This window comes from Hyperolius riggenbachi, chromosome 10 (genome assembly GCF_040937935.1).
Source record: "Hyperolius riggenbachi isolate aHypRig1 chromosome 10, aHypRig1.pri, whole genome shotgun sequence".
Lineage (NCBI taxonomy): Eukaryota > Metazoa > Chordata > Amphibia > Anura > Hyperoliidae > Hyperolius > Hyperolius riggenbachi.
In genome coordinates this window covers 101364428-101436516 of record NC_090655.1, presented here as the reverse complement: position 1 = coordinate 101436516, position 72089 = coordinate 101364428, and the positions used below count along the sequence as shown (strand labels likewise).

The 72089-nt window shown below is 50.8% G+C and overlaps 1 protein-coding gene across 1 annotated transcript; it reads left to right on the top strand.

The window, feature by feature from the left end:
- Positions 1-46338: 46338 nt before the first annotated feature.
- LOC137536705 (uncharacterized) lies at positions 46339-66540 on the top strand (the record flags this gene model as incomplete). Its single annotated transcript, XM_068258933.1, has 3 exons — positions 46339-46502; positions 48129-48564; positions 66343-66540. Coding segments are annotated over 3 exons (798 nt in total), but the record flags the coding sequence as incomplete, so codon positions are not given.
- Positions 66541-72089: the final 5549 nt, after the last annotated feature.

Here is a 72089-nt window from a genome sequence, read left to right as displayed (position 1 = left end):
CGCCAGGGTGGAGTTCCAGCGAGTCGGAACGTCAAGGATCAGCCGATGGCGTGGCAGATCCAGCTCCTTTTGCACGTCTTCCAGGCTCGCACAGGCTGCAGCCGAGCGCCGGAAGTGACGCACAACATTCCTTGCCGTTTCCAGCAGTTCGCCCATCCCCTGGTAGGTGCGCAGGAACTTCTGCACCACCAGGTTCAGCACGTGGGCAAGACAGGGGATGTGGGTCAGGTTTCCCCTGTCTATTGCGGCAACCAGATTGGCCCCATTGTCGGCCACCACCTCTCCGACTCTGAGGCCTCTGGGGGTCAGCCAAATCCTCTCCTGCTCCTGGAGTTTGGCCAACACATGGGTTGCCGTCAGCTTGGTCTTCCCAAGGCTGACCAAGTGCAGCAGCGCTTGGCAGTGGCGGGCCTTCACGCTGCTGCTGAGGCGGGGGGTTTGGCCAGGTGTGCCGGAGGATGGCAGAGGATCGGAGGAACCTGCTGCAGTTCCCCTGAGCCTGCGGGGTGGCACCACCCACTGTGTTGCTGCTGCTGCTGTGCCCGCTGCTGCTCTCCCATCCTCACCCCCTTCCACCAAGCTGACCCAGTGGACAGTGAAGGACAGGTAGCGGCCTGTCCCGAAGCGGCTGCTCCAGGAGTCCATGGTGACGTGGACCCTTTCACCAACCGCGTGCTCCAGCCCTCGCTCCACATTGGCCATCACAAAGCGGTGCAGTGCAGGAATGGCCTTGCGGGCAAAGAAGTGTCTGCTGGGGAGCTGCCAGTCTGGGGCTGCGCAAGCAAGCAGCGCACGAATGTCGCTCCCCTCCTGCACGAGCGTGTACGGCAGGAGTTGGGAGCACATGGCCCGTGCCAGCAAGCCGTTCAGCTGCCGCACGCGACGGCTGCTGGGAGGCAGAGCCCTAACCACCCCCTGGAAGGACTCGCTCAAAAGGCTCTGGCGTGGCCTTTTGCTGACACGGGAATCAGCAGACACAGCGGAGGAGGCCACTGAGGACTGGCTGCCAGAACAGGCCTCAGTGTCGGCGGCAGGAGTTGCAGAGGGGGGAGGAGCAGTGCGTTTCCGCACTCCTGCTGGTGCTGCTGGAGGAGCAGGAGGGCGGGTGGCTGCTGTTGCTGCTGCTGCTGCTGCTGCTGCTGAAGGCTGTGCAGTGATGGGTGTGGTGCCACTGCCAGCACCAGATGCCTTCAGCCTCTGGAACTCCTCATGCTGGTGGAAATGTTTAGCCGCAAGGTGGTTGATGAGCGAGCTGGTGCAGAACTTTAAGGGGTCTGCACCTCTGCTCAACTTCCGCTGACAGTGGTTGCAAGTGGCGTACTTGCTGTACACAGTGGGCATGGTGAAATATCGCCAGATTGGTGACTTAAACATCCCCCTACGGCATGGAAGCGCTGCTGCCTGTCTCCCTGTGGTGGTTGGGGGGGGGGCTTGGGTGCGGCTGGTGGTGGTACTGGCAGATGCTGCTGCTGCTGAGCCTGAGACACCAGCAGGCTGTGGGACCTGCCTACTGCTGCTGCCAATGCTTGCAATGATGCGCCTCCTTGCAAGGCCCACAAGAGCATCCTCCTCCTCCTCCTCAGAGCTGCTGAGGACGACATCCCCTGGAGGTGGTGGCACCCAGTCTCTGTCTGTCACCGGGTCATCATCATCCTCCCCCTCCTGAAACATGTCCTGCTGGGATGAGGACCCCCCAAACTCCTCTCCTGATGCATGGATGGGCTGCTTGACTGTCGCCACAGTCTTGCTGTCCAATCCCTCATCCCCCAAAGTGCCCATCAGCATCTCCTCCTCAAGATCGCCAACAACAGCAGACAATTTACTCATGATGCCTGGGGTCAAAAGACTGCTGAATGACAGGTCGGCGAGTGACGGTGAACTGGCCTCCTCCCCAGACCCTGCTGGGCGGCTGCTGCGAACAGGGGTGGTGGTGGTGGTGAGGGTGGAGGCCTTGGATGCAGAGCTGATGGCGGGCTGCTCATCCTCCGTCATGAGTTGCACCACAGTGTCTGCATCCTTTTCCTCAATGGGACGTTTCCGACCCGGCTGGAGGAAAATGGGAGCAGGTGCTACACGCTGCTGCTGCTGTGTCTCTGCAGCGTGAGTTGCAGATGCTCCTGCTGGGCGGCGCCCAAGGCGTCCACGGCCAGTGGCTATGGGAGGAATGTTAGCCACTGACGCTGCTGCTGCTGCGGAACTGTGCATGGTGGCGCGCCCGCGGCCGCGGCTTGCCACAATGCTGCTCCCTCTCCTCCTGATTCCCTTGCTGCCCTTCCCCTTGCCCAAACCGCGCTGGCTGCCACTTCCAGACATCTTCAATGTTTTGGGCGTATAGACAAAAGTTTTGTAAAAGGGCGGGTGAAAAGTGGGGTACTTTAATGGAGTGGGTTGGTTGGTGAGGTGACTGAGTGAGTGTCCCCTAGTACAGTAAGTTAGTAGTAACAGTCAGGAAGTACAACTAGCAGTTACAATAATCAGTAGTAATCACAAGTAAATTTAGTGTGTGTACACTCAGACAGTGAGTGACCGCACGCAGGAGCTAGTAGCCTATGAACACAGTGACTGAGTGTCCTAGACTCCTAGTACAGTAAGAGTAAGTAGTAACAGTAAGTAGAACTAACTAATTACAATAATCAATCAGCGATCAGAAGGAAATGGAGTGTGGGTGGTGTGTGTACACTCAGACAGTGAGTGACCGCACGCAGGAGCTAGTAGCCTATGAACACAGTGACTGAGTGTCCTAGACTCCTAGTACAGTAAGAGTAAGTAGTAACAGTAAGTAGAACTAACTAATTACAATAATCAATCAGCGATCAGAAGGAAATGGAGTGTGGGTGGTGTGTGTACACTCAGACAGTGAGTGACCGCACGCAGGAGCTATTAGCCTATGAACACAGTGACTGAGTGTCCTAGACTCCTAGTACAGTAAGAGTAAGTAGTAACAGTAAGTAGAACTAACTAATTACAATAATCAATCAGCGATCAGAAGGAAATGGAGTGTGGGTGGTGTGTGTACACTCAGACAGTGAGTGCACGCACGCAGGAGCTAGTAGCCTATGAACACAGTGACTGAGTGTCCTAGACTCCTAGTACAGTAAGAGTAAGTAGTAACAGTAAGTAGAACTAACTAATTACAATAATCAATCAGCGATCAGAAGGAAATGGAGTGTGGGTGGTGTGTGTACACTCAGACAGTGAGTGACCGCACGCAGGAGCTAGTAGCCTATGAACACAGTGACTGAGTGTCCTAGACTCCTAGTACAGTAAGAGTAAGTAGTAACAGTAAGTAGAACTAACTAATTACAATAATCAATCAGCGATCAGAAGGAAATGGAGTGTGGGTGGTGTGTGTACACTCAGACAGTGAGTGACCGCACGCAGGAGCTAGTAGCCTATGAACACAGTGACTGAGTGTCCTAGACTCCTAGTACAGTAAGAGTAAGTAGTAACAGTAAGTAGAACTAACTAATTACAATAATCAATCAGCGATCAGAAGGAAATGGAGTGTGGGTGGTGTGTGTACACTCAGACAGTGAGTGACCGCACGCAGGAGCTAGTAGCCTATGAACACAGTGACTGAGTGTCCTAGACTCCTAGTACAGTAAGAGTAAGTAGTAACAGTAAGTAGAACTAACTAATTACAATAATCAATCAGCGATCAGAAGGAAATGGAGTGTGGGTGGTGTGTGTACACTCAGACAGTGAGTGACCGCACGCAGGAGCTAGTAGCCTATGAACACAGTGACTGAGTGTCCTACAGTAAGAGTAAGTAGTAACAGTAAGTAGAACTAACTAATTACAATAATCAATCAGCGATCAGAAGGAAATGGAGTGTGGGTGGTGTGTGTACACTCAGACAGTGAGTGACCGCACGCAGGAGCTAGTAGCCTATGAACACAGTGACTGAGTGTCCTAGACTCCTAGTACAGTAAGAGTAAGTAGTAACAGTAAGTAGAACTAACTAATTACAATAATCAATCAGCGATCAGAAGGAAATGGAGTGTGGGTGGTGTGTGTACACTCAGACAGTGAGTGACCGCACGCAGGAGCTAGTAGCCTATGAACACAGTGACTGTCTGACTGAGTGTCCTAGACTCCTAGTACAGTAAGAGTAAGTAGTAACAGTAAGTACAACTAACTAACAATAATCTATCAGTAATCAGAAGGAAATAGAGTGTGTGTACACACAGACAGTGAGTGAGTGCACACACGCAGGAGCTAGCTAGTAGCCTATAAACAGTGACAGTCAGTGAGTGTCCTACTCCTAGTACAGTATAACTACAATACTATTAGTAAAGGACAGCAGAAATACTGGTATAGATGAGAGAAATAAACAGAGGACAGCTGCCCACAGAGGCAAGGCCCCCCTGAGGCCTAAACCTGTAAGCTTGCAGCAGCTGCCTGTCTCTAATGTAACACACAAGCTACTAACTAAAATACAATGTCTATCTAACTAACAACAATATAGGTGTATATGGCAGGTGTAGGTGAGCAAAAACGCTAGGTAAATGATCACAATAGAGCACTTGCTAAGCCAAAGCACAAAGGAGCAACTCTCTCTCTGTACAAGTCTCAGGCAAGCATGGAGAAACGGAACATGGCGGCCGCTATTTATAGGGTAGGGGCTGGCCAGGGTCCCCCTCTGTGATTGGCTGCCGTCAGAGGGCCTGGGAGCCCTCTGATTGGCTCTAAGGACATCAATCTGGGCTATGACGCTATTCGAGCTCGGTACCGAGCTCGAATAGCGCCGTTTGCTCGAATAGCTCGAATAGTGAATGGGCTATTCGAGTGTACTCGGATAGCCCATTCGAATAGCTACAGCTATTCGGAGCTCGAATACCGAGCTCGGATAGCTGAAAAAGAGCTCGAATATTCGAGCTACTCGAATATTCGAGCTCTGCTGAGCACCACTGGTGGGCAGAGCTAAGATTTATACAGACAGGTCCTGTGGGGTTAGGGGGTGGGACTAACCCCCGTAGTCATGCTGCCATCAAGCTAGATAGGAAAATGTGTTTTGGGGTGTATTTTTACACATACCCATGCTGGGTGGGAGAAATCTCTCTGTAAATGGACAATTGTGTGTAAAAAAAATCAAAACATTGTCATTTACAGAGATATTTCTCCCACCCAGCATGGGTATGTGTAAAAATACACCCCAAAATACATTATACTACTTCTCCTGAGTACGGCAATACCACATGTGTGGCACTTTTTTGCAGCCTAACTGCGCTAAGGGGCCCAAAGTCCAATGAGCACCTTTAGGCTTTACAGGGGTGCTTACAATTTAGCACCCCCCAAAATGCCAGGACAGTAAACACACCCCACAAATGACCCCATTTTGGAAAGTAGACACTTCAAGGTATTCAGAGAGGGGCATGGTGAGTCCGTGGCAGATTTCATTTTTTTTTTTGTCACAAGTTAGCAGAAATGGAAACTTTTTTTTTGTGTCTTAAAGTGTCATTTTCCGCTAACTTGTGACAGAAAATAAAATCTTCTATGAACTCACCATGCCTCTCAGTGAATACTTTGGGATGTCTTCTTTCCAAAATGGGGTCATTTGGGGGGTATTTATACTATCCTGGAATTTTAGCACCTCATGAAACATGACAGGTGCTCAGAAAAGTCGGAGATGCTTCAAAATGGGAAAATTCACTTTTTGCACCATAGTTTGTAAATGCTATAATTTTTACCCAAACCAATAAATATACACTGAATGTTTTGGGTTTTTTTTTTTATCAAAGACGTAGCACAATAAATTTGGACAAAAATGTATACAGAAATTTTACTTTATTTGACAAATTTTATCACAGAAAGTAAAAAAACAACAACATTTTTTTGACAAAATTCATATCTTTTTTGATGAATATAATGAAAACTAAAAATCGCAGCAGCAATCAAATAGCACCAAAAGAAATCTGTATTAGTGATAAGAAAAGGAGGTAAAATTCATTTAGGTGGTAGGTTGTATGACCGAGCAATAAACCGTTAAAGCTGCAGTGGTCTGAATGGAAAAAAAGGCTCTGGTCCTTAAGGGGTTTTATGACTGCAGTCCTTAAGTGGTTAAGGCTGGTTATGTGTACGCCACCTTAGAGAGAGAGAGTGTGTGTGTGTGTGTGTGTGTGTGTGTGTGTGTGTGTGTGTGTGCGTGCGTGCGTGCGTGCGTGCGTGCGTGCGTGCGATGGGGGTGAGGCAGCACCAAAATCTGGTTACGCTCAGGGCGCTGTGAAACCTAAGGCCGACCCTGGTGGATGTCATAACTTGCGTGGGGCATTGGCTGTTGCTGCTGTTAGTGCTGCTCACAGTGGAGGCCTGTGAGAAACTCATGATGGGCTCATGAAACGTGGTGAACGAACTGCAGTGGCAGTCTGAGTGTCTGTAAGTAGTAGCTGAAGTGTATGACTGGCTAGCTGAGTACAAGTGAGCACTCTGAACCGGAGCTGGGAAAAAAGGGCGCATGCCGCTAGTGGACAAAAAGGGCGCCGCCATTCACTCCCATAATAAATAGCGTTTAATGGGCGCCGAGTAGGAAAAAAGGGCGCCGGAGCTAAATAAAGTTTATAAACGGCGCCAGGAGCTAAATAAAGTTTACAAACGGCGCCCGGCGATGTTTAATGATTTATAACTGAACTTGTGGTGATTTACGTTTATAAAATGCACCCGTGCCGAATAACGTTTATGAAAATACTAAACATATTTATCTTATTTAAATAATTAAAACATTATTTAAAGTTTTATCCCTTACTGTTTGTAAAACATTATTATTCACAAAATAAAGCGATCAGTACGTCACGTAAATTGCAATATATTTTTTGCAGCCACAATTAGTAAAACATTATTATCCACATAATAAAGGGGGGTCTTAGGTTTAGGCACCACCAGGGGGGTCTTAGGTTTAGGCACCAATAGGGGGGTCTAGGGGTTAGGGGTAGGTACAGGGAGGGTTACTTAGGCACCAACAGGGGGGGGGGGGGTCTTAGGTTTAGGCACCAACAGGGGGGTCTTAGGTTTAGGCACCAACAGGGGGGTCTTAGGTTTAGGCACCAACAGGGGGGTCTTAGGTTTAGGCACCAACAGGGGGGTCTTAGGTTTAGGCATTAACAGGGGGGTCTTAGGATTAGGCACCAACAGGGGGGTCTTAGGTTTAGGCACCAAGAGGGGGGTCTAGGGGTTAGGGGTAGGTACAGGGAGGGTTACTTAGGCACCAACAGGGGGGGGGGGGTCTTAGGTTTAGGCACCAACAGGGGGGTCTTAGGTTTAGGCACCAACAGGGGGGTCTTAGGTTTAGGCACCAACAGGGGGGTCTTAGGTTTAGGCACCAACAGGGGGGTCTTAGGTTTAGGCACCAACAGGGGGGTCTTAGGTTTAGGCACCAATAGGGGGGCCTTAGGTTTAGGCACCAACAGGGGAGTCTAGGGGTTAGGGATAGGTACAGGTAGGGTTCTGTGTAAGAGTAGGCTTAGGTATAGTTTTATTAAAATTTTAGTAATAATTACTAATGTATTACAACACTTATTACGAACGTAGTTATATTTATATCATCTTTATAAACAATATTTTCAGATTTTATTATAAGAACAAAACATAAATGACAGTTATTCACAATAATATACAATTATAACAATTAAACATATATTATTGGTTTTTTTATAAACGTAATTATAAGTTTAACTTTTGAAACAGGGAAGATTAACGTTTTCACAATTTCCGATTTCAAAAACATTATTTAATGATTTATAATTTTGTTAAACATTATTTGTAAACGAAATATAGCACACTATATTTATAAACCCTATTAATGATTAATTATTATTTAGAGTTTACACCCCGCGCCCTTTTTGTCCAGGCGCCCTTTTTGTACGTACGCCTCTGAACCTGCCTGCCTGCACTAAACACACTAATCACGTACTGCTTTTTTATACAACACTAAGCAAGAGTAAAATTCAATAAAGTGTGTTTTTTTATGGGCAGAACTGTTCCCAGCTAGCACTGAAAGTACTTTTTTTTCTCAACAATAAGCAACAGAAAAATGCAATAAACTGTTTTTTAATGGGCAGAACTGATCACAACTGGCACTGAAAGTAGTGGTTTTTTTTTTCAACACTAAGCAAAAGAATAAAATGCAATATACTGTTTTTTTATGGGCACACGTTTTAACAGCTGGCACTGAAAGTAGTGTTTTTTTAACAATAACCAAGAGTAAAATGCAATATACTGTTTTTTTGGGCACAAGTTTTAGCTGGCACTGAAAGTACTGAAAGCACAGTGGCTGCTGGCAGTACCTTCTGCAAGCAAAAGAGTAAAATGCAATATACTATTTTTTATGGGCACAAGTTTTAGCTGGAACTGAAAGTACTGAAAGCACAGTGGCTGCTGGCAGTGCCTTGGCTACCACTAAGCAAAAGAGTAAAATGCAATATACTGTTTTTTCTATGGGCACAAGTTTTAACAGCTGGCACTGAAAGTACTGAAAGCACAGTGGCTGGCTGCAGGGAGTGGGCTGGCAGTGCCTGCTGGCAGTGAGGCAGGGGCCCTGTGGCTGCTGCCAGTGGTGTGGCAGGGGCTATGTGGCTGCTACTGGCAGTGGTGAGGCAGGGGCTCTGTGGCTGCTGCTAGGCCGCTGGCAGTGGTGAGCCTGGCAGGGGCTCTGTGGCTTCTGCTGGGCCACTGGCAGTGGTGAGGCTGGGGCTCTGTGGCTGCTGCTGCTGGCAGTGGTGGTGAGGCTGGAGCACTGTGGCCAGGGGAGGACTGGGACCTTTTGGCCTGGGGGGAAAACACAACCCAGAGGCCCTTGGGGGGGGGGGGGGGTTACCCAGTTAACAGTGAGGCGAACAACAAAGATGGGACTGACCGTGGCATGCTGTGGGCGGAGCTAACTGCATGGCACTATCATGCCAGTATGGACCAAAAATCTCTGAGGAATACCTTAAAGAATTAAGGCAGTTCTGATGGCAAAAAAAAAATCATTTTCAGTACTAGCAAAACATACCTAATAAAGTGGCTAACGAAATACAGGTAGTCTCTGGTTAATGAAGGAGATAGAGAATTTGGGTTCGTTCTTAACCTGAATCCGTTCTTAAGTCAGAACACTCATTTCTGTGCCTCTTCTGTCGTCCTCTATGTCACCTGTTCCCCCTATGCCTTTTTTGTCCCCCTCTGTGTTACCCGTGTGTCTCTTGTCTCCCTCTCATGGGCGTCCGCACATATGGCAAAATAGGGCATGCGCCACCCCCTGGCCAGCTGCTGCCTCCCCCTAGCCACCCGAACCCGGAGGTTTCAAGCTGTTAGTCAGGGACAGCTCTCAGGGGGACAGTCTCTCAGCACATTGCCGGACATACAGCCGTGCAGCCTATGGGGCCACTCAAGTTCCCTTTCTTGAAGTGCCCATCAGTAACGCCAGTGTTTTTTTTGTTTTTTTTTTACTGTATTTTTCCCCCTCATGGTGTTGTCCTCAGTTGTGCCGCCCTGCCCCCTCTATTTCCTGGCTGCTTCAATGACGCGCTTGAGCGTCTTCTCACTGCCGGGAGATTTGACTTGAGAGCCTGGGAGTGTCTGCTGAGCTAAAGGGACAGAGCAGGACCAGAGCTTTCACACAGACTGGGAAAAGTAAGTAAACAGTCAGCTGCAATATAACATAGATAAGCTGACATGCAAGTGTCTGAGGAATGCGTTGTCCCAGCCTGTCTGATTTATGTTCTCTTTAGTTGTCCCTCAGTCAGACCACGCTTGACTTGTTTTCTCTCCCATCTTGCCCTCAAATAATGTATTTTGTTTCATCTCTCTTCTCTTCCTGTCTTCTGTGCTCTGTCTCTCCCTCTCTCTGTACAGAGTAAATTGTCTTGTCACTAAGTGTTCGTCAGAAGGTCTCACAACCTAATCCCAACCACAGTCATATGTCTATATATTGTGTAGTGTATGTATCACAGTCTAGGGCCAATTTACTTATCTGTATGTTTTTGGAATGTGTGAGGAAACCGGAGTGCCCAGAGCAAACCCACACATTCTGCTGTCTGCCTCTCTCTCTCTGCCTTTCTGCTGTCTCTCTCTCGGTCTCTTTGCCTTTCTGCTGTCTCTGTCTCTCTGCCTTTCTCCTGTCACTCTCTGCCTTTCAACTCTCTCTCTGCCTTTTGGATGTCCCTTTCTGTTGTCTCTCTCGCTGCCTTTCTGCTGTCTCTCTTTCTCTGCCTCTCATCTCTCTCTCTCTCTCTCTGCCTTTCTGCTGTCTCTTTCTCTCTGCCTTTCTGCTGTCTCTCTTTCTCTGCCTCTCAGCTCTCGCTCTCTCTCTCTCTCTGCCTTTCTGCTGTCTCTTTCTCTCTCTCTCTCTCTCTCTCTCTCTCTCTATCTCTCTCTATCTCTCTCTCTCTCTCTCCCTCTCCCTTTCTGGTCTCTCTCCCTCTCTGCCTTTCTGCTCTCGCTCTCTCTCTCTCTCTCTCTGCTGTCTCTCTCTCCCTCTGCCTTTCAGCTCTCTTTCTCTCTCTTTCTCTCTGCCTTTCTGCTGTCTCTCTTTCTCTGCCTCTCAGCTCTCTCTCTCTGCTGTCTCCCTCTCTCCCTTTCTGCATGCTCTCTCTTTGCTTCCCTGCTGTCTCTCTCTCTCTCTCTCTCTGCCTTTCTGCTGTCTTTCTCTCTGCATTTTTGCTCTCTCTCTCTCTCTCTCTCTCTGCATTTCTGTTCTCTCTCTCTCTCTCTCTCTCTGCCCTTCTGCTCTCTCTCTATCTCTCTGCCTTTCTGCTGTCTCTTTCTCTGCCTCTCAGCTCTCTCTGCCTTTCTGCTGTCTCTCTACCTTTCCGCTGTCTCTCACTCTCTCTCTGCCTTTCTGCATGCTCTCTTTACTTTTCTGCTGTCTCTCTCTCTGCTTCTCTGCTGTCTCTCTCTGCCTTTCTGCTCTCTCTCTCTCTCTCTCTCTCTCTCTCTCTCTCTCTCTCTCTCTCTCTCCCTTTCTGCGCTCTGTCTTTACTGTCTCTTTCTCTCTGCCTTTCTGCTGTCTCTCTTTACTGTATCTCTCTCTCTCTCTCTCTCTCTCTCTCTCTCTCTCTCTCTCTCTCTCTCTCTCTCTCTCTCTCTCTCTCTCTGCCTTTCTGCTCTCTCTCTCTCTGCCTCTCAGCTGTCATTCTCCCTCTTAGCTGTCTCTCTCTGCCTTTCTGCTGTCCTCCCCACACACTGGCACCCTCCTCCTACCCACTGGCACCCATCCTGCCCATTGTCACCCTCTCTCACCCACTGGCACCCTCCTGCAAAATCTGATGTGTGGCTTAATGCCACACAGGGGGCATGGCTTAAGTTTCCCTGTCACTACCTAAACTGGGGAACACCTGCGTCAGAGGTACTCACAATCTAATCCCTACCATAGCCCTAGTCTAATGTCCCACCATTGCTAAGTTCGTGTAAATTTGGCTCCGCCTGTGAACACACCCACATCGTGGTTCGTGGCCACGCCCATTTTTCGGTGCGGCGCGTGCATAACTCCCACTACCCCATTTTTGCCCCCCCCCCCTGGAAAATTTTCTGTGGACGCCCATGCTCCCTCTGTGTCACCTCATGTCCCGTTCCTTTTTTCCCCAGTGTCCTCTTTCTTCCCCCTGTGCCTTTTTTGTCCCCCTCTGTGTTACCCGTGTGTCTCTTGTCTCCCTCTGTGTCACCTCATGTCCCGTTCCTTTTTTCCCCAGTGTCCCCTTGCTTCCCCTGTGCCTTTTTTGTCCCCGTGTCACCTCTGTTCCCCGTCTCTTTTGTCCCCCTATGTTACATCTGTTCCACGTGTCACCTCTGTTCCTCCTCTGTTACCTCATGTCCCCCTGTGCCTTTTTTGTCCCGCAATCTCTTTTGTTCCCTCATGTTACATCTGTTCTTCCCCCTCTGTTCTCACTGTGCCTCTTTTGTCCTCGTGCGTCACCTCATGTCCCTGTGTCACCTGTTCCGCCTCTGAGATGTGGTATATTTATACTTACCTAGGGTTTCCTCCAGCCCCATGAGGTGTGTAGGCTCCCTCGCCGCCCTCTCCGTTGTGTTGTAGTCCCCCATGGTAATCTGGCTGGCCGCACTTTTCTGCGCAGGTACGGCTCGACTGCATGTGCACCCCCATCATGCTCCCACAGCTGGGAGCGTTCTGTGCCTGTGCACTGTGCAGACGCAGAGCACTCGTGCGTGGTAGGGCATTGTAGAAGCGCATGACTGGCTGCTCCTGGCCAGATTACTGGGAGGGGTTGTGTAATATTATAACAAAGTGGCCAGAGAGGACAGCAAGGGAGCACCTCATGGGGCTGGAGGAAGCCACAGGTAAGTATAAATACACCAGTACACAACTCAGGTAGACTTTAAAGTTTCCTTTAAAGGACTTCCGATGCATCATCCAGTTGTACTAATACCTTGTACTTAAAGCCTTAATAAAGGACTTACGATGCAAAGTAAAAAATCTATTTTTTACTCACCTGGGGGTTCTTCCATCCCCGAGCAGCCGTCTCAGTCCCTCGCCGCAGCCCCGGTCCTCCTTGGTATCCCCTCTGGCTGTACGCAATAATGACGACCCGCTGGTGGGGTCAGCTCTTCTGTGCCTGCGCGTCTATGTCATCTCACGCATACTGCACTTGTGCACAACTATTGAGAGCTGACCCCAGCGGCCAGTCACCATCATTGCGGACAGCCAGAGGGGATACCAAGGAGGACCGGGCTGCAGCGAGGGACTGAGACGGCTGCTCAGGGATGGAAGAAGCCCCAGGTGAGTAAAAAATAGATTTTCTACTTCACATCAGAAGTTCTTTAAGTAAAGTGGTAAGTGCTATTGAGGTAGTACAATATATCAGTATGCAGCCAAAGTAGTATATATAAATATGCATGACTTAAATAGAAAGTGCTGCAAAAAGCTATATCAGCTAATACCAGCAGGCAGCAGTGAAAGGGTTACATGAATACATCAGACAGAGGGATGCCTGGCTAGTGTGTTCAAAACTGGCCTGTTCAAAGCATAACAAAGGAAAACAGACGAGGTGTTGGCTTACAAAGTGACTCTGCATACCCCCCAACCGTCCCGTTTTCATCGGGATTCTCCTGATTTGGGGGGGCCCTCCCGCTATCCCGGGCCCCCCCTCTTGAATCCCGACGGCTGGGCAGAGAATGGAGGCGGAAAAAATGATCGAGGCTCCATCCGCGGTACTGAGGGATGCGGGAGCCGGCTTCAATACTTCCTCCCTCCCTCTCTGAATGCCCCCTAATGTAGGTCTGTGTCCCCCTTCCCCCCCCCCCCCCTGTGTAGGCAGAGTGAGCGCAGTGGAGCGGGCAGTCGAGTCCTCTTACCGCTGATCAACGCGTACTGTCTAGCATCGGACTTCCATCTGCTCCCTGTTTACTATGACGTCACAGGAAGTAGATTCAGTCCGATGCTAGACAGTACGTGTGGATCAGCGGTACGAGGACTCGACTGCCCGCTCCGCTGCGCTCACTCTTCCTACAGGGGGGGGACACAGACCTACATTAGGGGGCATTCAGAGATGGAGGAAGGGAGGAAGTATTGAAGCCGGCTCCCGCATCCCTCAGTACCGCGGCTGGAGCCTTGATCCTTTTTTCCACCTCCATTCTCTTCCCAGGCACCCACCCACCTAAAAGTGGCACACTCCTCCCCACCCATGGGCACCCCCCCCCCTCCACTGACAACCCCCCTACCCACCAAGTGTCAGTATAACCTGGCCCCTGCCCCAGGCACCCTGCACCTTTCCCCAGGCACCCTGCACCCTTCCCCAGGCACCCTGCACCAGGCACCCTGGTCCCTGCACCCTTCCCCAGGCACCCTGCACCCTTCCCCAGGGACCCTGGCCCCTGCACCCTTCCCCAGGCACCCTGCACCCTTCCCCAGTGTCAGTGTACCCTGGCCCCTGCCCCAGGCATCCTGGCCCCAGGCACCCTGCCCCTGGCCCATGCACCCTTCCCCAGGCACCCTGCACCAGGCACCCTGGCCCCTGCACCCTTCCCCAGGTACCCTGCACCCTCCTTCCCCAGGCACCCTGGCCCCTGCACCAGGCACCCTGCCCCCTTCCCCAGGTACCCTTCCCCAGGCACCCTGCACCCTTCCCCAGGCACCCTGCACCGGGCACCCTGGCCCCTGCACCCTTCCCCAGGCACCCTGCTCCCTCCTTCCCCAGGCACCCTGCACCCTTCCCCAGGCACCCTGGCCACTGCACCAGGCACCCTCCCCCTGGCACCCTGCCCCTGGCCCCTGCACCCTTCCCCAGGCACTCTTCCCCAGGCACCCTGGCCCCTGCACCAGGCACCCTCCCCCTGGCACCCTGCCCCTGGCCCCTGCACCCTTCCCCAGGCACCCTTCCCCAGGCACCCTGCTCTTGACCTCTGTCCCAGGCACCCAGTGTCTGCCCCCTGTCCCAGGCACCCAGTCCCTGCACCCTGCTCCAGGCACCCAGTCCCTGCCCCAGGCACCCAGTCCCTGCCCCAGGTACCCAGTCCCTGCCCCAGGCACCCAGTCCCTGCATCCTGCCCCTGACACCCTGGCCCCTGCACCCTTCCTCAGGCACCCTGCACCCTTCCCCAGGCACCCTGTCCCTGCACCCAGTCCCTGCACCAGGCACCCTGTCCCTGCACCCTGTCCCTGTACCCTGCTCCAGGCACCCAGTCCCTGCACCCTGCCCCATGCACCCTGCTCCAGGCACCCTGTCCTTGCACCCAGTCCCTGGCCCCTGCACCCAGTCCCTGCACCCTGCCCCAGGCACCCTGTCGCTGCACCAGGCACCCTGTCCCAGCACCCTGCCCCAGGAACCCTGTCCCTGCACCCTGTCCCAGCACTCTGCTCCAGGCACCCTGTCCTTGCACCCTGCTCCAGACACCCAGTCCCTGCACCCAGTCCCTGCATCCTGCCCCAGGCACCCTGGCCCCTGTACCCTGCCCCAGGCCCCCAGTCCCTGCATCCTGCACCTGCACCCTTCCCCAGGCACCCTGCCCCAGCACCCTGCCCCAGCCACAACTAAAAAACCAAGAGGAGGAAATAGTCTGGCAATATAGTTTAATATGCAGCAAAGTGACACAATACAGCTCTCCTATACATTATCCCAGCCACAACTACCCTAACAAGCACCCTGCCCCAGCCTGAACTGCCCTAACCAGCACCCTGTCCCTGCCCCAGCCACAACTGCCCTAACCACCAGCACCCTGTCCCTGCACCCTGCCCCAGCCTGAACTGCCATACCCTGCCCCAACCACTAGCCTGAACTGCCAAACCACCAGCACCCTGCCTCAGCCTGAACTGCCCTAACCAGCACCCTGTCCCTGCACACTGCCCTAACCAGCACCCTTTCCCTGCACCCAGCCACCAGCCTGCACACTGCCTTAAACAGCACCCTGACCCTGCACCCATCCTGCACACTGCCCTAACCTGCACCCAGCCTGCAATTGGGGGTCCGCTATGGCTACCTAATATCTAAGGGCACATTTTTAGACCTAATCCTGATATCTATGGGCACCTAGCTATCTAATTCTTTTATTTGGTGAATATGGCTGTTTAATTTTATCTTGAGGCATCTGTCTATGTAATTTGTTTATTGTGAGGCACCTGGCTACTTAATTAATTTATCTGGTTACAGCTTTATTTGTATTGGACAGCATGTGACTACTTGATGAATTATCTGATGGCATGTGACTACTTGATGAATTATCTGATGGCATGTGACTACTTGATGAATTATCTGATGGCATGTGACTACTTGAATTATCTGATGGCATGTGACTACTTGATTAATTATCTGATGGCATGAGACTTCTTGATTAATGATGTCGCGAACTTCCGATTTTCAGACTTCAATGGGGAGGCGAACTTTGAAAACGAGAAATATTTATGCTGGCCAGAAAAGTGATGGAAAAGATGTTTCAAGGTGACTAACACCTGAGATCTTTCAGTGACTACAAGAGGGAAACATTTGTTTTCAAAAATACCTTATAGTTTTTGAGAAAATCAATTTTAAAGTAACTCCTTCTAAACGTGGGAAAATTAAGCGCCCGCCGACTTTAGCAGTTAATAGCAAAGCCGCTTTAAAGCTAGAAACACCAAACTTGCAGAAAATGTTAAGAAGAACAGTGGGAATACGATGAATTTTTTTTTTCAAAAAGACCTTATAGTTTTTAAGAAAATCAATTTCAATGTAAATTCTCCTTCTGACCGTGGGAAAATATACCCCCGCCGACTTTAACAGTTAATAGCAAAGCCCCTTTAAAAGCTAGCAACACCAAAATTACTGGGAATGTTAAGAAGAACAGTGGGAACAAGAGGATAATTTTTTTTTCAAAAAGACCTTATAGTTTTTAAGAAAATCGATTTTAACCTATTTTGGTTCCTGGACGTAGTTTCTACGTCCAGGAACCATGCGCGCTACCGCGCGCTCCCGCGGCCGATCGTGCGCGTGCACGCGCACTCCCGGCCGCGGATTCGGTAGCCAAGGAATCAATGTATCGGGCTATGTAGCCCGATCACTGATTCCTCTCCCCCGCTGAAAAAGCGACAGCTTCTCTCGGAAGCTGCGCCTTTTCTGGCCGTTCCCTTCCCGATGTGTCACTCTAAGGGCGTGCTACGCTTAGAGTGACGTCATGTAAACAAACTCATGGCCGCCATCTTGTGGCCAAAAAGTAATACTACACCTGAAAAAAAAAAAAGAATTAACACACATTTACATTATGAATCTATTGTTTACCTCCCACCCTCCCAAAAGTACTCAAATACAATGTTTACTATAAAAAAAAAAATCCGCATTCTGTCTATCCCAGCCTGCATGGGGGACAAGGGGTTACAGAGGCTCGGGAAGGGGGACCCCACGTCATTTTTTTTTTCAGATTTCCCACACTCAGCACATAAAAAATATATATATATATATACATATTTTTTTTTATTATTTTTAAGGACTTACGAGGCCACAAGTATGAAAAAAGTTAAATACCATTTCACAATCCAGATCCATGGAGGACGCCATCTGCGCCCTCCCGTTCATTCCGCCATGGCACCCGCAGTAATACCGGCCCAGGTCGGGTCCCGACCCCTCCAAACGGGTTGGGTTCTCATTCCCCCCTCAATATGGCTGCCACAGATTGCCTCGGCTGTGCAGTCCGCATAGATGCGATTGCGGCTGCGCAGCTCTAGGGCCTCCTCCCGATGCGTCCGATGTATGCACGCATATTGATGACGCGGCAGGAGGAGGCCCCTAGAGCTGCGCAGCTGCAATCGCGTCTATGCGGACTGCGCAGCCGCGGCAATCTGTGGCTGCCATATTGAGTGGGGAATGAGAACCCAACCCGTTCGGAGGGGTCGGGAGTCTGGACCCGACTGGGGCCAGTATTACTGCGGGAGCCATGGAGGAATGAATGGGAGGGCGCAGATGGCGTCCTCCATGGATCTGGATTATGAAAATGTATTTAACTTTTTTCACATTTATGGCCTCGGAAGTCCTTTAAATATTGTTTCCTGCTATCTTTTTAACATATCCTGCAAATTTGGTGTTGCTAGGATGTAAGGGGCCTTTGCTATTAACTGCTAAAGTCGGCGGGTGATGATAACCAACCAGAATTATAGGAGTGCAAAAGTGCTGAATTCTGCCATAGGCTTCCATTAGGCTCCCTATTTCACTCTCAAAAATCTCAAATCTTTTCAAAGGGCGATGGCTCAGCAGTTGCAAATTTTCTAGCATTGTAGGAACTCTTGGGGGATCATAACTGGTGAGTTTCGGGCCCCAAGGCCAAAGAGGTCATAGCCTAGGGTCACAAAAACCTGTTTATTTGGGCAATTTCAGTGGTGGAGATTCTGACGAACATAAATTGCAGCCATGGCCGTTAGCAACGTCTGAATCTCACGACATGTCTCATGCAGGTAGAAGACATATTGTTATACTTGGACTCCAAAAATGGGTTCCCTACATCTCTGCAAACCAGAGTTACAGGGGTGCAAAAGTGGTCAAATCCCCCATAGGCTTTCATTTGGCTCCCTATTTAACTTTCCAAAATCTTACACCATTTCAAAGGTCAATGGCTCAGCAGTGGCAAATTTTCTAGCATTGTAGGAATTCTTAGGGGGATCATAGCTGGTGAGTTTCGGGCCCCTAGGCCAAAGAGGTCATAGCCTAGGGTCACAAAAACCTGTTTATTTGGGCAATTTCAATGGTGGAAATTCTGACGAACATAAATCGCAGCCATGGACGTTAGCAACGTCTGAATCTCACGACATGTCTCATGCAGGTAGAAGGCATATTGTTATACTTGGACTCCAAAGATGGATTCCCTACATCTCTGCAAACCAGAGTTACAGGGGTGCATAAGTGGTAAAATCCCCCATAGGCTTTCATTGGACCCTCTATTTACCGTTCCAAAATCTCACACCATTTCAAAGGGCGATGGCTCAGCAGTAGCAAATTTTCTAGCATTGTAGGGACTCTTAGGGGGATGATGACTGGTGAGTTTCGGGCCCCTAGGCCAAAGAGGTCATAGCCTAGGGTCACAAAAACCTGTTTATTTGAGCAATTTCAATGGTGGAAATTCTGACGAACATAAATCTCAGCCATGGCCGTTAGCAACGTCTGAATCTCACGAAATGTCTCATGCAGGTAGAAGGCATATTGTTATACTTGGACTCCAAAGATGGGTTCCCTACATCTCTGCAAACCAGAGTTACAGGGGTGCAAAAGTAGTAAAATCCCCCATAAGCTATCATTGGCTCCCTATTTCACTTTCCAAAATCTCACATCTTTTCAAAGGGCGATGGCAGGCTCAGCAGTGGCAAATTTTCTAGCATTGTAGGGACTCTTAAGGGAAGCATGACTCCCCCCCCCCCCCCCCCCCCCCGAAGCCCTTGTCCAATCCATGCACAAGGGGCTCTTCCCCACCTCCGGTTCCCCAGGAGGAGGTGGGAGCGACGACTCCCTGGGGGGGTGGTTCATGGTGGCATCTGGGAGTCCCCTTTAAGAAGGGGACCCCAGATGCCCGCCCCCCTCCCAGGAGAAATGAGTATAGGGGTACAAACCCCTTACCCTTTTCCACAAAGGGTTAAATGAAATAAAAACACAACCATGAGAAAAGTATTTTATTATTCTAAATTAACCACAAATACTTACCTGTACCTTTAAAAATGTTTTCCCACGCCAATATCCACGGTAAATGATCCAACTAACTGTATCCTCTTATGCTGCGATCTTCAATTAAGTTGATTGAAGATCTCCGATGCCTCCCACATAGCAGAGAATGCGTCCTTTTGGACGCATAGCTGCCGGCTCCTGCTGTCTCTTCCCACCTCCTCACCTGTCACCCTCACCTAGCCTTGCACCCATGGGTGCACCAGGTGCTAGGCTAGGTGAGGGTTACAGGTGCAGGCAGGTGGGGAGAGACAGCAGCGGAGCCGGCAGCTTCACGTCCTCTGCTATACTAACGGTTCTTGAATCATCCGGTTCTTTTTAATGAATCGGTTCTTTTTTAATGAATCGGTTCATTTTACTTTGAAACTTTAAAATTGATTTTCTCAAAAAGTATAAGGTCTTTTTTATGTTTCCTCTTGTTCCCACTATTCCACTTAACATTCCCAACAATTTTGGTTTTTCTACTATGTAAGGGGACTTTGCTATTACCCGTTCAAGTCGGCGGCCATTAAAGTCTATGGGCGAACCGAACTTTGAAAAAAAGCTCCCGGTTCTCTGTGAACGCGAACCACCAAAGTTCGCCTGGAACCGTTCGCCGGCGAACCATTCTCTACATCTCTATTCTTGATTAATTATCTGATGGCATGAGACTGCTTGATGAATTATCTGAAGGCATGTGATTACTTGATGAATTATCTGATGGCATGTGCCGTATTACCCAGATATGCCTCTCAGTGTTACCCTCCTCTCTGCCCACTGACACCCTCCTCTCTGCCCACTGACACCCTCCTCCTACCCACTAGCACCCTCCTTTCCACCCAGTGTCACCCTCTCCCACCCACTGGCACCCTCCCCCGCACACTCCCTCCTATTGTCACCCTCTTGCAAAAGCAGGGGCGTGGCTTAAGGCTGCACAGGAGGCGTGGCTTAAGTGTCCCTCTTTCACATCTTCAAAAGTTGGGAGGTAGGACTCTGGTCTGTAGACTCTGCCGCTGTCAGCGTCCTTGTCCGTCCCAGCTACAAGAGGCAGGAGGCTGGGATTGAGGGAGACACTCGGCAGGGAGAGACATCAGGCAGCACTGGAATACTTGGGCTGTCTCTGCCCTTTCAAATGACGTGCTGGAGGCGACGCTGCTCCCTACTCCTCACTAGCTGGCTGTGTCTGCAGGCAAGGGGTGGGATCTCTGTTGCCTAGCAGCCAGTCTTAGCAGCAGCCGGAATAGTAGCAGTTTGGGAGAGGGGCCACCCGCTTCTACAAATGTAAGATTCAGCCCTGTGTGGCCCTGATGCAAGGGACAGGAGGCAATCGCCCCCCCCCCTTCCCCTGGGCCAGTCCGCCACTAACTGTGGCTGGCCTAGCTGGCCCCTAACCGCCTTGTCTCTCTGTCCCTATTCTACTCGCTACCTACCCCAAGCTAAACCCAAATAGGAATGGCGGAGCGAGCCGCTCTTTGGGTATTATACACCAGATCACGTAATCCGCTCAGCCAATCACAGCTATGGTCACAGCCAGCTAGGCTGTGCGACCATCGTCGCCACTTATTGGCTGCCTGAAGGTGCCAATAAGCGAGGGGAGGAGATCGCGCTGTTCGGCAGAGCACCATGAGGTGCTCGGATGAGTTCGAGCAGAGCCCGAACACCCCGATATTCGGGGAATAACGAACAGTGGCAAACACTGTTCGATCAACACTACAGCTAAATGTTAATGGATGGGCCAAATTCCACTGGCACAATTGCGATTACCAAAATCGCAAACGCAGGACATGCAGCATTTTTAGCGTTTAGCGTTCTTGCAATGTAAAGTATATAAACGCTGGCATAATCGCTTGTCAAAACCTACACAGGGCGATTTTGCTAGCATTTTTACATTACTGCACACTGTAACAAAATTAAATATTAATTGAAAGGACCAATCAGAATTAACTACTTGCCAACCGCCCACAGCTGATGGGCGGCGGCAAAGACTGGTCCCAAAGGACCGCAATATGCCCATCGTCGGTGGCGGGCATGGTAATGTGCCGATCGCGTGATGCGATCATGCGCCGGCGACAGGCTCTGCCCCCCTTGCGCAGTAACCCGCCGGCCGTTCGGAAGCGCCGGCGGGTTACTAGCATCCAGATCGCCGCCATTACAAAGCGTATAATACGCTTTGTAATGTATATAAAGCGTATTATACAGGCTGCTTCCTGCCCTGGTGGTCCCAGTGATCGAGGGACCACCAGGGCAGGCTGCAGCCACCCTATGTCGCCCCCAATCACACTGATCTCCCCCCCCCCTTCCCTCTGATTGCCCACAGCACCCCTCAGACGCCCCCCTTTCCACCCCCCAGACCTATGTTTACACCCAATTACCCCCCTAATCACCCATCAATCACCCCCTGTCACTATCTGTCAGCGCTATTTTTTTTATTAGGTCCCTAACTGCCCCCTGGGGGCTCCTGATCATCCCCCCACACCCTCAGATCCTCCCCAGACCCCCCCCCAGACCCCCTTCTGTGTACTGTATACATCTATTCTCCCCACCAATCACCTGTCAATCACCCCCTGTCACTAACACTGCCCCCTGGGGGCTCCTGATCACCCCCCCACACACACACTCTCAGATCCTACCCCCTCCCCCCCATGTACTGTATACATCTATTCTCCCCACTAATCACCTGTCAATCACCCATCAATCACCTGACAATCACCCATCAATCACCCCCTGTCACTAACACTGCCCCCTGGGGGCTCCTGATCACCCCCCCCCCACACTCTCAGATCCTCCCCAGACCCCCCCCCCCCCTCCCTGTGTACTGTATACATCTATTCTCCCCACTAATCACCTGTCAATCACCCATCAATCACCTGACAATCACCAATCAATCACCCCCTGTCACTAACACTGCCCCCTGGGGGCTCCTGATCACCCCCCCCCCCACACTTTCAGATCCTCCGCAGACCCCCCCAGTGTACTGTATACATCTATTCTCCCCACTAATCACCCGTCAATCACCCCCTGTCACTAACACTGCCCCCGGGGGCTCCTGATCACCCCCCACACTCTCAGATCCTCCCCAGACCCCCCCCCCCCTGTGTACTGTATACATCTATTCTCCCCACTAATCACCTGTCAATCGCCCGTCAATCACACCCTGTCACTAACACTGCCCCCGGGGGCTCCTGATCACCCCCCCACACTTTCAGATCCTCCCCAGATCTCCCCCCCTGTGTACTGTATACATCTATCCTCCCCTGTAATCACCTGTCAATCACCCGTCACTGCTACATATCAGATCAGACCCCTATCTGCCCCTAGGGCACCCAATCACCCGCCCACAACCTCAGAACGCCCTCAGACCCCAGCCCTGATCACCTCGCTAGTGCATTGCTTGCATCAATTCCCCCTTCTAATCACACCTTTAGACACCCATCAATCACCTCCTGTCACCACCTGTCAACCCCTAGCACACCTACCCATCAGATCAGGCCCTAATTTGCCCCGTGTGGGCTCCTGATCACTCGGCCAAACCCTCAGATCCCCCTCAGACCCCCTTCCGATCACCTCCCCAGTGCATTGATTGCATCTATTTTCCCCTCTAAACACCCCGAGACACCCATCAATCACCTCCTGTCACCCCCTCTAGCACTCCTATCCATCAGATCAGGCCAAATACAACCTGTCATCTAAGAGGCCACCCTGCTTATGACTGGTTCCACAAAATTCGCCCCCTTATAGACCACCTGTCATCAAAATTTGCAGATGCTTATACCCCTGAACAGTCATTTTGAGGCATTTGGTTTCCAGGCTACTCCTCACGGTTTTGGGCCCCTAAAATGCCAGGGCAGTATAGAAACCCCACAAGTGACCCCATTTTAGAAAACAGACACCCTAAGGTATTCCGTTAAGTGTATGACGAGTTCATAGAAGATTTTACTTTTTGTCAAAAGCTAGCAGAAATAGATTTTTATTGTTTTTTTCACAAAGTGTCACTTTCCACTAACTTGTGACAAAAAATAAAATCTTCTATGAACTTACCATACTACTAACTAGTGTTGGGCGAACACCTAGATGTTCGGGTTCGCGAACGTTCGCCGAACATCGCCGCGATGTTCGGGTGTTCGCGCTGAACTCCGAACATAATGGAAGTCAATGGGGACCCGAACTTTCGTGCTTTGTAAAGCTTCCTTACATGCTACATACCCCAAATTAGCAGGGTATGTGCACCTTGGGAGTAGTGATGGGCGAACACCTGGATGTTCGGGTTCGGGAAAGTTCGCCGAACATGGCCGAGATGTTCGGCATGTTCGGGCCGAACCCCGAACTTTCCGAACATCCAGCTTTTGGGGGCCCTATGGGGTCGCAGGCATAAGGGGGGAGCATGCCCCGATCGCGGGGGGGGGTCGGAAATTCCCCCCACCCCCTCCGCTAGCGCTCCCCCCTCTGCCCGCTTCCCCATAACAAAGTTTCAAAAAGTACCTGGTGTGTCCGGTGGTAGTGTGGGCGGCTGGCAGTGGGCGGCACTATGCAGTGACTTAATGAGGAGGAGGAGTCCGGAGAGTGACGCGTTGAGGGAGGCCGGGCAGCGGGCGGTTCAGCAGTTCAGTACTGCTGAACCGCCCGCTGCCCGGCCTCCCTCAACTCGTCACTCTCCGGACTCCTCCTCCTCATTAAGTCACTGCATAGTGCCGCCCACTGCCAGCCGCCCACACTACCACCGGACACACCAGGTACTTTTTGAAACTTTGTTATGGGGAAGCGGGCAGAGGGGGGAGCGCTAGCGGAGGGGGTGGGGGGAATTTCCGACCCCCCCCCGCGATCGGGGCATGCTCCCCCCTTATGCCTGCGACCCCATAGGGGGGCAGTATTCGGCCGAACAGGGCCCTGTTCGGCCGAACAGGGGCCCTGTTCGGCAGCCATTAGAAGTTCGGGGCGAACCCGAACTTAAAAGGCCGAACACCATTAGGTGTTCGGCCGAACGCGAACATCACCCGAACAGGGTGATGTTCTGCAGAACCCGAACAGTGGCGAACACTGTTCGCCCAACACTACTTGGGAGTGGGTACAAGACGAAAAAAAATATTTGAAAAAGAGCTTATAGTTTTTGAGAAAATTGATTGTAATGTTTCAAAGGAAAAACTGTCTTTTAAATGTGGAAAATGTCATGTTTCTTTGCACAGGTAACATGCTTTTTGTCGCCATGCAGTCATAAATGTAATACAGAGAAGAGGTTCCAGGAAAAGGGAGCGGTAACGCTAACCCAGCACCAGCAGCAGCACACGTGATGGAACAGGAGGAGGAGGCGCAGGAGGAGAAGGCCACGCTTTTTGAGACACAACAACCCAGGCCTTGCATGAGGACAAGAAGCGTGCGGATAGCATGCTTTTTACCGCCATGCAGTCATAAATGTAATAAAGATGAGAGGTTCCATAAACAGGGACCGGCAACGCTAACCCAGCAGCAGCAGCAGCAGCACACGTGATGGAACAGGAGGAGGCGCAGGAGGAGAAGGCCACGCTTTGAGACACAACAACCCAGGCCTTGCATGAGGACAAGAAGCGTGCGGATAGCATGCTTTGTACCGCCATGCAGTCATAAATGTAATAAAGATAAGAGGTTCAATAAACAGGGACCGGGCGGCAACGCTAACCCAGCAGCAGCAGACGTGATGAAACAGGAGGAGGCGCAGGAGGAGAAGGCCACGCTTTCAGATGCAACTCAGGCCTTGCATGAGGACAAAAAAATGCGTGCGCAAAGCAATGCAATGAGTAGTTTTCAGGACACAATGGGCTATTTGGAGGAGCTATTCCCACCCCCACAATCTTCTACCTGTGAAAGGTCAATGGAACAGCCACAAATGTTGTGCCCGGATTCACAACCTTTTTCTGTGGAAAATGCACCTCGCACTGAAATGCAAGGCGAGGCCGAGGATAAACATGACGTCAACAACTCAACATGACGCAAAATGGGGGCGGAACAGAAAGCTGCTTTCAATGTTTTGAAGGCCTTAATTGCCTCCGGTGGCCAGTTAGATGCATCATTCATCACACCCAAATCCCAGAGCAATGTGTGCAGGAATTTGAATCGCAGGAGGTGTACCGAGATCATCTGGACAAGTGACCAAGTGACAAGTGACAAAGTGAAAAGTGACAAAGTGACCAGTGACAAAGTGACAAAGTGACTGACAAAGTGACAAGTGACAAAGTGACAAAGTGACAAAGTGACAAAATGACAAAGTGACCAGTAACAAAGTGACAAGTGAGAGGTTGTTCTGGGGAGCTCTTCTCCACTGCACACAGTCACATATGAGGAGAGGTCTCGTCGGGACTGCTGATCCTCCTCAGCTTGCTCAAAGCCTTGAGGGTTCCTGAAGATCCTTTGCTTGGAGTTCGCCGGGGTTCAGCTTGGTGTCGGGGTCGGCGGCGTCCTCCTCACTCCAACGTGGCAGATCTTCTGTTGAAGGAAAAAAAAAAAAACATTTTTAAAAGTCCAGTACCGCTTCTGAAGGACTCATCAAGAGATGCAGGAGCGCTTCAATCTAGCGCACCATCGCTCGCTGGGTGATGTCCCTCCCTACGCGCTGGAATTCTACGCTGCACATGCTAGCACGCTTTTGCGCAGTGCCGAGGCGCATTCCAGCAGCTAGCTACCAAGCTTCTGTGGATCTGATTGGGCCACCATGTTGGATCTCTGCCAAGTCCTCCAAAATTTTGAGCAATCCACGTTGCTTGTGACTGAGCAGTGACAACTCTACAGTCAGCATTACAATACCACTGCTGTGTTTACTGAAGAAATCAATGTTGAAGATGGAAACCGCTGGCATGATGCAAGTGGGGGAATCTGAAGATGAAAACGATCAGCGTGATGATACCAACATCAGGCAACCTGCCTCAGGAAACGCTGGTCCCAGCTATGACAAAGAACAGGACGAGGAACAGCTGGAGTTGGAGCAGGAATTGGATGCCCCCACTGCCGAGGGACAGAGCGGTGCACGTTGGACTTCCACAATTTAGCGGGAATGGACAGCAGAAGAGGAAGAAAGTGATGCTGGTGACGAATATGGTGCATCACAACAATCACAACGCTCACAAGAACATGAAGACAGAGGAGTCTGGCAGGATTCTCTGGCACACATGGCTCAATTCATGCTAGACTGCATTGAACGCGGCCCGCGCATTATTCACTATTCATTATTATTCATTATTCTGGACAACACCAATTACTGGGCTTATACCCAGTTTATACAAACACAATGTTAAAAAACTGATTGAAGAAAGTGTCAGACACGTCAAAAATGGAACAATTCCAGCAGGCCCTTGAGGATGGAGACTTTAGAGAGGAGATTGACATCCTCCTCCTTCTCTAGCCAGTTGTACGCCGACAGACTGACTTCAGCAAACCCAGGAGGACCAGGAGGGCAGCAAAGAACACAAGCTGCTGCTAGTGCCCAAAAGGGAATGGTATTGGCAGTGTCCTTGGAGTGGGAACATTTTCTGACACCCATGCAGCAGCCCACAGAACAGCAATCGGGCAGTTCCACGTCCTCCAACACCAATCGCCTGGAGAAGATGGTCAAGGACTACATGTCAGATGGTGTAGCTGTGTTGAAAAATCCATCTGCAGACAGACGGTGAGTGTGACAGCACAGAAGGACCATGGCAACTCACTCATAGTACCACAGTTTGATAGTGCTGCCCAAAAAATTATATGGATCCGTGGACCCGGGCAGTACTGGGAAGTGGGAACGCAGATTTTAGTACCTAAACACACGATACAACATGTTTTCCGGAGTCGGACTCTGAGGCACATACAGATGGTCCCGATCATCATCCTCATCATACAACTCTTCTCCTGAGTCTGACCCACCCACCACCTCTGCCACCCCAACATCCCCAGACACAGACCCCTCATCGTCCTCAACATTAACTTGGGATGCTGGCCTGAGCCCGACCTCCTCATCCACATCAGGCCCCATCATCTCCTCAATGGCAGCCCTCAATAATCGCTCTGGCGCCGGACCGATGGACACAACGTTCTCCTCCGGGGAGGGCTGCTGCTGACCAGTGGCTGCTGGGGTGGATGTTATAGCTTGCGTGGGGCGTTGGCTGTTGCTGTTTTTGGGAGTGCTGCTCACAGCGGAGGTCTCTGAGGAACTCATGGTGAGCTCATATAGTGGTTGACGTTGAGTGGAGTATTACTGATCCCAGCAATATACACACTGACTGGCAGAGTACGCAATGCTATATAGTGGTTGACGGTGAGTGAAGTACTACAGATCCCAGCAATATACACAGTGACTGGCAGTACAATGGTATGGGTGGGTGAGCAGAGTACTACAGATCCCAGCAATGCTATATAGTAATGGGGTGACTGAGTGAGCGGCAGTGTACTACTGTTCCCAGCAGACACAGAGTGGCAGTAAACACAATGCTATATAGTGTGGCTGAGCGAGCGGTGTATTACTGTTCCCAGCAGACACAGAGTGGCAGTAAACACAATGCTATATAGTGTGGCTGAGCGAGGTACACAGAGTGACAGTAAACACAATGCTATATAGTGTGGCTGAGTGAGCGGTGTACTACTATTCCCAGCAGACACAGAGTGGCAGTAAACAGAATGCTATATAGTGTGGCTGAGCGAGCGGTGTAATACTATTCCCAGCAGACACAGAACAGTAAACAGAATGCTATATAGTGTGGCTGAGCGGTGTACCACTATCCTCAGCAGCGACACAGAGCACAATGCTATACAGTGGCGGGTGAGCGGTGTACCACTATTCCCAGCAGCGACACAGAGCACAATGCTATACAGTGGCGGGTGAGCGGTGTACTACTATTCCCAGCAGACACAGAGTGGCAGTAAACAGAATGCTATATAGTGTGGCTGAGCGAGGTACACAGAGTGGCAATAAACAGAATGCTATATAGTGTGGCTGAGCGAGCGGTGTACTACTATTCCAAGCAGACAAAGAGTGGCAGTAAACAGAATGCTATATAGTGTGGCTGAGCGAGGTACACAGAGTGGCAGTAAACAGAATGCTATATAGTGTGGCTGAGCGAGCGGTGTACTACTATTCCCAGCAGACACAGAACAGTAAACAGAATGCTATATAGTGTGGCTGACTGGGGGGACCCTGGCTAGCGTGCCTGCCTACCCAAAGCTAAACCCACAGACAAATGGCGGAGATATGACGTGGTTCGGGTATTTATTTACCCGAACCACGTGACAGTTCGGCCAATCAGAGCGCGTTCGGGTCCGAACCACGTGACCCGTTCGGCCAATCACAGCGCTAGCCGAATGTTCGGGGAACGTTCGGCCATGCGCTCTTAGTTCGGCCATGTGGCCGAACGGTTTGGCCGAACACCATCAGGTGTTCGGCCGAACTCGAACATCACCCGAACAGGGTGATGTTCTGTAGAACCCGAACAGTGGCGAACACTGTTCACCCAACACTACTACTAACGGAATACCTTGGGGTGTCTTCTTTCTAAAATGGGGTCACTTGTGGGGTTCCTATACTCTCCTGGCATTTTAAGGGCCCTAAACCGTGAGGAGTAGAGATGTCGCGAACCTCCGATTTTTGGTTCGCGAACCTCTGCGGAAGGTTCGGTTCGTGAAAAGTTCGTGAACCGCAATAGACTTGAGTGGGGAGGCGAACTTGGAAAAATAGCAACACTTATGCTTGCCACAAAAGCAATGGAAAAGATGTTTCAAGGGGTCTAACACCTGGAGGGGGGCATGGCGGAGTGGGATACACGCCAAAAGTCTGCAAAACAGCGTTTTAAAGGCAGAAATCACATTGAATGCTAAATTACAGGCCTAAAGTGCTTTAAAACATCTTGCATGTGTATACATCAATCAGGTAGTGTAATCATGGGCGTTTCTACCACCGTGCGGGCCGTGCGATCGCACTGAGCGCCGCCTGGAAGGTTAAGGAAAGAGGGCGCAGGATGGAGGACACTGCTAGGGAGCCCCCAGTCTCCTGGCTGCCCGTGGCGGCTACATTTCCTGCCCCGCCTCCAGTCTCCTTGCTGTTTTGATCTTCCCCAACAGTACACGTTAATACATAAACTCCACCCCCCCCATTGGAGCCTTCCGATTGGTGCCAGGGGGAAGAGTCCACATCTGATTGGCAAGTATGGACTAGCCCTGCCCCCCGGACAAGCGACAGAACGCTTGTGGGAGATTCAAAGTGCAGAGGAATGGTGCTGTCGTCCTCCGGTGCAGGGAACACGTGACCGCGTCGTAGGAGAAGTTATGCAGGAGCCTGGCTGGACATGGGAATCTGGTAAGATTGCTCTCACATTCCACGATGCAGCATCAATCCTCTGTCAGCCTACACTGTTTGCCTCTCTGCCCCCCATCATCTGTAATCAGCCCATGCTCTCTCATCTTGCTGCCATCTCCCATAACTAGCACTTTCCTCTTAAAAACCTCAATGACCTGTCACTTTCTCCTACCCAGCACCTACAATGCTCCTTTGCTCTCTCTCCCATCTCGCAGCACCCTTAATGTACCTTCAGTCTTCTTCCCCCACCCCATCCAGAATGCCCCCCTCCCAAGTACCCTCAATGCGCCCTCAGTCTCTCCCTCACCCCCTCCTGCATCCAGAATGCCCCCTTCCAAGTACCCTCAATGTGCCCTCAGTCTCTCCCTCACCCCCTGCTGCATCCAGAATGCCCCTCTCCTAAGTACCCTCAATGTGCCCTCACTCTTCCCCCTCCCAGCTCCCCCTAATGTGCCCTCAGTTCCTCCCCAGCCCCCTAAGACTCTCTCTCAGTTCCTCCTCAGCCTCCTCGGTCGTGCACTTATTCCCCCCCTCAGTCGTGCACTCATTCCTTCCCCAGCCCCCTCAGTCACACTCTCAGCTCCTCCCCAGCCCCCTCGGTCGCACTCTCAGTTCCTCCCCACCCCCCCTGGTTGTGCACTGCTTCCCTCCCCAGCCCCCTCAGTTGTGCACTCAGTCCCTCACCTGCCCCCTTGGTCGTGCACTCGTTCCCTCCCCAGCACTCTAGGTCGTACATTTGGTGTGAGGAAATATTTTTCAATGGGCAAACACTGACTAAATAGTTTATAATTAATACTGTGTTAATACTGACATGTTTTTAAATGATCGATTATTATTTAGTATTTATATAGCTCCAACATCTTCCGCAGCGCTGTACTTAGTACATTGACTTATCACTAACTGTCCCTCGGAGGAGCTCACAATCTAATCCCTACCATAGGCATATGTCTATATTGTGTAGTGTGTGTATCGTAGTCTAGGGCCAATTTTTGGAGGAAAGCCTATTAACTTATCTGTATGTTTTTAAACCAACACAGACACGGGGAGAAGATACAAACTCCATGCTGATAGTGTCCTGGCTGGGGTTCAAACCAGGAACTCAGCCCATTGATTAACATGAGTTCTCAGTTTTTCTGTGCAGAAAACATGCACAAAAACAGTCAAGTGTGTCCCCTGCCTGAAGGATACATGAGCTGGGAAAAAAAATTAAATGTTTCATATAGGCACATATAGGGGCAGAGTCATTATTGTTAACGTGTGAGTTAAATGTTCTTACGTGCGCTAGTGAAGTTGCGTGACCTATTTATCCCTTGGCATGCTACTGTCAGCGTAGTTTACATACCTTAGCAACGACTGATCGTTCTAAGTGCTGTGCGATAGTAACGTATCACTACCGCGATACTTCACTAGCATGGCTGCTACTATGATAATTAAGTTATGCTACTTCACTAGCACAAGTAAGAATATTTAACTTTTGCAGCGCGTTATCAATAATGAATCTGCTCTATATACTCCTATGGCCTAGAAATAGCATACGAGAGATGATGGCACGGGAGACTTGGGTGCAGGATACAGCCGGTATGGCTGAACCTGCTGCCGCACAAGTCCCGGCCGTATTAAATACTATTCCCCCTCCAGGCCGCCATGGATAGTGGGGAATAAAATAATTCGGCTTTATTGTGTTTTAAAAGTAACTTCAGCTCCATCTTCTGACGCTGCTGAAGTTACTCCCTGTGCACTGCTATTGCCGTAATTCCTATTATGGCCTATGGTGGTGCCGGCTGCGTCCAAATCTCCTGCGCTGGATTCAGCGTGTTCGCTAGAAATAAGCCCCGGAAGCTGGGGGGCGTATTTTTTGACACTCGCCCTGGGAGAAATTTAACCTAGAAACTGCACTGTGTGTAATTAGTGTACTGCTTCACACTGTGTAGTGACGGCCGTGCTGGACTACTGCGCACCACGGCGAGGATTGCTCTTCCTCACTCAGTGATGTCTGGTTAGGTAATATCTGTCTGCCTTATCAACTTTCGATGGTTCTTTCTCTACCATTGTTAAAGCTTACATCTATTTTTTTTACATTACATTTTCCACTTGCTGTTCAGTACCTGCAACGAGAATCTATTATGGAGGGCAAGTCTGCCATTGTGACCAAGGGTAATGGCGGGGGAACTCTTCCTGGTGTGATTCCGGTCCAGAGTTGGAGCCTAACAAACGGTCGGCTACCACCACACATCCATTGCAAGGAGGGCAGCAGGCATGCCCGCCCCGAGGTAGTGACCAAAAATAACAATACGGGACTCGAGAGGCCCTGCTGTTTTTGGAAAGAGTTGAGTTTAAATCCTTTAACGAGAATCAGTTATGGAGGGCAAGTCTGATGTTGCCTTCACTGTGATTCACCAGATTTGTCTCCGGCGACAATCTGTTATGGAGGTCAAGTCTGCCATTGTGACCACTGACCATGGGTAATGGCGGGGGAACCCTTCCTGGTGTGATTCCGGTCCGGAGTTGGAGCCTAACAAACAGCTACCACCACACATCCAGGCAAGGAGGGCAGCAGGTATGCCCGCCCCGAGGTAGTGACCAAAAATAACAATTCGGGACTCGGGAGGACTTTTAAGGCCCTAATTGTAATGAATCAACTTTAAATCCATTAACGGGAATCAGTTATGGAGGGCAAGTCTGCCATCCATTCAAGTGCAAGTTCTGCACTGACTGCCAGGTATAATACAATGTGCAGTCACAGATGCAGTGAAAGGTGTGCAGTGACTGCAAACAGCCGTTTGTGTAGTGACGGCTGTGCTGGACTGGTGCGCACCATGACGAGAGTGCAGGTGATGGTGGCTTTACAGCCCATATGGTCGCCTGGCTGATGTAGCTGAATGACAGAACAGTGACTGTCCAGCTGATCAAATTTGGTCTGACCACAATGAAGCAACAACCTTATTATCTTTGGTGTGCCACCCACCCCCACCCGAGACACTCAAATAGCCGGCGGTCATTGCTTCATTGTGATACACAAGCCCCTTCACCGCGGCAAGGTAATGATCACTAAGGGGGATGGGAACATGTACATGCCTTTTTGTTTTTTTGTTGCAGCAGCCCGCAGTGCAGCCAGAAAAATTAGGCAGGCATGTACACGCACCAGAAAAATTAGTGTAGCGGACGCTGCTAGCAGCGGCCTTAAAAATTCAGGAATCCGCCTAGAGTCCTGGACCCTGTTGGTGGTGGCAGAGAAGGCAAGTGGCCTGCAGGCAGAGATGCTGTGTGTGGGGACTGACTTAGTCTTTGGACGTGCAGTAGCCCTCCGTGATCCATTCCTCATTCATTTTGTTAAAGGTCAGGTACTGAACATTGTCGTGACTTAGGCGACTTCTCTTCTCAGTGACAATGCCTCCAGCTGCACTGAAGGTCCTTTCTGACAGGACGCTTGCGGCAGGGCAAGAGAGAATGTGTATGGCAAATTGGGATAGCTCTGGCCACAGGTCAAGCCTGTTTCCAAGGGTTCATCGCCGCTGCTCGCAGTGTCTACATCCACACTCAAGGCCAGGTAGTAGGCTACCTGCCGGTCCAGGCGTTGGTGGAGGGTGTATCCGGAAGGACTATGGCGAGGAGTTGGACTAAAGAATGTCCGCATGTCTGACATCACCCTGAGATCGCTGGAGCATCCTGTCCTTGCCTGCGTGGACTTGGGAGAAGGAGGATTACTGCCAGTGGTACCTTGATTGGGTTGTGCAGCCACATCACCCTTAAACGCATTGTAAAGCATCATCGACAGCTTGTTCTGCAAGTGCTGCATCCTTTCTGCCTTGTGTTGAGTTGGTAACAGGTCCGCCACTTTGTGCCTGTACCGAGGGTCTAGTAGCGTGGCCACCCAGTACAGGTCTTTCGCCTTGAGTTTTTTGATACGGGGGTCCCTCAACAGGCTGGACAACATGAAAGAGGCCATCTGCACAAAGCTGGATGCAGACATACTCTCCATATCCTCTTGCTCTTCCTCAGTGACGGGACGCAACTCCTCTTCCTCCCCCCAGCCACGAACAATACCACGGGAACGTGGAGCAGCAGAAGCCCCCTGTGACGGCTGCCGCGGTTGTTCTTTTTCTGCCGCCTCTTCCTCCTCCACAGAAACACCTTCCTCATCATCATCATCATCATCAGAGTCGACTCCTCTCCTTCCCCACACGACTCCTCTTCTTCCTCCTCCTCCTCCCCCCTCTGTGCTGCCGCAGGTGTTGAGGAAACATCGGGTTCGGATGAAAATCGCTCCCACGACTCCTGCTGCCGTAACTGTTCTCGTTCACGCTCCTCCACAGCTGTATCCACCACTCTACGCATGGCACGCTCCAGGAAGTAAGCATAGGGGATCAAGTTGCTGATGGTGCCCTCAGCGCGACTCACCAGTTTGGTCACCTCCTCAAACGGCTCCATGACCCTGCATGCATTTCGCATCAGTGTCCAGTTGTTGGGCCACAACATCCCCATCTTCCCAGATTGTGTCCTTGTACTGTAATGATACAGGTACTGGGTGACGGCTTTCTCCTGGTCTAGCAGGCGAGAGAACATCAGCAGGGTGGAATTCCAGCGAGTCGGGCTATCGCAAATCAGGCGTCTCACCGGCAAGTTGTTTCTCCGCTGAATGTCCGCAAAGCGTGCCATGGCCATGTAAGACCGCCTGAAATGCCCACACAACTTCCTGGCCTGCTTCAGGACGTCCTCTAAACCTGGGTACTTGGACACAAATATTTGCACGACCAGATTCAGCACATGTGCCATGCAGGGTAAATGTGTCAGCTTTCCCAAATTCAACGTGGAAATGAGATTGCTGCCGTTGTCACACACCACGTTGCCGATCTCAAGCTTATGCGGGGTCAGCCATTGCTCCACCTGTTTGTTAAGAACAGCCAGGAGAGCTGCTCCAGTGTGACTCTCCGCTTTGAGGCAAGACATGTCTAAGACTGCGTGACACTGTCGTACCTGGCATGCAGCATAGGCCCTGGGGTGCGGGGGCTGTGTAGCTGGAGAGGAGATCGTGGCACCAGCCAAGGAGGAGGAGGAGGATGACGACAGCGAAGAGGATGTAGCAGGCGGAGAGGAGGTGGCAGGAGGCCTGCCTGCAAGCCGTGGAGGTGTGACAAGTCGGTCCGCTGCGCAGTCACGTACTCCCTGCTTGCTGCCATCGGTCACCAGGTTGACCCAATGGGCTGTGTACGTAATGTAGCGGCCCTGCCCGTGCTTGGCAGACCAGGCATCCGTGGTCAGGTGGACCCTTGACCCAACGCTCTTCGCAATAGATGACACCACTTGCCTCTCAACTGCACGGTACAGTTTGGGTATGGCCTTTTGTGAAAAATAATTGCGGCCTGGTATCTTCCACTGCAGTGTACCAATGGCCACAAACTTACGGAAAGCCTCTGACTCCACCAGCTTGTATGGTTATAGTGGCGAGCTAATAGTTCCGCCACGCCAGCTGTCAGACGCCGGGCAAAAGGGTGACTGGCAGACATTTGCTTCTTACGCTCAAATACTTCCTTTACGGACAGCTGGGTACTGCTGTGGGCAGAGGAGAAGGAACCGCTCAAGGGCAGAGGCGGTGGGGAGGAGGGTGGCTGTGAAGGTGCAAGGGAGAAAGCAGATGAAGATGATGCACCTGAAGGAGTAAGAGGAGAAGGAGGGTGGCTTGTCTTTTGGGTACTGCTTTTCCTCAGGTGTTCTTGCCATAGCTGTTTGTGCCTTTTCTCCAGGTGCTTTCGTAAGGCACTTGTCCCTACGTGAGAGTTGGCCTTTCCACAGCTCAATTTTTGCTGGCAGAGAGAACAGATGGCTTTGCTCCAATCTGAGACACACCTTAAAAAATTTTCAAACCGCTGGGCCCCCCTGGGGTGATGGCGCTATGGTGGCATCAGCAGCTGATGTTGAAGGGCATGTTGGCTGGGTGTCCATAGCTGGCGATACATGGCGCCGGACACTGCCCCCAGCTGTTTCTGAGGACGAGCTCCCTCTGCTTCTATCATGGAGTCGTATCCTCCCACTCCTCTCTTACTCCCCCTCTGAACTGTCCCCCTGGTCATCTCCTCTACTGGGAACATACGTGGCATCCGTATAATCATCATCATAATCCTCCTGCCCAGCTTCGCTTTCCTCAGACACCTCCACTGCACCAACTTCAGGTGGTTCACCATCCCCCTCCTCACACGTTACGTCCATACTATCGCCACCTAACTCAGACGTATGAGGAGGTGTACCTGCGCCTTCTTCTTGTTGTTGCAGTAGAGGCTGTGAATCTGTGATTTCACCACCACCACCACCAAATAACTCCTGCGAAGTGTCAAATGCAGCGAATGTGGTGCTTGTACTAGCGCTGGTGGCACTGGCTTCGGGAGATGAGGTGTTCTGTGTTAAATACTCAACCACGTCCTCACAATTTTGGGAAGTGATGGCACATGCCTTCTTCTGAGCACTGTATTTTGGGCCAGGTCCGCACGAAATCACAGCAACACCACCTCGCACAGACCTGCCGGTGCCTGGTGGCCTTCCTCTGGGTCTGCCTCTACCTCTTCCTCTACCTGGTTTGTCCATTTTGTCCATCTCGGGGGGATGCTAGGTATATGCAGTGAGCTGGGTTGACTCAACACAACAGGTAGTTATATGCAGTGAGGTGGGTTCACTGAACACAACAGGTAGTTAGATGCAGTGAGCTGGGTTCACTCAACACAACAGGTAGTTAGTTATATGCAGTGAGGTGGGTTCACTGAACCGTAAAGGTAGTTAGATGCAGTGAGCTGGGTTCACTGAACACAGCAGGTAGTTAGATGCAGTGTGTATTGATGGTGGAGCAACACTACATGTTACGAACCTTCACGGTTCTTCATCAGGTGTAAAATGAAACCAATCAAAACACCCACATTTATACTAGCACTAAACCACACCCCTTTGCTAGGGGGCGTGGTGGTCGTTAACTAGACACTGGCCACACCTTACTATCACAGCTACAAGCTTATTGCATACATTCATCAATTCTTTGAATTCATAAATAGATCAAATATAAATACATGCAGATAATACAAACGTTAATTCATTATTTCTAAAAACACTATCACCATAAGGGCACTCCAAACCAGGCTACCCATCTAATAAATTATAACTGACCGTAATCCCAGGGCACTCCACTAGGGCTACCCGTGGACACCGACCTAAAAAAAGAAAGGTGAAGAATGTAACCATAGTCACTACCACTCACATTTGTTATTAATTACACCGCTAACATTGCATAGCCCAATTACAAAAGGCACTATAAGCATCGTTACAAAAGGCACTATAAAAAACATTTCCACTGCACATGCTCGTTCATCCCTCTTGGATGTATAACATCCAGATAATTGATCCATCGTGCTTCTTTTTAAAGCAATAGCCTTTCTCTGTCTCCCCCACATTGTTGTAAATCTAAAGAGTCAAGTACCATCCATCTTAATTGTGAGGCTCTGTGCCTAGCATCACGAAAATGTCTAGACACAGAGGTCTCGTATTTCTCTTTTCCTTCCAAAAACCTGCTAATGAATCGCTTGTGTTCTTGAATTCGCACACGTACTACCCGTGTGGTCATGCCTACATACATCATACCACACGGACATTTTAAACCATAAACAACGTGGGTACTGGTGCAAGTATACCTCCTTCCAATTTGCACTTTCTTTCCTGTATGCGGATGAAAAATGGAGTTGCCTCCTACTATTGCTGAACACACGTTGCAACTGCAACAGGCAAAAGTACCATTCCTCTGTTTGTTCTGTCTGATTGGGATAGTGGCTGTATCTACCTTCCTAACCGTGTTTTGAATCGTTTTTCCTCTTTTGAGGGCAAACAAAGGTTGCTCTTGGAAGAGACCTCCTATCACCTGGTTACTACTAAGTACGGGCCAGAACTTCCTCACTACTTTTTTAACCAATGGGGTGTTTTTCCCAAACTGCATAAGATGAGGTAGGTGCCCCCCAGTATAAGGTTAGATGAGGTAGGTGCCCCCCAGTATAAGGTTAGATGAGGTAGGTGCCCCCCAGTATAAGGTTAGATGAGGTAGGTGCCCCCCAGTATAGGTTAGATTAGGTAGCTGCCCCCCATTATAGGTTAGATTAGGTAGGTGCCCCCAGTATAGGTTAGATTAGGTAGCTGCCCCCCAGGATAGATTAGGTAACTGCCCCCCAGGATAGATTAGGTAGCTGCCCACCAGGATAGATTAGGTAGCTGCCCCCCAGGATAGGTTAGATTAGGTAGGTGCCCCCAGTATAGGTTAGATTAGGTAGGTGCCCCCCAGTATAGGTTAGATTAGGTAGGTGCCCCCCAGTATAGGTTAGATTGGGTAGGTGCCCCCCAGTATAGGTTAGATTAGGTAGGTGCCCCCAGTATAGGTTAGATTAGGTAGCTGCCCCCCAGGATAGTTTAGGTAGCTGCCCCCCAGGATAGATTAGGTAGCTGCCCCCCAGGATAGGTTAGATTAGGTAGGTGCCCCCAGTATAGGTTAGATTAGGTAGGTGCCCCCCAGTATAGGTTAGATTAGGTAGGTGCCCCCCAGTATAGGTTAGATTAGGTAGGTGCCCCCCATTATAGGTTAGATTAGGTAGGTGCCCCCCCAGTATAGGTTAGATTAGGTAGCTGACCCCCAGGATAGATTAGGTAGCTTCCCCCCAGGTTAGATTAGGTAGCTGCCCCCCAGGATAGATTAGGTAGCTGCCCCCCAGGATAGATTAGGTAGCAGCCCCCCAGGATAGGTTAGAGTAGGTAGCTGCCCCCCAGGATAGGTTAGAGTAGGTAGCTGCCCCCCAGGATAGGTTAGGTAGGTAGCTGTCCCCCCAGGATAGGTTAGGTAGGTAGCTGTCCCCCCAGGATAGGTTAGGTAGGTAGCTGCCCCCCCAGGATCGATTAGGTAGTGCCCCCCCCCCAGGATAGATTAGGTAGCTGTCCCCCCAGGATAGGTTAGGTAGGTAGCTGCCCCCCAGGATAGGGAGGGTAGGTAGGTGCCCCCCCCCCCCATAATGGAGGGGGGAGCCGCAGCCACGGGGAGGGCAGCCCGACCTCTCCCTCCCTTCCTCTCCCCGGAGTCCCCCCCCCCCTCAGATGCAGAGTGAGCGCGCATGGAAGCGCTGTAGGCAGAACTCACCTCCGTCCCTAGTTCCAATCGCCGCTGATCTCCTCTCTGCATAGACGCTGAATGATACACACGCTGCTTCCTGTTTAGCCGGAAGCAGCGTGCATCACTCAGCGTCTATGCAGAGAGGAGATCAGCGGCGATTGGAACGCATGGAGGTGAGTTCTGCCTTAGGGTTGCCGCGATATACCTGTATTACGGTATATCACGGTTTCAATGTGCATGGTGGTAATACCATGCACATTTGCAAAATACCGGTTTTTCCCGCTGCCTTTCGCCGCTTCCGCATCGCCGCCACTGCCGCTGTTCACATTTTCCTGTCTACCTCCATGAAAAGCAAGCTCCCGAAGCTATTTCCTGGTTGCGGGAGGCTTGCTGATGCACTGCGCAGGTGCCGGATGGGATGCGCGTCCTATGATGACGCACCTGGAACGCAGAGACTGCTTCCCCATCGGCTGGAGCGCACACGCAGCAGAAGAGCGAGAGCAGTGATTGGCTCAGTAACGGGGCTCCTGTCCCGCCCATCACGGCCAATCAAGAGACAGCCTTTGAATTAAAATCTGCCTCTTCAGTATTGCGCGCTGAAGCGCTGAATGTTCTCTGATATCCCTATGCCATTCTTCATTATCCTGCTGCCACTCAATGCCCGGTCCAAGCTCTACAAACAGGACTGGTAAGCTGGGCAAATTTTAGGCAGTATTACATCGCCGGCACTCTTTCTTTCCACTTGTGCCACCTATGACTGCCTACACCTATCCCTGGCTACCTATGCTACGGCCACCTATGACTGCCTACACCTATCCCTGGCTACCTATGCTACGGCCACCTATGACTGCCTACACCTATCCCTGGCTACCTATGCTACGGCCACCTATGACTGCCTACACCTATCCCTGGCTACCTATGCTACGGCCACCTACTACTGCCTGCACCCTATCTCTGGCTACCTATGCTGCGGCCACCTACTACCAGCTACACATATTCCTGGCTACCTATGCTACGGCCTCCTACTACTGCCTACACACTATCCCTGGCTACCTATGCTACAGCCGCCTACTACTGCCTACACCCTATTCCTGGCTACCTATGCTACGGCCACCTACTACTGCCTGCACCCTATCCTTGGCTACCTATGCTGCGGCCACCTACTACTAGCTACATGTATTCCTGGCTACCTATGCTGCGGCCTCGAGTCCTACTACTGCCTACACCCTATCCCTGGCTACCTATGCTTGGGCCACCTACTACTGGCTACACCTATCCCTGGCTACCTATGCTACCGCCACCTATCCTGCCTACACCTATCCCTGGCTACCTATGCTACGGCCACCTACTACTGCCTACACCCTATCCCTGGCTACCTATGCTGCCAGCACCTACTACCAGCTACACTTATTCCTGGCTACCTATGCTACGGCCACCTACTACTGGCTACACCCTATCCCTGGCTACCTATGCTACGGCCACCTACTACTGGCTACACCCTATCCCTGGCTACCTATGCTACGGCCACCTACTACTGCCTACACCCTATCCCTGGCTACCTATGCTATGGCCACCTACTACTGGCTACACTTATTCCTGGCTACCTATGCTACGGCCACCTACTACTGGCTACACCTATGTCTTACGCCACCAGGACTTTTGCAGGAGCAGGGTGAGCCATTTTACAGTTCCAGAGGGAGTGGGGAACCCCACACTGGGGTGGACCGGCACATTATTTAATGTAAGGGGGGGGTCCCAGGTCCAAATAATTGTATAATACCGTATACCGTAATACCGTCATACCGTGGTATTTTTTTTGACGGTTATCATACCGTGGAATTTCATACCGTTGCAACCCTATTCTGCCTACAGCGCTTCCGTGTGCGCTCACTCTGCATCTGAGGGGGGGGCCTCTGGGAGAGGAAGGGAGGGAGAGGTCGGGCTGCCCTCCCCGCGGCTGCGGCTCCCCCCTCCCAATAGCGCGCATGGGCCGCACGGCCCTCCAAACGGACATGCCCCCCGCCGGGCCCCTCCCCCGCCTCTTCAGGAGCCGGGCCCGGTCGCCAAGGCGACCGTTGCGACCGCGGGCCCTATGCCACTGGTAGCAGCTTCCCTCAGCCATACACATATGACACAGACAGAAAAGGTGAAAATATGGCTTCCACGAGATACAATATGGCTGCAATGTTCTGCATATTACCGTACATATCATCATCACCACATATATCCTTACAATAGCTAGCACCCAGTGCAGGCAAGTATTCTCACCTATGTGATACCCAGTACCTGCACCCAACACCCACATGCTTCATCAGCAGTAGTTCCAGTTGCACTGTGCCCAGCACAAACACCAAGCACTCACATATGACATCCAGTACTTGAACCCAGAACTCACAAGGGACTGAGTACCTGCAATCAACGCCTACATAATGCTTGATACACACCCATACACTACAGCCAGAATCCACATGACACCCTGTACCAGCACTCAGAACCCACATGGCACCCAGCATCTGCCTTTAGCACCTACATGGCAACAAATACCACACTAGCCAGCACCCATCACCCATATGTCGCCATGTACTCACTCCCAGTACCCACTTGGCACTCAGTATTTGCACCCAAGACCCACATACCCCCATAATCAACACCCACATGGCACAGTACTCACACGGCACCAAGTTTTAAAGCCATTATATGCACCTAGTACCAGTCCATGGCCAGCACCCAGTACCCATCCTTGGTATGAGACTCAGTACTCTCCCATGGCACACATCCAGACCACACATGGCACTCCTTACTCACTCATGTCCAACACTCACATGGCTCCCTGTACTAATTAGCACTCACATGCACCCAATAATGCATAGCACCCACTGCAAATAAACACCCAATACAAACTGGACCTTGGTACCCACAGCGGCTTGACACACTTGACACAGACTGTGCTAAGTTGCAGTGGGTGCCGAGATGCCAAAGTACAAAGTGAACCTTTGCATCTTACCATCTACTGCATCTGGGCACCCACTGCACCTTGGCACTTACTGCAATTTTGCATCTACTAATGCTTAGCAACCACTGTTATTGGTAACCACTTCTTCTTTGCCTGAAAAGAAGCTTGGGTGCTGATCAAGAGGGACAGAGGTCCCAGTAATGAAAGGTGAGTCTGTGACTCCACTGTGGGCTCCACTATGCCCACTCTAACAGTGGGCACCTATCACTGCTGATTTGAGGGTGGTGGCACCAAAAGAGTTGGTTGGAAGGAGCCACAAAGTCTATCTGATACTGCTATAAAGGTGGGGGTGGGGGGGGACATCCAGTACATGACATCCAGTTCTTACATGGCACTACGTACTTGCAATCAACACCCGCATGACACTCAATACCCAACCATAGCCAGAACCCACATGACACTCAGTACTTACACCCAGAACCCACAGAGCACCCAGCACCTGCTTCAGCACCCACATGACAACCAATACCCCCCCCCAGCCAGAAACGAGGAGTGGGGGCATGCGGGGGAAGGCGTTGCCAGGCCCCTTTTTTAAATTTGAGCACCCCCCACTTAAGGACCTTCTGCATGGCCCTGGCTCAGTGTTAGAGACGCTGAAGCCTCCAAAAAAACAATCTTTTTATTTAATAAATGTGTTTCACCTAATAGCCCTAACCAGGGCCGGATTTACAGCTCAGGAGCCTATAGGCACAGAAGTTGTGGCGCCCCTAAACTCCGCCCCTCAGCAAAGGCCCCACCCCAAGTCACGCTCCCTATTTTTATGAAATAAAATCAGACAAGGAAATGCAGATATTCCCAAAGAAAAATACAGAACAATATGCAAATATTACCAATGATATACAGAATTTACAAAATATAGGACAATATTACCAGCAACAAGCCAAATACAAATCACAAGGAAATAATACTAACAACACAAAAGTTGTATATGGCCTCGCGGGAGGGCCCATGGCTCAGTCATTAGGCCAATCACTACACTGCTACTCAGCGAGTGCAATGATTGGCCTGATGATGGAGCAATGGACTTGTCCATGAGACCATTGGCTACAGTGATAACATAAATTACTGTACATCATCTTTGGCTGAACCTACACTCGGGACACAGTGTGGCATGGAGCTGGGGGAATGCGGAGGATTCAGGAAGACAGAGGGGGACACATTGGGACATCGGCGCACAGGAGGTACAGAGTAAGACACGAGGACAGCAAAGGGGGACACAAGGAGGACACGGGGACAGCCCAGCACAGGCATGGGGGACAGCGGATGACACTGGAACAGTAGAGGACACAGGGACAGCAGTTAACTTACCCTTGTCGCTGCCTATAGCCAATGTTCTTGACACTGTGTTTCATGTCCCTCCAATACCTCCACCCTCTGGGTTTGAAGAATTGGAAAGATGGAATGCTATGGAAAGCAACGTGGAGCACATTGGCTATAGGTGGCGGCTAGGATAAGTTAACTGCTTCCTGCCATGGTCCGCACATTGAAATCATACTTTGGAAAAACACCAAAGCTCATCCCCAATTAGAAGATGTCCTTTCTATATAAATAGTATATAATTAATATCAATATAGCTAGAATATAATGCTAGCTATGATAGGAATTACAGGGGGACGCATAAAGGGTGGGCACAAAAGGAATGCACAGAGGGTGGGCATGGAGGTATTGCACAGCGAGTGGGCACAGGCAGAAGATGCCTAGAGAATGGGTAAGAGGGGGAAGCACAAAGGGTGGGTGCAGGGGGGCACACAGGGGGGGCATGGGTGGGGTATGCACAAAGGGTGATCATGTGGGGGAAGCACAGGTGGGCACGGGTGGGAGAAGCATAAAGGGTGGGCAGAAGGGGAATGCACAGAAGGTGGGCACTGGTGGGGTACACACAGAGGGTGGGCATGGGGGGAGCACAGAGGGTTAGCATAGAGAGGTTGCGCATGGGCTGGGTACACAGAGGGTGGGCATGAGGGGAAAGGACATAGGGTGGGAATAGAGGGTGCACATGGGCTGGGTACACACATAGGGTGGGCATAGAGAGGGTGCGCATGGCCTTGGTACACACAGAGGGTGGGCATGAGGGGGAAGGACAGAGGGTGGGCATAGAGAGGGTGAGCATGGTCTGAGTACACACAGAGGGTGGGCATGAGGGGAAAGGACAGAGGGTGGACATAGAGAGGGTGCGCATGGGCTGGGTACACACAGAGGGTGGGCATAGAGAGGGTGAGCATGGGCTGGGAACACACAGAGGGTGGGCATGAGGGGAAGGGACAGAGGGTGGGCATAGAAAGGGTGAGCATAGGCTGGCTACACACAGAGGGTGAGCATGAGGGGAAAGGACAGAGGGTGGACATAGAGAGGGTGCGCATGGGCTGGGTACACACAGAGGGTGGGCATAGAGAGGGTGAGCATGGACTGGGTACACACAGAGGGTGGGCATGAGGGGAAGGGACAGAGGGTGGGCATAGAAAGGGTGAGCATGGGCTGGGTACACACAGAGGGTGGGCATGAGGGGAAGGGACAGAGGGTGGACATAGAGAGGGTGAGCATGGGCTGGGTACACACAGAGGGTGGGCATGAGGGGAAGGGACAGAGGGTGGACATAGAGAGGGTGAGCATGGGCTGGGTACACACAGAGGGTGGGCACGAGCAGGGTACACACAGAGGATGCACAGGGTGGGCGCACAAAGGGTGGACTGGGCATGAGGGGAAAGCACAGAGAGGCACAGAGGGTTGTAAAAAGAGTGAGTAAAAGCAAAGTGAACAAGCCAGTCAGAGTAGATTACCTTCTGTCACTGACTTTGACTGCCACTGTCCTCCTCTGTATATCCCCATCTTTGAAGCAGGCAGGGCAGGCTGATCTCTGGCTGTTTTTCCTGGTCTTCCGTGTGCTAGCTGACAGCTACCACAAAGCTCTTTTGATTGTCTCTCTGCTGTCCCCCTCCTCCTCCTTCCGTGTGGCTCAAAGTGCTCTTTAAGTCCAGACACGCTCCAGTGCTCCTTCACTCTTCTTAAATTTCGCGGTACAGCTATAGCTGTCCATGTGTGACACGGCAGACACGCAGCCTCCGCAGTCACCAATACCAGATGAGGAAACAGGGAGGCGGTGCTCTGCAAATCTTATGCTGTCACACAGCTCTTGCCGGGACTGCTGCAAACTAATCCGCTCCATAGCAATAGCTGCCCGCTTGTCTGCACGCTGAGTATACGGTACAGACAAGTGGGCAGCTATTGCTATGGAGCGGATTGGTTTGCAGCAGTCCCGGCAAAGGCAGCAAGAGCCCAGCCCCATCTCTCCCACACTGCCATGAGCCTTTCCAAAGCAGCCGCTAGGAGTGGAGAGCCGAGCCAGGAGCAGAGCGGTGAGTGACATCACACTTCCGCTCTGCTCAGAGAAGGGGACAGTCGGGGAATTTCCGCCTCTATCAGATAAGGCGCCTGTAGGCACGTGCCTACAGTGCCTACAACTAAACTAAACCGCCGGCCCTAACTAAACCGCCGCATCCCCGCGGCTGTAATCTATCTAAATCCCCCCTAACTCTCCCTCCCTCTCCGCTGCAAAATCCACGATTTTCTTGGTTATCAAACTGGGGGGGGGGGGTCCCTATCACTCACTACCTAATAGGGGGGCGCCTGTCACTCACTATCTAATTGAGGGTCCCTGTCACTACCTAATGGGGGGGCGTGCCTGTCACTCACTATCTAACCTGGGGGGCGCCTGTCACCACCTAAACTGGGGGACTCCTGGTGCTACCTTAGCTAGGGGGCACCGGTCACTACCTAAACTATCCAGGCCAGCCAGCCCAGCATCACCACCAGCCAACCAGCCCAGAATCGCTGTCAAAAAGGCCACAGAATCACCACCAGTCAGGCTAGCATTTACTTCAACATCCCAGCATCACCGCCAGCCAGGCCACAACATCACTGCTAGGCCTTTCAGCCCACACATCATCCCCAATCCAGCCAAAAACAGCATTTCACATAAATAGGCAGAATGCCCCCTTAATATGGTAGACACCTCTCACCTGGCTTCTGAATTATCCTCTACTGGCTGCTGTGCCTGGCAATACTGTCTATTTATGTGCCTCATGACTGCTGAATTGGTCTTGTTGGGGGCCACATGATTTATTGGGGGTCTCAAGATTGCTGAATTGGTCTTGTTGGGGGCCTCATGATTTGTTGGGGGCCTCATGATTTGTTGGGGGCCTCAAGATTGCTGAATTTGTCATGTTGGGGGCCTCATGAATGCTGAATTTGTCTTGATAGGGGTTTCACGATTGCTGAATTTGGCTTGTTGGGGGTCACATGCAGGGATGCTCGGATACCCCTTTTTATTATTCGAGTTAGGTCGAATTCGAATAGTAAATTATTCGAGGTCGGTCGAATATTCGAGTCGAATATTTTTTACTATTCGATTCGACCTCGAAATTCGAGCTCACTATTCGAGTCGGTATTCGAGCTCATTATTCGAGCTGACTATTCGAATTGGCCTTAAATAGCTTCCAACACTTGTTTTGGGGGTGAATGATGCAAGAAACATCTTTTTTTCCAAGTAACAACAGCAAGTGATTATGTGGGGATATTCCTTTAAAAAAAAAAAAAAAAAAAAAAGGTGGAAAGAGAAGTTGTGTCCAAAATTCTGTTCAGTAGTGTATATACTTCTTCTTCTTCTTCTGTATCTTTTATATCTTCTTCTTTTTCTTCTTCTTCTTCTTCTATATCTTCTTCTTCTTCTTCTATATCTTCTTCTTCTTCTTCTTCTTCTATATCTTCTTCTTCTTCTTCTTCCTCTTCTTCTTCTATATCTTCTTCTTCTATATCTTCTTTTTCTTCTATATCTTCTTCTTCTTCTATATCTTCTTCTTCTTCTTCTTCTTCTTCGTCTTCGTCTTCGTCTTCTTCTTCTTCGTCTTTGTCTTCTTCTTCGTCTTTGTCTTCTTCTTCATCTTCTTCTTCATCTTCATCTTCTTCATCTTCTTCTTCATCTTCTTCATCTTCTTCTTCATCTTCTTCTTCTATATCTTCTTTTTCTATATCTTATTATTATTATTATTTTTCTATTTCTTCTTCTTCTTTTTCTATATCTTCTTCTTTTTATTACTTTTCTATTTCTTCTTCTTCTTCTTCTTTTTCTATATCTTCTTCTCCTTCATCTTCTTCTTCTTTTTCTATATCTTCTTCTTCTTTTTCTATATCTTCTTCTTCTTCTATATCGTCTTCTTCTTCTTCACTTATTTCTCTTCTATATTTTTTTTTTAAAGAAATGCAGCTATTTTTGAGCGTAATAGCTGGTGGCGCATGGTGGAAGCGCCATTGTATGTGCTCCCTGGCAGTGGAAACACACAGACAGCAGGAGGTAAATTCAGCAAGAGCATCAGCAGGAGAAGGATGATTGTGTGGCAGCAGGCAGTCAATGAGGCAGGCAGCGAGACATAATAGGCTGTGGTACCTAGAAGTGGTACCAGGCTGTAAATACACAGCATGAGGTTCCAGACAGCGGTCGTGAAGCCCACATCGTGTCCAATACACAACTGGGACATCACAGTTTTCAACCCGGACACCTCTAAAAATAATATCACAAAGTATTAAAAAGTATATATATATTTTTTTTTTTTTAAGAAATGCAGCTATTTTTGAGCGTAATAGCTGGTGGCGCATGGTGGAAGCGCCATTGTATGTGCTCCCTGGCAGTGGAAACACACAGACAGCCGGAGGTAAATTCAGCAAGAGCAGAAGCAGGAGGAGGATGATTGTGTGACAGCAGGCAGTCAATGAGGCAGGCAGCGAGACATAATAGGCTGTGGTACCTAGCGGTGGTACCAGGCCGTAAATACACAGCATGAGGTTCCAGACAGTGGTCGTGAAGCCCACATCGTGTCCAATACACAACTGGGACATCACAGTTTTCAACCCGGACACCTCTAAAAATAATATCACAAAGTATTAAAAAGTATATATATATATATTTTTTAAAGAAATGCAGCTATTTTTGAGCATAATAGCTGGTGGCGCATGGTGGAAGCGCCATTGTATGTGCTCCCTGGCAGTGGAAACACACAGACAGCAGGAGGTAAATTCAGCAAGAGCAGCAGCAGGAGGAGGATGATTGTGTGGCAGCAGGCAGTCAATGAGGCAGGCAGCGAGACATTATAGGCTGTGGTACCTAGCGGTGGTACCAGGCCGTAAATACACAGCATGAGGTTCCAGACAACGGTCGTGAAGCCCACATCGTGTCCAATACGCCAGTGATGCTCAAATACCCCTTTTTAAAATTCGAGTTTGGTCGAATTCGAATAGTAAATTATTCGAGGCCAGTCGAATATTCGAGTCGAATAATTTTTACTATTCGATTCGACCTCGGACTTCGAGCTCACTATTCGAGTCGGTATTCGAGCTAACTATTCGAGCTGACTATTCGAATTGGCCTTAAATAGCCTTCCAACACTTGTTTTGAGGGTGAATGATGCAAGAAACCTCTTTTTTTCCAAGTAACAACAGCAAGTGATTATGTGGGGATGTTCCTTTAAAAAAAATGTGGAAAGAGAAGTTGTGTCCTTAATTTTGTTCAGTAGTGTTACTGTATATACTTGTTCTTCTTCTTCTTTATCTTTCTTCTTCTTCTTCTCGATCTTCTTCTTCTATATCTTCTTCTTCTTCTTCTATATCTTCTTCTTCTTCTTCTTTATTGTCTTCTTCTTCTTCTTCTTCTTCTTCTTCTTCTTCTTCTTCTTCTTCTTCTTCTTCTTCTTCTTCTTCTTCTTCTTCTTCTTCTTCTTCTTCTTCTTCTTCTTCTTCTTCTTCTTCTTCATCATCTTCTTCTTCTTCTTCTTCTTCTTCTTCTTCTTCTTCTTCTTCTTCTTCTTCTTCTTCTTCTTCTTCTTCTTCTTCTTCTTCTTCTTCTTCTTCTTCTTCTTCTTCATCTTCTTCATCTTCTTCATCATCTTCTTCATCTTCTTCTTCTTCTTCTTCATCTTCTTCTTCTTCATCTTCTTCATCTTCTTCTTCTTTTTCATCTTCTTCTTCATCATCTTCTTCATCTTCTTCTTCATCTTCTTCTTCTTCATCATCTTCATCTTCTCCTTCCTTTTCAATATCGTCTTCTTCTTCTTCACGTATTTCTCTTTTCAATTTTTTTTTTAAAGAAATGAAACTATTTTTGAGCGTAACAAATAGCTGGTGGGCGCACGCATGTTGGAAGCGCCATTGTATGTGCTCCCTGGCAGTGGAAACACAAAGACAGCAGGAGGTAAATTCAGCAGCAGGAGGAGGAGGATGAGTGTGTGGCAGCAGGCAGTCAATGAGGCAGGCAGCTCGCCGTGACATAATAGCCCTGGTACCTAGCGGTGATACCAGGGCTGTAAATAAACACAACAGGAGGTCCCAGACAGCGGTCGTGCAGCCCACATTGTGTCCAATACACAACTGGGACAACACAGTTTTCAACCCGGGCACCTCAGAAAAATTAAACCTTTTTTTTTTTTTTAATGGTTTGTTTGGTTTTTGGTTTTGCAACCAATATAGCTATTGTTTGACGTAATAGCTGGTGGCAGAGTGGCAGCAGAAGGTAAATCATCTGTGTACCCTGGCAGTGGGAAACACAGACAGACAGCAGCAGCAGGAGGAGGAATGGAGGAGTAGGCGAGCAGCTACTGTTTGACGTAATAGCTGGTGGCAGAGTGGCAGCAGAAGGTAAATCATCTGTGTACCCTGGCAGTGGGAAACACAGACAGACAGCAGCAGCAGCAGCAGGAGGAGGTATGGAGGAGCAGTGTGAGTGTGGCAGCAGGTAGGCAGCGTGACATAATAGCCCTGGTACCTAGCGGTGATACCAGGGCTGTAAATAAACACAACAGGAGGTCCCAGACAGCGGTCGTGCAGCCCACATTGTGTCCAATACACAACTGGGACAACACAGTTTTCAACCCGGGCACCTCAGAAAAATTAAACCTTTTTTTTTTTTTTTAATGGTTTGTTTGGTTTTTGGTTTTGCAACCAATATAGCTATTGTTTGACGTAATAGCTGGTGGCAGAGTGGCAGCAGAAGGTAAATCATCTGTGTACCCTGGCAGTGGGAAACACAGACAGACAGCAGCAGCAGGAGGAGGAATGGAGGAGTAGGCGAGCAGCTACTGTTTGACGTAATAGCTGGTGGCAGAGTGGCAGCAGAAGGTAAATCATCTGTGTACCCTGGCAGTGGGAAACACAGACAGACAGCAGCAGCAGCAGCAGGAGGAGGTATGGAGGAGCAGTGTGAGTGTGGCAGCAGGTAGGCAGCGTGACATAATAGCCCTGGTACCTAGCGGTGATACCAGGGCTGTAAATAAACACAACAGGAGGTCCCAGACAGCGGTCGTGCAGCCCACATTGTGTCCAATACACAACTGGGACAACACAGTTTTCAACCCGGGCACCTCAGAAAAATTAAACCTTTTTTTTTTTTTTAATGGTTTGTTTGGTTTTTGGTTTTGCAACCAATATAGCTATTGTTTGACGTAATAGCTGGTGGCAGAGTGGCAGCAGAAGAAGGTAATTCTGTGTACGCTGGCAGTGGGAAACACAGACAGACAGCAGAAGGGCAGTACACAGCAGCCCACTGTAGGTGTAAAATGTGTGGCTGCAGGCGACGTAATAGTCAAAGTGAACCAGGCTGGCTTAGTGAGCAGGAGCCAGGAGGTGGTAAAGGGTGGTAAGGCACATTAATGATGGTTCCGGCAGCCAGTTCATGTCCCCCTCTCGCCGACAACAGGGGCCAGGAACTCGCCTTCCACCCACGCCTGGTTCATCTTGAGAAACGTCAGTCTGTCCACAGACTTGTGAGACAGACGTGAGCGTTTCTCGGTGACCACACCACCAGCTGCACTGAAGCAGCGCTCGGACAGCACGCTGGAAGGGGGGCAGGACAGCACTTCCAGGGCGTACTGCGCCAGCTCACTCCAGATCTCCATGCGCTTGACCCAATACTCCATGGGATCAACAGGGGCATCGCTGTCAAGCCCGCTGTACGACCCCATGTAGTCAGCCACCATGCGGGTCAGGCGCTGGCTGTGACCGGAGGAGGATGCTGCTGCATGCATCTCCTCTCTAGTCACTGCTGCCGGAGCCTCTACAGTCCTGTAGAGCTCGTGGCTGAGAGACAGCAGGTCTGTGGGGCGCTTGCTGCTGCTGGATGCAGGCACCTGCTGCTGCCTCTGTGCTGGCTGCTGGACAGTGGGGGTGGAAGGCTGGGGGAAGGCTTCCTCCAAGCGCTCAACAAGGGCCTGCTGCAAGCTCCTTATTTGTTGCGCTGGGTCTCCTCCTGCAGGCGGCAGGAACTGGCTCAACTTCCCCTTGAGGCGTGGGTCCAACATCATGCTGATCCAGATGTCCTCCCTCTGCTTCATCTGGATCACCCTGGGGTCCCTGCGCAGGCACGTCAGCATGTGCGCTGCCATTGGGAAGAGGCGGGCCACGTCTGCTGGCACATCGACGTCAGTGCTGTCCTCATCCTCCTCCTCTGCCGCCTCATCCTCTCTCCACCCCCGCACCAACTCAGCTGCGCTGTGCTGATCCCCCTCATCAGCAGCCAGGTCAGGGACCTCCACCAAGTCCTCCTCCTCCTCCCCCTCAGAGGTGGACTGCGCAGCTGGTTGCCGCTCCTGCTGGTCCAAGGCTGCCGCTCCCTGTTCCAGCAAAGCATCGAGGGCCCTGTTCAGCAGAGAAACCAGGGGCACCCACTCGCAGACCATAGCATGGTCCCTGCTCACCATGTTTGTGGCCTGCAGGAAGGGAGCCAGCACTAAGCACACCTGCTGCATGTGCCTCCAGTCATCATCGGGGACGATGGACGGGAAGTTGCTGGTCTTGTCCCTTCTCAGAGCTGCGGAAACAGTGGCCAGGGCAAGGTACTGTTTGACAGCGCGCCTCTGTTCAACCAGACGCTCCAACATCGCCAGGGTGGAGTTCCAGCGAGTCGGAACGTCAAGGATCAGCCGATGGCGTGGCAGATCCAGCTCCTTTTGCACGTCTTCCAGGCTCGCACAGGCTGCAGCCGAGCGCCGGAAGTGACGCACAACATTCCTTGCCGTTTCCAGCAGTTCGCCCATCCCCTGGTAGGTGCGCAGGAACTTCTGCACCACCAGGTTCAGCACGTGGGCAAGACAGGGGATGTGGGTCAGGTTTCCCCTGTCTATTGCGGCAACCAGATTGGCCCCATTGTCGGCCACCACCTCTCCGACTCTGAGGCCTCTGGGGGTCAGCCAAATCCTCTCCTGCTCCTGGAGTTTGGCCAACACATGGGTTGCCGTCAGCTTGGTCTTCCCAAGGCTGACCAAGTGCAGCAGCGCTTGGCAGTGGCGGGCCTTCACGCTGCTGCTGAGGCGGGGGGTTTGGCCAGGTGTGCCGGAGGATGGCAGAGGATCGGAGGAACCTGCTGCAGTTCCCCTGAGCCTGCGGGGTGGCACCACCCACTGTGTTGCTGCTGCTGCTGTGCCCGCTGCTGCTCTCCCATCCTCACCCCCTTCCACCAAGCTGACCCAGTGGACAGTGAAGGACAGGTAGCGGCCTGTCCCGAAGCGGCTGCTCCAGGAGTCCATGGTGACGTGGACCCTTTCACCAACCGCGTGCTCCAGCCCTCGCTCCACATTGGCCATCACAAAGCGGTGCAGTGCAGGAATGGCCTTGCGGGAGAAAAAGTGTCTGCTGGGGAGCTGCCAGTCTGGGGCTGCGCAAGCAAGCAGCGCACGAATGTCGCTCCCCTCCTGCACGAGCGTGTACGGCAGGAGTTGGGAGCACATGGCCCGTGCCAGCAAGCCGTTCAGCTGCCGCACGCGACGGCTGCTGGGAGGCAGAGCCCTAACCACCCTCTGGAAGGACTCGCTCAAAAGGCTCTGGCGTGGCCTTTTGCTGGCACGGGAATCAGCAGACACAGCGGAGGAGGCCACTGAGGACTGGCTGCCAGAACAGGCCTCAGTGTCGGCGGCAGGAGTTGCAGAGGGGGGAGGAGCAGTGCGTTTCCGCACTCCTGCTGGTGCTGCTGGAGGAGCAGGAGGGCGGGTGGCTGCTGTTGCTGCTGCTGCTGCTGAAGGCTGTGCAGTGATGGGTGTGGTGCCACTGCCAGCAGCAGATGCCTTCAGCCTCTGGAACTCCTCATGCTGGTGGAAATGTTTAGCCGCAAGATGGTTGATGAGCGAGCTGGTGCTGAACTTTAAGGGGTCTGCACCTTTGCTCAACTTCCGCTGACAGTGGTTGCAAGTGGCGTACTTGCTGTACACAGTGGGCATGGTGAAAAACCGCCAGATTGGTGACAGAAACTTCCCCCTACGGCATGGAAGCGCTGCTGCCTGTCTCCCTGTGGTGGTTGGGGGGGGGGGCTTGGGTGCGGCTGGGGGTGGTACTGGCTGATGCTGCTGCTGCTGCTGCTGAGCCTGAGACACCAGCAGGCTGTGGGACGCTGCCAATGCTTGCAATGATGCGCCTCCTTGCAAGGCCCACAAGCGCATCCTCCTCCTCCTCCTCAGAGCTGCTGAGGACGACATCCCCTGGAGGTGGTGGCACCCAGTCTCTGTCTGTCACCGGGTCATCATCATCCTCCCCCTCCTGAAACATGTCCTGCTGGGATGAGGACCCCCCAAACTCCTCTCCTGATGCATGGATGGGCTGCTTGACTGTCGCCACAGTCTTGCTGTCCAATCCCTCATCCCCCAAAGTGCCCATCAGCATCTCCTCCTCAAGATCGCCAACAACAGCAGACAATTTACTCATGATGCCTGGGGTCAAAAGACTGCTGAATGACAGGTCGGCGAGTGACGGTGAACTGGCCTCCTCCCCAGACCCTGCTGGGCGGCTGCTGCGAACAGGGGTGGTGGTGGTGGTGAGGGTGGAGGCCTCGGATGCAGAGCTGATGGCGGGCTGCTCATCCTCCGTCATGAGTTGCACCACAGTGTCTGCATCCTTTTCCTCAATGGGACGTTTCCGACCCGGCTGGAGGAAAATGGGAGCAGGTGCTACACGCTGCTGCTGCTGTGTCTCTGCAGCGTGAGTTGCAGATGCTCCTGCTGGGCGGCGCCCAAGGCGTCCACGGCCAGTGGCTATGGGAGGAATGTTAGCCACTGACGCTGCTGCTGCGGAACTGTGCATGGTGGCGCGCCCGCGGCCGCGGCTTGCCACAATGCTGCTCCCTCTCCTCCTGATTCCCTTGCTGCCCTTCCCCTTGCCCAAACTGCGCTGGCTGCCACTTCCAGACATCTTAAATGTTTTGGGCGTATAGACAAAAGTTTTGTAAAAGGGCGGGTGAAAAGTGGGGTACTTTAATGGAGTGGGTTGGTTGGTGAGGTGACTGAGTGAGTGTCCCCTAGTACAGTAAGTAAGTAGTAACAGTCAGGAAGTACAACTAGCAGTTACAATAATCAGTAGTAATCACAAGTAAATTTAGTGTGTGTACACTCAGACAGTGAGTGCACGCACGCAGGAGCTAGTAGCCTATGAACACAGTGACTGAGTGTCCTAGACTCCTAGTACAGTAAGAGTAAGTAGTAACAGTAAGTAGAACTAACTAATTACAATAATCAATCAGCGATCAGAAGGAAATGGAGTGTGGGTGTGTGTACACTCAGACAGTGAGTGCACGCACGCAAGAGCTAGTAGCCTATGAACACAGTGACTGAGTGTCCTAGACTCCTAGTACAGTAAGAGTAAGTAGTAACAGTAAGTACAACTAACTAATTACGATAATCAATCAGCGATCAGAAGGAAATGGAGTGTGGGTGTGTGTACACTCAGACAGTGAGTGCACGCACGCAGGAGCTAGTAGCCTATGGACAGTGACTGAGTGTCCTAGACTCCTAGTACAGTAAGAGTAAGTAGTAACAGTAAGTAGAACTAACTAATTACAATAATCAATCAGCGATCAGAAGGAAATGGAGTGTGGGTGTGTGTACACTCAGACAGTGAGTGCACGCACGCAGGAGCTAGTAGCCTATGAACACAGTGACTGAGTGTCCTAGACTCCTAGTACAGTAAGAGTAAGTAGTAACAGTAAGTAGAACTAACTAATTACAATAATCAATCAGCGATCAGAAGGAAATGGAGTGTGGGTGTGTGTACACTCAGACAGTGAGTGCACGCACGCAGGAGCTAGTAGCCTATGAACACAGTGACTGAGTGTCCTAGACTCCTAGTACAGTAAGAGTAAGTAGTAACAGTAAGTAGAACTAACTAATTACGATAATCAATCAGCGATCAGAAGGAAATGGAGTGTGGGTGTTTGTACACTCAGACAGTGAGTGCACGCACGCAGGAGCTAGTAGCCTATGAACACAGTGACTGAGTGTCCTAGACTCCTAGTACAGTAAGAGTAAGTAGTAACAGTAAGTACAACTAACTAATTACGATAATCAATCAGCGATCAGAAGGAAATAGAGTGTGGGTGGTGTGTGTACACTCAGACAGTGAGTGCACGCACGCAGGAGCTAGTAGCCTATGAACACAGTGACTGAGTGTCCTAGACTCCTAGTACAGTAAGAGTAAGTAGTAACAGTAAGTACAACTAACTAATTACGATAATCAATCAGCGATCAGAAGGAAATAGAGTGTGGGTGGTGTGTGTACACTCAGACAGTGAGTGCACGCACGCAGGAGCTAGTAGCCTATGGACAGTGACTGAGTGTCCTAGACTCCTAGTACAGTAAGAGTAAGTAGTAACAGTAAGTAGAACTAACTAATTACAATAATCAATCAGCGATCAGAAGGAAATGGAGTGTGGGTGTGTGTACACTCAGACAGTGAGTGCACGCACGCAGGAGCTAGTAGCCTATGAACACAGTGACTGAGTGTCCTAGACTCCTAGTACAGTAAGAGTAAGTAGTAACAGTAAGTAGAACTAACTAATTACAATAATCAATCAGCGATCAGAAGGAAATGGAGTGTGGGTGGTGTGTGTACACTCAGACAGTGAGTGACCGCACGCAGGAGCTAGTAGCCTATGGACAGTGACTGAGTGTCCTAGACTCCTAGTACAGTAAGAGTAAGTAGTAACAGTAAGTAGAACTAACTAATTACAATAATCAATCAGCGATCAGAAGGAAATGGAGTGTGGGTGGTGTGTGTACACTCAGACAGTGAGTGCACGCACGCAGGAGCTAGTAGCCTATGAACACAGTGACTGAGTGTCCTAGACTCCTAGTACAGTAAGAGTAAGTAGTAACAGTAAGTAGAACTAACTAATTACAATAATCAATCAGCGATCAGAAGGAAATGGAGTGTGGGTGGTGTGTGTACACTCAGACAGTGAGTGACCGCACGCAGGAGCTAGTAGCCTATGGACAGTGACTGAGTGTCCTAGACTCCTAGTACAGTAAGAGTAAGTAGTAACAGTAAGTAGAACTAACTAATTACAATAATCAATCAGCGATCAGAAGGAAATGGAGTGTGGGTGGTGTGTGTACACTCAGACAGTGAGTGACCGCACGCAGGAGCTAGTAGCCTATGGACAGTGACTGAGTGTCCTAGACTCCTAGTACAGTAAGAGTAAGTAGTAACAGTAAGTAGAACTAACTAATTACAATAATCAATCAGCGATCAGAAGGAAATGGAGTGTGGGTGGTGTGTGTACACTCAGACAGTGAGTGACCGCACGCAGGAGCTAGTAGCCTATGGACAGTGACTGAGTGTCCTAGACTCCTAGTACAGTAAGAGTAAGTAGTAACAGTAAGTAGAACTAACTAATTACGATAATCAATCAGCGATCAGAAGGAAATGGAGTGTGGGTGTGTGTACACTCAGACAGTGAGTGCACGCACGCAGGAGCTAGTAGCCTATGGACAGTGACTGAGTGTCCTAGACTCCTAGTACAGTAAGAGTAAGTAGTAACAGTAAGTAGAACTAACTAATTACGATAATCAATCAGCGATCAGAAGGAAATAGAGTGTGTGTTGTGTGTGTACACTCAGACAGTGAGTGCAGTGCGCACACGCAGGAGCTAGTAGCCTATATGAACAGTGACAGTGAGTGTCCCTACGGGTACAGTAAGAGTAAGTAGTAAGTAAGTACAACTAACTAACAATAATCTATCAGTAATCAGAAGGAAATAGAGTGTGTGTACTGTACACACAGACAGTGAGTGAGTGCACACACGCAGGAGCTAGCTAGTAGCCTATAAACAGTGACAGTCAGTGAGTGTCCTACTCCTAGTACAGTATAACTACAATACTATTAGTAAAGGACAGCAGAAATACTGGTATAGATGAGAGAAATAAACAGAGGACAGCTGCCCACAGAGGCAAGGCCCCCCTGAGGCCTAAACCTGTAAGCTTGCAGCAGCTGCCTGTCTCTAATGTAACACACAAGCTACTAACTAAAATACAATGTCTATCTAACTAACAACAATATAGGTGTATATGGCAGGTGTAGGTGAGCAAAAACGCTAGGTAAATGATCACAATAGAGCACTTGCTAAGCCAAAGCACAAAGGAGCAACTCTCTCTCTGTACAAGTCTCAGGCAAGCATGGAGAAACGGAACATGGCGGCCGCTATTTATAGGGTAGGGGCTGGCCAGGGTCCCCCTCTGTGATTGGCTGCCGTCAGAGGGCCTGGGAGCCCTCTGATTGGCTCTAAGGACATCAATCTGGGCTATGACGCTATTCGAGCTCGGTACCGAGCTCGAATAGCGCCGGGTTGCTCGAATAGCTCGAATAGTGAATGGGCTATTCGAGTGTACTCGGATAGCCCATTCGAATAGCTACAGCTATTCGGAGCTCGAATACCGAGCTCGAATAGCTGAAAAAGAGCTCGAATATTCGAGCTCTGCTGAGCACCACTACAATACGCAACTGGGACAACACAGTTTTCAACCCGGACACCTCAGAAAAATTAAACCTTTTTTCTTTTTTAATGGTTTATTATTATTTTTTTTACAGCAAATTACACATATAGCTATTGTTGGACGTAATAGCTGGTGGCAGAGTGGCAGCAGAAGGTAAAATCTGTGTACCCTGGCAGTGGGAAACACAGACAGACAGACAGCAGCAGCAGCAGGAGGAATAGAGGAGTAGTGTGAGTGTGGCAGCAGGTAGGTATGCAGCGTGACATAATAGCCCTGGTACCTAGCGGTGATACCAGGGCTGTAAATAAACACAACAGGAGGTCCCAGACAGCGGTCGTGCAGCCCACATCGTGTCCAATACACAGCTGGGACAACACAGTTTTTAACCCGGGCACCTCAGAAAAATTAAACCTTTTTTTTTTTAATGGTTTACTTTTTTTTTTTTTTTTTGACAGCAAATTTAACATATAGCTATTGTTGGACGTAATAGCTGGTGGCAGAGTGGCAGCAGAAGGTAAAATCTGTGTACCCTGGCAGTGGGAAACACAGACAGCAGCAGCAGCAGGAGGAATGGAGGAGTAGTGTGAGTGTGGCAGCAGGTATGTAGGCAGCGTGACATAATAGCCCTGGTACCTAGCGGTGATACCAGGGCTGTAAATAAACACAACAGGAGGTCCCAGACAGCGGTCGTGCAGCCCACATCGTGTCCAATACACAACTGGGACAACACAATTTTCAACCCGGGCACCTCAGAAAAATTAAACCTTTTTTTTTTTTAATGGTTTACTTTTTTTTTTTGACAGCAAATTTAACATATAGCTATTGTTGGACGTAATAGCTGGCGGCAGAGTGGCAGCAGAAGGTAAAATCTGTGTACCCTGGCAGTGGGAAACACAGACAGACAGACAGCAGCAGCAGCAGGAGGAATGGAGGAGTAGTGTGAGTGTGGCAGCAGGTATGTAGGCAGCGTGACATAATAGCCCTTGTACCTAGCGGTGATACCAGGGCTGTAAATAAACACAACAGGAGGTCCCAGACAGCGGTCGTGCAGCCCACATCGTGTCCAATACACAACTGGGACAACACAGTTTTCAACCCGGGCACCTCAGAAAAATTAAACCTTTTTTTTTTTTTTTTAATGGTTTACTTTTTTTTTTTTTTTTTGACAGCAAATTTAACATATAGCTATTGTTAGACGTAATAGCTGGTGGCAGAGTGGCAGCAGAAGGTAAAATCTGTGTACCCTGGCAGTGGGAAACACAGACAGACAGACAGCAGCAGCAGCAGGAGGAATGGAGGAGTAGTGTGAGTGTGGCAGCAGGTATGTAGGCAACGTGACATAATAGCCCTGGTACCTAGCGGTGATACCAGGGCTGTAAATAAACACAACAGGAGGTACCAGACAGCGGTCGTGCAGCCCACATCGTGTCCAATACACAACTGGGACAACACAGTTTTTAACCCTGGCACCTCAGAAAAATTAAACCTTCTTTTTTTTTTTTAATGGTTTACTTTTTTTTTTTTTTTGACAGCAAATTTAACATATAGCTATTGTTGGACGTAATAGCTGGTGGCAGAGTGGCAGCAGAAGGTAAAATCTGTGTACCCTGGCAGTGGGAAACACAGACAGACAGCAGAAGGGTAGTACACAGCAGCCCACTGTAGGTGTAAAATGTGTGGCTACAGGCGACGTAATAGTCAAACTGAACCAGGATGGCTTAGTAGTGAGCAGGAGCCAGGAGGTGGTAAAGGGTGGTAAGGCATATTAACAATGGTTCCGGCAGCCAGTTCATGTCCCCCTCTCGCCGACAACAGGGTCCAGGAACTCGCCTTCCACCCACGCCTGGTTCATCTTGAGAAACGTCAGTCTGTCCACAGACTTGTGAGACAGACGTGAGCGTTTCTCGGTGACCACGCCACCAGCTGCACTGAAGCAGCGCTCGGACAGCACGCTGGAAGGGGGACAGAACAGCACTTCCAGGGCGTACTGCGCCAGCTCGCTCCAGATCTCCAGGCGCTTGACCCAATACTCCATGGGATCAACAGGGGCATCGCTGTCAAGCCCGCTGTAGGACCACATGTAGTCAGCCACCATGCGGGTCAGGCGCTGGCTGTGACCGGAGGAGGATGCTGCTGCATGCACCTCCTCTCTAGTCACTGCTGGAGCCTCTACAGTCCTGTAGAGCTCGTTGCTGAGAGACAGCAGGTCTGTGGGGCGCTTGCTGCTGGATGCAGGCACCTGCTGCTGTCTCTGTGCTGGCTGGACAGTGGGGGTGGAAGGCTGGGGGAAGGCTTCCTCCAAGCGCTCAACAAGGGCCTGCTGCAAGCTCCTTATTTGTTGCGCTGGGTCTCCTCCTGCAGGAGGCAGGAACTGGCTCAACTTCCCCTTGAGGCGCGGGTCCAACATCATGCTGATCCAGATGTCCTCCCTCTGCTTCATCTGGATCACCCTGGGGTCCTGGCGCAGGCACGTCAGCATGTGCGCTGCCATTGGGAAGAGGCGGGCCACGTCTGCTGGCACATCGACGGCAGTGCTGTCCTCATCCTCCTCCTCTGCCGCCTCATCCTCTCTCCACCCCCGCACCAACTCAGCTGCACTGTGCTGATCCCCCTCATCAGCAGCAAGGTCAGGGACCTCCACCAAGTCCTCCTCCTCCTCCCCCTCAGAGGTGGACTGTGCAGCTGCATGCCGCTCCTGCTGGGCCAAGGCTGCCGCTCCCTGTTCCAGCAAAGCATCGAGGGCCCTGTTCAGCAGACAAACCAGGGGCACCCACTCGCAGACCATAGCATGGTCCCTGCTCACCATGTTGGTGGCCTGCAGAAAGGGAGCCAGCACTAAGCACACCTGCTGCATGTGCCCCCAGTCGTCATCGGGGACGATGGAGGGATGTTGCTGGTCTTGTCCCTTTTCTGAGCGGCGGACACAGTGGCCAGGGCAAGGTACTGGTTGACAGCGTGCTTCTGTTCAACCAGACGCTCCAACATCGCCAGGGTGGAGTTCCAGCGAGTTGGAACGTCAAGGATCAGCCGATGGCGTGGCAGCTCCAGCTCCTTTTGCACGTCTTCCAGGCTCGCAGAGGCTGCAGCCGAGCACCGGAAGTGATGCACAACATTCCTTGCCGTTTTCAGCAGTTCGCCCATCCCCTGGTAGGTGCGCAAGAACTTCTATCGCTAGGTTAGAGGTAGGTCTTCCCCAAGGGGGTACGTCACCGCCGTAGGGAAGTCTATTAGGTCATAATTTGTGCACTAATTATCACTGAAGCTAACACCCCCCCTTGGTCTATAGTGATGCAGGGTGTGTAATATAGTCCAGGTTCTGGAGCTCTGCCCACTGATGCAGCTTAATCACTAATTCCCCCTCCCTCTCTTTGCCTGCAGTGTATGCTGGGTGTGTAATATAGTCCAGTTTCTGGAGCTCTGCTCACCATTGCAGTTAAACCATTCAGGTATGAGGTCTGTTTGAAAGCGCTGCCATATCTCCCACTGTGCAAGAACTTCTGCACCACTAGTGTTGGGCGAACAGTGTTCGCCACTGTTCGGGTTCTGCAGAACATCACCCTGTTCGGGTGATGTTCGAGTTCGGCCGAACACCTGATGGTGTTCGGCCTTTTAAGTTCGGGTTCGCCCCGAACTACTAATTGGCCGCCGAACAGGGCCGAACAGGGCCCCTGTTCGGCCGAATACTGCCCCCCTATGGGGTCGCAGGCATAAGGGGGGAGCATGCCCCGATCGCGGGGGGGGCGGTCGGAAATTCCCCCCACCCCCTCCGCTAGCGCTCCCCCCTCTGCCCGCTTCCCCATACAAAAGTTTCAGGAAGTACCGGTCCGGTGGTAGTGGGTGGCTGGCAGTGGGCGGCACTGTGAAGTGAGTGACTGAGGAGGAGGAGTCCGGAGAGTGACGCGTTGATGGAGGCCGGGCAGCGGGCGGTTCAGCAGTAGTACGGTACTACTGCTGAACCGCCCGCTGCCCGGCCTTCCTCAACGCGTCACTCTCCGGACTCCTCCTCCTCAGTCACTCACTTCACAGTGCCGCCCACTGCCAGCCACCCACTACCACCGGACCGGTACTTCCTGAAACTTTTGTATGGGGAAGCGGGCAGAGGGGGGAGCGCTAGCGGAGGGGGTGGGGGGAATTTCCGACCCCCCCCCCCCCCCGCGATCGGGGCATGCTCCCCCCTTATGCCTGCGACCCCATAGGGCCCCCAAAAGCGGGATGTTCGGGGAGTTCGGGGTTCGGCCCGAACATGCCGAACATTGCGGCCATGTTCGGCGAACTTTCCCGAACCCGAACATCCAGGTGTTCGCCCAACACTATGTACCACCAGGTTCAGCACGTGGGCAAGACAGGGGATGTAGGTCAGGTTTCCCCTGTCGATCGCGGCAACCAGATTGGCCCCATTGTCGGCCACCACCTCTCCGACTCTGAGGCCTCTGGGGGTCAGCCAAATCCTCTCCTGCTCCTGGAGTTTGGCCAACACATGGGTTGCCGTCAGTTTGGTCTTGGCAGTGGCGTGGCTTCACGCTGCTGCTGAGGCGGGGGGTTTGGCCAGGTGTGCCGGAGGATGGCAGAGGATCGGAGGAACCTGCTGCAGTTCCCCTGACCCTGCGGGGTGGCACCACCCACTGTGTTGCTGCTGCTGCTGTGCCCGCTGCTGCTCTCCCATCCTCACCCCCTTCCACCAAGCTGACCCAGTGGGAAGTGAAGGACAGGTAGCGGCCTGTCCCGAAGCGGCTGCTCCAGGAGTCCGTGGTGACGTGGACCCTTTCACCAACCGCGTGCTCCAGCCCTCGCTCCACATTGGCCATGACAAAGCGGTGCAGTGCAGGCATGACCTGGCGGGCGAAGAAGTGTCTGCTGGGGAGCTGCCAGTCTGGGGCTGCACAAGCAAGCAGCGCACGCATGTCGCTCCCCTCCTGCACGAGCGTGTACGGCAGGAGTTGGGAGCACATGGCCCGTGCCAGCAAGCTGTTCAGCTGACGCACGCGACGGCTGCTGGGAGGCAGAGCCCTAACCACCCCCTGGAAGGACTCGCTCAAAAGGCTCTGGCGTTGCCTTTTGCTAGCACGGGAACCAGCGGAAACAGCAGAGGAGGCCACTGAGGACTGGCTGCCAGAACAGGCCTCAGTGTCGGCGGCAGGAGTTGCAGAGGGGGGAGGAGCAGTGCGTTTCCTCACTCCTGCTGGTGCTGCTGGAGGAGCAGGAGGGCGGGTGGCTGCTGTTGCTGCTGCTGCTGCTGAAGGCTGTGCAGTGATGGGTGTGGTGCCACTGCCAGCACCAGATGCCTTCAGCCTCTGGAACTCCTCATGCTGGTGGTAATGTTTAGCAGCAAGATGGTTGATCAGAGAGCTGGTGCTGAACTTTAAGGGGTCTGCACCTTTGCTCAACTTCCGCTGACAGTGGTTGCAAGTGGCGTACTTGCTGTCAACTGTGGGCATGGTGAAAAATTGCCAGATTGGTGACAAGAAAAGCCCCCTACGGCCTGGAGCCGCTGCTGCCTGTCTCCCTGTGGTGGTTGGGGGGGGGGGGGGGGGGCTTGGGTGCGGCTGGTGGTGGTACTGGCAGATTCTGCTGCTGCTGCTGCTGAGCCTGAGACACCAGCAGGCTGTGGGACCTGCCTACTGCTGCCAATGCTTGCAATGATGCGCCTCCTTGCAAGGCCCACAAGCGCATCCTCCTCCTCCTCCTCAGAGCTGCTGATGATGACATCCCCAGGTGCTGGTGGTGGCAGCACCCAGTCTTTGTCTGTCACCACGTCATCATCATCATCAACATCCTCCCCCTCCTGAAACATGTCCTGCTGGGATGATGACCCCCCAAACTCCTCTCCTGATGCATGGATGGGCTGCTTGACTGTCGCCACAGTCTTGCTGTCCAATCCCTCATCCCCCATAGTGCCCATCAGCATCTCCTCCTCCAAATCGCCAACAACAGCAGACAATTGACTCATGACGCCTGGGGTCAAAAGACTGCTGAATGACAGATCGCCAACTGACGGTGAACTGGCCTCCTCCCCAGGCCCTGCTGGGCGGCTGCTGCGAACAGGGGTGGTGGTGGTGGTGGTGGTGAGGGTGGAGGCCTCGGATGCAGAGCTGATGGCAGGCTGCTCATTCTCCGTCATCAGTTGCACCACAGTGGCTGCATCCTTTTCCTCAATGGGACGTTTCCGACCCGGCTGGAGGAAAATAGGAGCAGGTACTACACGCTGCTGCTGCTGCTGTGTCTCTGCAGCGTGAGTTGCTCCTGCTGGGCGGCGCCCAAGGCGTTCACAGCCAGTGGCTATAGGCGGAATGTTAGCCACTGACGCAGCTGCTGCTGCTGCGGAACTGTGCATGGTGGCGCGGCCGCGGCTTGCCACAATGCTGCTCCCTCTCCTCCTGATTCCCTTGCTGCCCTTCCCCTTGCCCAAACCGCGCTGGCTGCCACTTCCAGACATCTTAGATGTTTTGGGCGTAAACAAAAAAGTTTTTTAAAAGGACGGGTGAAAAAGTGGGGTACTTTAAAGAGGAACTGTAACGACAAAACGTCCCCTGGGGGGTACTCACCTCGGGTAGGGGAAGCCTCCGGATCCTAATGAGGCTTCCCACGCCATCCTCCATCCGTCAGGTGTCTCGCTGCAGCCCTCCGTGCAGCGGTGACGTAATATTTACCCTCCCGGCTCCTGCGCAGGCGCTCTGACGGCTGTCGGCTCCGAAGTAGGCGGAAATACCCGATCGCCGTCGGGTCTGCTCTACTGCGCAGGCGCAAGTTTCCGACGCCTGCGCAGTAGAGCGGACCCGACGGAGATCGGGTATTTCCGTCTATTTCCGTGCCGAAAGCCGCCATAGCGCCCCCGCTGGAGCCAGCAAAGGTAAATATTGAACTGACAGTCGGCTCTGTCGCCGGCTGTTCGGAGGGCTGCAGCGAGACCCCCGTGGGACAGAGGACGGTGTGGGAAGCCTCATTAGGATCCGGAGGCTTCCCCCACCCGAGGTGAGTACCCCCCAGGGGAGGTTTTTGTTGTTACAGAGTCTCTTTAATGGAGTGGGTTGGTGGGTGAGGTGACACTAATCACTAAGTGATTAGATCGCTAAGTGATTACTAGTACAGTACAAATACAAAATACAATAATTAGGAATCAGTAAGTGTGAACAGTGAACAGTGAGTGTGTCCCCTAGTACACTAACTAGAAAATACAATAATCAGTAGTAATCAGATTCAGTAGAAGGAAATAGAGTGTGTGTACACTACAGACAGTGCACGCGCACACACACGCAGGAGCTAGCCTATGAACAGTGACTGAGTGTCCCTCCCTAGTACAGTAAGAACTAGAAAATACAATAATCAGATTCAGTAGTAATCAGTTGATTCAGTAGAAGGGAATACTGTGTGTGTACTGTACAGACAGTGCACGCACACACACACACACACAGGAGCTATGAACAGTAACAGTGAGTGTCCCTAGTACAGTATAGAGTATACAAAATACAATAATCAATCACTAAGTAAAGGACAAGACAGGGTAGAATAAACAGCAGAAACAGTGGTTAGGTATAGATCAGAAATAAACTAACAGAGGACAGGAGGACAGCTGCCCACACAGGCAAGGCCCTGAGGCCTAAAGCTGTGTAAGCTTGCCTGCAGCAGCTGCCTGTCTCTATGTAACACACAAGCTACTAACTAAAATACAATCTCTATCTAGCTAACAACAATATAGGTGTATAGAGCAGGTGTATGTGAGCAAAAACGCTAGGTAGTTGACCACTATAGAGCACTTGCTAAGCCAAAGCACAAAGGAGCAGATCTCTCTCTGTACAAAGTCAGGCAAGGACGGAAAAACCTAACATGGCGGCCGCTATTTATAGGGTAGGGGCTGGCCAGGGTCCCCCTCTGTGATTGGCTGCCGTCAGAGAGCCTGGGAGCCCTCTGATTGGCTCTAAGGACATCAATCTGGGCTATGACGCTATTCGAGCTCGATATTCGAGCTCGAATAGCGCTGTTTGCTTGAATAGCTCGAATAGTGAGTGGGCTATTCGAGTTCACTCGAATAGCCCATTCGAATAGCTGCAGCTTTTCGAGCTCGGTATTCGAGCTCGAATAGCTGAAAAAGAGCTCGAATATTCGAGCTACTCGAATATTCGAGCTCTGCTGAGCATCCCTGGTCACATGATTGGTAACTGCGAGACTATGGGAAAAGCTGAATCATCATCATATGAGACAATAGCATTAAACCTACTTTTTTAGCTTTTTAAAACAGAAAATAAAACTGGGAGGTTCCTAAAAAATACATTTTTCAGGAGTAGGATGGATGAAATTGTTTTTCCCTATACCTCCATGGCAGCACATCGGGTTTAGGCCCCACCCCTAATACCCCACAGGATCAAGTATCTATAAATGTTTTGCTGACCCTCCCCTTCGTGTCTTTTTCATTCCTGTCCTTCACCTCACAGGATCGGCAGGTGATTCTTGCTGAATTTTTTTCTTTTTACCCCCTTGCCGGCCGCATCATGTGGCCATCCACTCAGGCAGCCTCCCCTGTAGCGATGCCATTCACATAGGGCTTTAAACAAGCCTGATGGATGGGGACCCCGTTCTGCTGGTCTTGGGGGTCCGTTTTGTGTCTCCCTAACTCAGGCACTAATTAGTTTCATCTGTAATTGTGGGACACGAAGTTTTCTGCAGCGCTTACCACTCTAATGGAGTGTGCTGGCCGGGCATCCTTTTCCTCCCTTCTCGGTGCGGCGTGCGTTCCACTGCGCAGTAGTATGCGCTCCAGGGTCTCTGCCGGAAGTGACGCGTACTTCCGGGTTACGCCGGCCCAATGCGGACATTGGTCCGCGTGACGAGGAGGCGGATGTGACGTCAGGGGCACTCGAACGGGGTTTTTTAAAGCAGAATGGCTGCGGCGGCGGCGGTGCTCTACATTCCCGCATGCAGTGAAGGTCGGAAATCCGTCTGTTCCCCTTTCCAACTGGAGATAGAGCCCTGCAGTTGTGGATCTTCCGGTGAGCTTATTCTGCCAGGTGACTGGTTAGTCCCTGGTTGTGTATTGTTTTCTTACCTGCTTCTTCTATCTTTTCCAGCACCTGGCTGGTATTGGCCAGCAACCATGGATGCCCATAGGCCCCACACAGACCAGCGCTCTTTGGAGTGCATTACTGAGGGCACTGTTTCTGTTTGTTGCAGCCCTGGAAGACTTGGAAGAATGTTTCGCTCCCTATCAGGAGGTCATTACAGAAGACGATAATCTAGCAGATCTCACTACAGTAGATCTCGCATGAGAACAAGATCGAGGTCCAGATCGAGGTCTCCGGTGTATCGTCACAAAGAGAAACTTTGCTGGGCATGTGCAAAGCCAGTGGCTCCGGGGAAGACGGTGTGTCCAGACTGCTTTCTAGAGCTGGGCAGAGAGCCAACTCCGGAACCAATAAACGTAACAGAAGCAATACAGAAGGCTGTCCAAGAGTCTATGAGTTCCTACATAGCAAGTCTCCCTCCTGCTCAACCTCAGTCTGCTCAAGTTCAGCCTGTGCCTATGTTCCCGGAGGAGGAGGAAGTCTCCCTGGGATTTGGCTTTGCATTAGTGGACCCATTCATTAAAGCAGTGCGTGAAGTACTAGAATGGGAAGATGTACAGGAGGAAGATGAGGAAAAGACTAAGAAGAAGGCGAATAAGACATACTATAAACACATAGATAAGACAAAGCGTACCTTTCTGGTGATGGAGGAAATAAGTGCTATAATTCAGGAAGAGTGGCGTAAGATGGAGAAAAAGGTTCCTATGGCTAATAGATTTTCAAAGATGTACCCACTACCTCAGGCGGATACAAGTTCATTAGATGAGCCCCCAGTGGTGGATGCCTTGGTTACTCGGCTGGCAAAGCACGTCACACTCCCAATCGAGGATGCTATAACCTTCAGAGATACTATGGAACGCAAGATAGATATGGACCTGAAAAAAATTTACACAGGGTCAGGAGGCGCTTGCAAACCAGCAATCGCACTAACATCGGTGGGGAAGGCTGTCAGAGCCTGGACAGAGAATGCTGAGCAGATGATCAGAGATGATGTAGACAAAGACACTTTGAATGCAAGTTTGGAAGACCTTAAAATTGCAGGCGATTTCATTGGAGAATCAGCGATAGATGTCCTCCGCTCGTCAGCAAGGTCCATGCTATACTCCGTGACCGCAAAGAGGGCACTGTGGTTGAGGTCCTGGTCAGCGGACCCAGCTTCCCGTCAGTTGTGGTGCAAGATCCCCTTTGATGGTAAGACTCTTTTCGGCGAGAAGATGGACTCAGCTATTTCGAGGGTGACGGGCGGGAAGTCGGGTTTGCTTCCACAGGATAGGCGCCCGAAGAGACAACCAGGTACTCCCTCCGCACAACCCACTCCGAGATACAGGAATGCTAGGTCTTACAGACCGGGTAGGAATTACAGAAACAATTGGCAAGCAAACCAGGCATCGACTAGTAGAGCTTAAAAACAGAAAGGCACTCAGCCCTCTCAGGGGAACAAGAAATCCTTTTGACAACCAGCTCATCCAGAGGAGTCCGGTAGGGGCGAGACTGAAACAGTTCAGCTAGGTTTGGCGACGAGAAGTAAAATCCCCCTGGGTGGTGAGAACAATATCATCAGGACACTTCTGGACATTCAAGAGGGCTCCTCCACAAGATTCCTTCAGATTAACGCGGATTCCGGTATGCCCCCAGAAGAAGGAAATTCTGGAAACGTATCTGCAGGGGCTTGTGAACAAACAAGCAATTGTGCCAGTCCCGAGACAGGAAAGACGTCAGGGATTTTATTCAAGACTATTTTTTGTACTGAAAAAAACAGGCGATCTCCGACCGGTCTTAGATCTGAAAAGACTGAATTCGTACATAACACTCGGAAAGTTCAAGATGGAATCCTTGCACACGATCATAATGGCGGTAAATCCCAAGGACTTTAAGCTTTCTATCGATCTGGAGGATGCCTATTTACATGTGCCAATTCAAGCAGACCTACAGAAGTACTTAAGGTTTGCGGTAGGGGGAGACCATTATCAGTTCGTATGTCTTCCTTTTGGAATTTGCACGGCACCCAGGACATTTTCCAAGCTGCTTCTGGAGATAATAGCCCTAGTAAGGTTTCAAGGGGTCCGTGCGTTCCATTATCTAGACGATATCCTGCTATTGTCCAATACGGTAAAAGAGGGTCTGTTCCACAGGGACTTGTTAGTCAACACTCTACTCAGGTTCGGCTGGTTAATAAATTATTCCAAAAGCCATCTTCAACCTACCCAAGACTTGGTGTATCTGGGAGCAAGATTTCGCACTCAGTGGAATTCAGTGGGTCTCCTGGACGAGAAGATCCCAGTAATAAAGCAGAGGGTATTGCAGATGTTCCTATCCACCACAGCTTCAGCAAGAATGTGCCTAAGAGTTCTGGGGACTATGTCGGCTGCTATCCCAATGGTTCCTTGGACCCATTGGAGGCTCAGGAATCTTCAGCATGGATTTCTAATCCAATGGGATGGTCACAGTCTGTGCCAGAATATTCGAATCACAAAGCTCATGAAGAAAGATCTGCCTTGGTGGCTGGAAGAGGAAAACCTAAGGAAGTGCCTTCCCTTAGAGCACAAAGTACCGATAACGATCGATACAGATGCCAGCCAGAGAGGCTGGGGAGCGACGTGTGGTTCACAAGTGGCTCAGGGAATCTGGCCACAATACATGAAGTACTGGCCAGCCAACAGGCTAGAACTGAGAGCTGCCTTTTGTGCCCTGCTACACTTTCAGGCACTCATCAGGGGGAAAGAAGTTCTGCTGAGGATGGACAACAAGATGGCGGTGGCCTACGTTCGCAATCAAGGAGGGTCTCGCAGCCAATCCCTGATGGAAGAGGCAGACCTGAACTTTACGTGGGCAACGAGGTGTCTGAGTTCACTAACAGCAATATACATACCGGGTCTGTCCAACACTGTTCCGGACTACCTGAGCAGAGTAATAGTGTTGAACAACAAGTGGGAGTTAGAGGATTCAGCCTTCTGGATGATATGCACACATTGGCAGGCACCAGAATTGGATCTGTTGGCATCTCGCAGCAACAGGAAGTGCCAGCGCTACTTCAGCAGGTTCCCGGAGAGAGAGGCGGAGGCGATAGATGCTTTGACGACAGAGTGGAACTTTCAGGTGGCTTACGCTTTCCCTCCAACGCCCCTCATCATGAGATTATTACAGAGGCTGAGGTCGGAACCAGTGGTCTTGTTGGTAGTTCTCCCTTGGTGGCCGAGAAGACCCTGGTTCCCTATGATCTCTCAGATGTCGATGTCCAATCCTCTCCCTCTCCCAGACAGCAGGACTCTGTTGTCCCAAGGGCCAGTGGTTCATCCGAATCCTTCCCGGCTGAAGTTGACTGCTTGGAAGTTGAGAGGAGGAAGTTGGCGGATATAGGCTGCTCAGACTCGGTTATCTCAACGCTACTAAAAGCAAGAAAGGTAAATACGAATTCAACATACCACCGCATTTGGAAAGTTTTTCTGGAGTTCGCCAGAAAAGAATAATTTGGTCCTGTTAAGCCTCCAGTGCATCAACTTCTCGCCTTCCTACAGATGGGAGTGGATAAGGGACTATCATTCCATTCACTGAAAGTACAAATTTCTGCGATTTCGGCCCTGACTAGCCATCGTTGGGCTTTTAATCCCTTGATCAAGCAATTCATATCCGGGGTCATGAAGGTACGACCTCCACTGAAGCCTATCTTTCCCAGCTGGGACCTACCACTAGTTTTGAACTACTTAACCAAATCGCCTTTTGAGCCGATAGAACAATGCTCTCTTTGGTTTAAGGACTTTGAAGGCAGTATTTCTCGTGGCAATCACTTCTGCCAGAAGAATTTCGGAGCTGCAAGCCCTGAGTCATCTGGAGCCATTCCTCATTTTCTTTCCGGATAGGGTACAGCTGCGGCCGGTTCAAGGTTTTCTTCCCAAAGTGTCATCAGTTTTACACATTAACCAAGAATGGTCGTTACCTTCGTTCAATGATGAGGATTCTACAACCCTTCACTCATTTGATGTGGCAAGATCTTTGAAAGCTTACCTTCAGGAGACTCAAAGCATAAGGAAGTCGGACAGACTGTTTATCATCCCAGCGGGATACCGCAAGGGAGAAGCAGCATCAGACCAGGACACTGGCCTCTTGGCTCATCTGTACCATACAAAATGCATATCGGGCAGTCAATAAAGAGCCGCCGGGAGAAATCCGGGCGCACTCAACGAGGGGCTTAGCGTCTTCCTGGGCAGCTCGCGCCAAGGTCTCAGCCACGAAGATTTGTCAGGCTGCCAATTGGAGCACAATAAATACTTTCATTTCACATTACCAAGTTGATACCTCACATTCAACTTCTGTAGAATTTGGAAGAGCTGTTCTATCTTCCTGTTCTGATGTTCTGTTCAGTAAATAAAAAAATTCTGCTTGTACCTGCTCCAGTATTTCCTCCCGTTTGTGGTTATAGTTAGATCCCGATGTGCTGCCATGGAGGTATAGGGAAAATGGAAAATTGTATACTTACCTGACGGTAATTTTCCTTTCCCTATGCATCCATGGCAGCACAGGGTTCCCACCCACTGTTCGGTGAGGACCTAGTTACAAGACACGAAGGGGAGGGTCAGCAAAACATTTATAGATACTTGATCCTGTGGGGTATTAGGGGCGGGGCCTTAACCCGATGTGCTGCCATGGATGCATAGGGAAAGGAAAATTACCGTCAGGTAAGTATACAATTTTCCGTTATCTTCACAGTTTATTTTCAACTTGGATTTTCCATAATGTTCATGTATGAGTTAAAACGTTTGTACAGTATTTTGTTTAAATTGCTGTTGCCACTTTGCAATAGATAAGTGACTTTTGGGTTGCAGTTTGGGCACTCACCCTCCAAAAGGTTTGCCACCACTGTCCTAATCTAATGTCCCACCATTGCTAAGTTCATGTAAATTTGTCTCCACCTGTTACCACACCCACATTCTGGTCCATGCACAACATAACCCTCATATCTTTTGGCACGCTAGCTGCAGTGTGCTGAATTCTGCTGCCTACAGTATGTACAGTATAAGTTGCTCTCTAGTGCCTGCACTGTGTGCTGATCTACCTCCAGTGTGTACAGTGTAAGGTGTTACTTTGTGCCTTTACTGATTGTAAACCAGCTGTATTGTATGCTGATCCCTGCTACTTTCAGTATGTACAGTATTAGCGTTTAGCGATTTTAGGTGTGAATGGGCCCTTACAGCTAACGCAAATGCTAAGTGATTTTCTGGCGTTTTTTCCTAGCGATTTCCCAGCGTTTTTTCACTGTATAGAAAGCGTTTTTCCAGCCTTTTGTGATCTCTAGTTTTGAAGCCTGCAGAATCGCTCAGAAAACGCTGCATGCAAAGCGTTTGCGTTTCAGCAAATCGCAAAATGCTCAGATGAGAACCACTCCATGCACTTTCATTATACAAGCGTTTTTCAAACTACTAGCGTTTTTTCCATTGAAGCGGAAATTGCGCTGAAAATGCTCTAGTGTGAATGGGCCCTAAAGCCTGGTACACACATACAATTTTGATTAGACAATTTTAACTCTGTTCATCAAATTCATTGTCTGTTTGACCAATTTTAGCACCCCCATGCAGAAAGTGGGCCGTGATTGACCAATCAAAATTGTATGTGCGTATAAATCTTTGATCTGTGCCTATACTGATTGTATATTATCTAAATAAACAGGCCCGGCCCTAGACTTTTTGCCGCCTGAGGCAATGTTGAAAAAAATCGCCGCCCCCCCAAGCTGTGGGTGTGGGGGGGGGGGGCGCCCGAGC